Genomic DNA, 72,089 nt, shown 5'->3' on the forward strand with positions numbered 1-72,089 from the left:
AGAAACAACACATCTGTATTCTTAACGATGGGCTTACTTGAGATATTCTCTGCCACCACTCTTTCAAACTGGTTAGAAGTATAATTCAGAAAAAAGGTTTTGTCCTATTAGTGTTAGTAATATCCAATGTGTCTTCCTCCAGATAATGTTGCATATCTATGCTACTTTTCTTTCTTAAAACTATTTAAAAATCAAGGGAAATGGCTGTTTTAAACTTCTCCTTCTATTCATCAGCTGCTTTGTGGGTGAGAGATAAAGAATGTAGAGCATTCAACTATTTCACAATGTTTTTTGCTTCTAGTACCCTGTGTCGTCTTCAAGATGAATTTGCAGATTCCATGAAGTAATTGATAAGAGACTTTTTATTAAAAATCATTCATACAGTACATGTACAATACTGAACAACTGAAATTAACCATTTATAAATGAAAAGGCTGAGAGTTTTGCTATTAAGATTCCATTTGCTTTAAATATACAGTAATACATGACAGGGATGTATGGAGGGGTAGTAACTCTAGCGGGGAACAAGTCGTGCTCCTTCTGGGGTAGTTTGTCTACCACTGTCGCCCGCCCTGTGCTCAGTTCTCACCTGTGGCTCCTAGAAATTGTCAGCTTGCAACAGCAGCCACATTCCACAAAACAGATTCTACTGACTGCCTAAATCAGGTGAGGGCAGCCAATGGGCCTCAAATCCTCAGTGAGTTAGTGAATTTCACTGCATGCAAAGACAGGATATAGCAGATGAGAGCAAAAGTGGGCTCAGTGCTCAAAAAGGTGGCTACAGCAGGTGCTGAAGAGGAAAATGAGGGGCAGATGGGTCTCATAAACCTAGGAAGGCAGCCCACCTAGGAGAAAGCATTACTCATTTGTGAAAAAGGCTTTGGGAGTAGAACCTGAGGAAAAATCTGTACCCATTGACTTTGGGACATATTTGGCAGACAAAACAGTTAAGGAGCAAACTCTACAAAGATCCAGAGAAGGAACTCGGAAAGTGATACCAGCCAGCAAGTCCATGTATTCTCAGACTCAAAAGAACCACAAATTCCACTGTCATTTATACCTTTCTTTGTGTTATCTGCTCTTTGTTGTTCAGGTCAGGCCTCACCACAATAATGTAGCATTTAGGGGTGAAAATGCAAGCCAGTAACCCAGCACCAGAAGCAAAGATGGAGAAGATCTCCACAGCCACCATGTATTTTCCTCTGGTGCTCAGGTAGGTTGGAATGAAAGAGAGCCAAACACTGCAGAAGACCAGCATGCTGAAGGTGATGAACTTGGCTTCGTTGAAGCTGTCAGGCAACTTCCTGGCTAGGAAGGCCACCATGAAGCTGATAGTGGCCAGGAAGCCCATGTAGCCCAAAACACAATAGAACATGGAGACTGACCCTTCATTACAAAGAAATATGATTTCTTCCGTCATTGAGTGCATGTCCACATCTGGGAATGGGGGAGAGGTTGCCAGCCAGAGAACACAGATTCCTACTTGAACAATGGAGCAGGAAAAGACAATGGAATAAGCCAGTTCTTTGCCTACCCATTTCCTCATATTGGATCCTGGTCTGGTAGCCATGAATGCCAAAACCACCAGTATGGTTTTGGCTAAGATGCTGGAGAGGGCCACAGAGAAGACAATGCCAAAAGCAGTTTGTCGGAGAAGGCAAGTCACCATATTAGGTTTTCCAAGAAACAACAAGGAAGAGAGGAAACACAAGAGGAGGGAGATAAGGAGACCATAGGTGAGGCTTCGGTTGTTGGCTTTGACTATGGCTGTATCGCGATGCTTAATGAAGATGCAGAGCACTAGAATCGTAATCAGAGAGAATAGAAGCGCAGAGGAAGTTGAAACAATGGCCAAGGTTTCATCAAAGGCTAGGAAGTTTGGGATCTTAGGAATGCATAGATACTGGCCGCTGTTTGGATACTGATCTGCTGGGCAACTGACACATGTTTCCATGTCTGAAAATACACAAACAATGTGTGACAATTTGAAGTAATCAAAAGTATTCTTATAAATTTCCTCATCACTCATCCATTTAGCATAGTGTTATACGTCAGAATGTATAAGACCTTCAAGCTCAAATGCTTTTGTTAAACAACCTAATTCTTAGAGGAGAAAACGTCTAGTCCACCCAAATTTTCTAGAAGTTGGAGGTAAAATATATTAGTTTCTACGTAAAAAAGCAATCTTCAAAGTGTTTTAAATATTATAATATATTGATGTTATCTATAATCAATGAGAACAACACATCTGTTATTTTAAGCCTTCTCTCCTACAGCAGTTTATTGTCAACAAAATTGCCAAGATCCCAGATGTTCTGCATTATCTTAAGATTCCATCTCTCACCTTTCTCATTTGAAATCATTCCTTCTGGACATTGATCACAATCATAGCAGCAAAACTTCTTCCCCTCCTTCTTTTTCTTCCCGTAACCAGGATGGCAGTTGGCATTACATAGAGAAAGCGGTGGTACCTATCCAAAGAGATAGGAAAAGTTTAATATTAAGATATTGTTTTGGGGAATTTTTCAAATATCCAATTTCAGGTGATTAAACAGGAGTTCGCATGGTTTTCCTTTTGTGGTGGCTCAAGGAATTTAAGGTAACCCATTATAGTAGTTCTGCTCTCACCTGCAGGGTCACTACATGCAAATTATCCCATGACTTTTAGGTTGTGGTGTCCTGTTAGGCCCCATTCTGCCTCCTATGGTATTTATCATCTGTATGAAACTCTTAGGAATAATATGCTAAGATCTGGCACATGTCATCATCTGTATGCTGATGATATGCAGTTCTACCTTTCCATTTCATTAGAATGAAAGGAGGTGCTGAAATTGTTTGACAGGTTTCTGGAGTGAGTCATGGATGGGATGGGGGCTGAATCCTTAACACAGAGAAATGCTTTGGCTGGGTGGTTCCTACGCCTGCCTTGTTCTGTGAGGGGTTGCATTCCCTTTGAAGCAAGAGATCTGGGAGCACTCCCTGATTCTTACTCATCACTAGAGTCTGAAGTATTTTTGAGTGCTAGCTAGGAGTCCTCCCCCCACCTTAGACCTATTCACCAGCTACAACCACTCCTAGGTGTATATATCCTGAACTTGCTTCATACAAAATCAAGAAAATTATGATGTTCATTCTCAACCCAAATACTGATACAGCCAGCTTAGTATTTAATCTAATTCCACTAACTAGAGAACTGCTTCATGGATTTCATAAACAAGAATGCTGGATGATGCTGGACTCCCTGATAGCTATTGCTCCTTTTTAGTGAGAGATGTCTTCTGCACATGTTGCTCATTTTGATATTGTGGCTCATTTGTTTTTGTACTGATAGACCTTACAGTGTTTATTATTTTCTCCTGGATGGCTTATTGACATGCAATAAACAAAAAGGGATTGTCAGTATCACATGTAATGTAATACTATGTACAAAGTGCCAATAGCAAAATTGCAATATGCACAGCCTCAGAGGCTGAAGGTGCAAACATACAGGAAAAGTCACTCTTTCAAAAAGAGAATCTCTCCATTAAAGCACTATCCATCTAGATATGAAAATTATATATGAAAAATAAGCTATATTAAATAATAAATTTCAAAATTATTAATGCATGAAATGCTTTTGTTACTTCCCATTCTGTGGAAAACCAGGGACTGTGCCATTTTTTTTCATACCTGAGTGAAGGCTTTGTGCCATTTGATTTGGTCCTCATTAATGGTGAGCTCTTTGCCAGGAGGGGCCTGAGGATCCAGCCTTCCCACTTTGACTCTGATGTATGATCTATTTGGGAAAGTGACCAAGTTTGTAATATCAAGGCCAGCTGCTAACTCTCCATATTCATTTAATGTAATTTCATCCCCAGCACTGTTGTTGAATGAGATTCTCTGCAGGAATGAGTGGAGCTAAGAGGAAGAGCATAAAAAGGTCTATAAAACATTCGAATAGTCTGATTAAGATTGTTGAATAGCTTTCCTAGACGGAATGAATTCCTTTTCCTCTAGAAGTTGAACACTTCAATCCACAATGGAGAGGAGGAGGGAGAAAAGCAGGGTCTAGAGACAGTGATCACACAGTTGCTAGCCTCTTCTGGGGACCTACCAGTGAGTATAGGTTTGGCTTCAGGGTGCCAGAAACCCCTGGCAGTGGGTAGACAGGGAAAGATGGGGTCTTCCAAAACATACCCAAGCAGTGGCAGCCCCCCAAATGAGGATCCAGTGCCTGGTGTGGGGGAAGCCAGTACCTGGTGTGGGGGTTCTGTTTGTGCTCCCTCAGAATTATGTAAATTGGCCACAGGCCCCTGGCCTCCATCCTTAAACCACTGGGTAACTGGACAGGTAAGAGAGACAGAGAGAATTGCGGAGGGATGTGGTTGGCACAGCTTCAGTTACATGTAGTTTTTGGAAGTCTGTTGCTTGTGAAAGCCTGTGTCATCTAAAGGCTGTGCAGTATCATTATAGGAAATACTCTAATTCCCATCTTTCATATAGTAAATTTAATTAAGGTTTATTTTTAATTTTTTAAGTTTTATTCGTTTATTTCTTTACTGATGATTAAATACCTACTCAAAAAATGTACCAGTGCAGTGAATGCTTTTTAAAAGGGAACAATACCTGCCAAGGATCTGCATACAGAGGAGAGAGTTTTCCCTTAGCATCTCTCCTGTTGCGGATGGCTCCAGCCAAGTGCATGCTATTTAAGGCATGTGCCAAAGCATAGACAGCATTATAGACACTGTAGCTGTGGCCAGTCATGCTCATTTCAAAAAATGGTGCAGGGAGGCTCTCCAGCATTTCCTGTCCAGTACACACAGTTTTTGAGAGAGTGGAATTCGAAAGTGAACAACTGAATGCATCTTCCCAGAAATCTTGAATAAAACCATCTGTCTCTGTCCAATGAGGATATACACTCTGAAGAAAGTCTTTAAAGTGGTGAATCTCCTTGGAGTGAATTGCAAAGGATATTGCACCATGGAGCATTCGTATATTAACATTAAATTTTTTTTGCAGGCTATATAATATGAAATCAATTTGGGTAGTTGTGATCCATACTTTTCCTTCACGTGACTTCTTTTGGGGAAATAGTAGCTGAGATACCTCCATTGTGAATAAAGCAACTGATAACCATATACTAAATCTACTTTCTCCATATACAAGAACTGCATTGGCTCTGCTGGTTGGGAAAGTTGGTAACCAAATCTTTATGTCCACCATTTCTTGTAAGTTAGTATTATCACGTATATTGTGTTTAAATCTTTCTGTGAATGCTGAACAGATTCCATTCTTGAAAAGCATTGGCTCAATGTTCTGCAGGAAACGTTCTCCAACTTCATTAGCTGGAGTCATGACCCCAACCCATTTCCATCTGAAATGCAGAAGTAACTGGATAATTCCCTGATACTGAAGGTCTTCATTGGGGACCATGCGGTAAAAGGAAGGGAACTTGGTTCCATAATTTATGGCTGGTTCAAATGAACCGTATGAAATCTGGAAAAAGCAAAAGCCAAATGTTTCCAAGTGGAAACAAGAAATCATGATATCCCCAAAACATTTGTATATAAACACGTGCACTCACACACACTAAAATATTGAATATATATTGAATCTATATCCCAAGTTTACCAAGTTTAGGGAGAGCACCAACCCCAGCTTATATAGGAAAACACAGATAACCTGGCTCAATGTTATCTGTTGATATTTATTATTATTATGGCATCATTACAGCTTTATTCTTGTATATATTGATTGTATCCAAGAATAGGGGAGCATTTCGGTGAAGAGCTTCCAGTGAGCTGCGATGGAGGATTGCTGAATTCCATCACCGCTGTACGTTCTGGAATCAGAGGCTGAGATGGGAGTAATCAGCCTCCCTACACTCCTCAGGCTGGGGAGTGGCAGCTCATCCACAGATCTCCCAACACCTGGTCCCAAATTCAGAAGGAAGAGGGGAGGCTGGGGGATGCTTGATGGAAAGCCTGGAACGTTCCTTGGCAACTCTCCAAAGTCGCCTCCATTTAGCAGCAAGCTTCCAGTTCTTAAGATGAAAAATTGGATTTAAGTTTTGAACATGATCTGAGCGAAGGGGGAGAAACTACTCTGCTAATTAATTCAGCCACTGAGGTGCTAAAAAGGATTTGAACGGAAAAAGGATAAACATCTATGTAGACTTGGTATGTTGGAACTGAAAGAAGTTCACCCTTCTTTATTATTATATTTCATTTTGCTTTCTTATATGGCAAAATCCTACTCTGAAAGAACCAACTCCCTGATTATTTATAGCAAACGAGACTGGAGAGGTGGTGTATTTGGTGATATAATATGATTCTAATAGTCATTAACTGAGGCGAGAAGCTTTTTGGACTGGCTTGGCGGAAACATCATTTTGTGAAGAGACACCGTGAACATACAGAGGGAACTCGGGATGTAAATAACACACAGAATATATTGTTTTGTTTTATATTGCTTGTTCAGAGGCTGTGAAATGTAATGAATATTAAGCTTGGAATGATTTATGGGAACTATCATGAAAATTATGAAAGCAGCAGAAGTATGAGATGATCAGAACCACCCCCGACCTCAGAACATGGGAAGATATCTTCAATTTTTTTTATAATTTGGCATAATATTTGGAATAATATGTATAATATTTGAATAATATGTAAAATTTGGAATATTTAATATGATTTGATTGGATTGTTAAAGTGGAAAATTTAATAAATGGTTTTTTTTTTAAAAAAAAAGAAGAAATGGGGACCATTTATCATGGCTCATGTTAATATACTAAGTGGATGATTAAGCAAAACTCCAAGGTGTAAGTGGAGTGATAGAAATCGTTGATCATGTACTTTTGATCTGTAACCTTTGTAATGATTGTAGGGAGCGGTTGATTCTCTATCTACTAAGAACTCTCTCAGGAAGATTTCCTGGGAAATCCTGAAGATCTCCATTAGATTGTGTATACTATTTATCTCTGAGCACAAAACCAAATCATATAAAATATCAATAAAATACTGTACCAGCACTATTTAAAACAACTAAAGTGAAATACAACAATGTAGCAGAATAGCACAATGCTGACACCACTATATAACACTCTGAAGTGACTGATGACAAATGCCAGAACAAAGCAAGAAAACACTTTTTCAATTAGCCTCTGAAAGTGAACAATGTTGATTAAAATCATACTTTGGGAAAGGACTATCTTGATTTTTAAGGGGAGGAAATTTTTTCGTTAATATGTTCTCAGTTATTTTTGCCTATGAAGCCAATGTCAATGTCATATATTCAGTAGCTCACAGGAAGCCAGTGCAGTGCTTTCAGGATTGATGAATATGAACCAGTCTAGGTGCCTGCTTTACATAAAAGGTAAATGAATCCCTGACCATCAGGTCCAGTCTTGACTGACTCTGGGGTTGCGGTGCTCATCTCGCTTTATTGGCCAAGGGAGCCGACGTACAGTTTCCGGGTCATGTGGCCGGCATGACTAAGCTTCTTCTGGCGAACCAGAGCAGCGAACTGAAACGCCGTTTACCTTCCTGTTGGAGCGGTTCCTATTTATCTACTTGCACTTTGACAACCTTTCAAACTGCTAGGTTGGCAGGAGCAGGGACCGAGCAACGGGACTTACCCCGTCACGGGGATTCAAACCGCCGACCTTCTGATCGGCAAGTCCTAGGCTATGTGGTTTAACCCACAGCACCACCCCGCGCCCCATGCCTCCTTTACATACCTGGCAGCTTTACAGCAATATTCTATTACATCTATTAAACAAAATGGTCCATGTTACACACATTGTTGGATATGCATATTATACCCCTTTTACTTTGTTCATTCTCCCACTCCATATTTATGAATCAGTAGATTCCTAATGCAAGGACAGCATGAAATCTCTGTTTTTCAAAATCCATATTCTACCTGTGGAATCTTGAAAAGACCTAAGACGTTTGCCATGCACCAGGAGGTGTCAGAGCTGAGTCCCCCAATGACTCCTATGACATTTTTTTGGATGCCACACCTGTAGTTGGGAACAAAGTGACGTGATTTAAAGATCAGGTCGAGAGTGTTTCGGTAGGTCATCTTTGAATCATAATAGCTATCATAGATGTGGAAGCCCAGAGAGACATTGGGCAACACCCTGGGATTCTCGTTGATCTCATCAACAGCAAACACCAAGGCCAGGATTTGCTGGTAGAACTTTGTCAGCACCCTGCAGATGAAATAAGAGTGGGGAAATTAATCATAATCTAGGTATGAGAGACTCACCTGCTTGCCTATCGAAAGAAAGGACAAAGCCCGCAAAGTTTATTTACTTAATAGGCAGTCTCATAATACTGTGTCATTAAAAAAGCCGTTGCACATTTCTTCGATATCTTCAGCAACCTGTGTTTGTTTTCACCAGCTTGAAAGTTTGGGTATCATCAACAAAGTTGAGTACAACACTTTTGGCTATATGTTTCTCCTAGGTTTTCATTCCTTTTCTCTTTCTCCTACTCTCTTTTCTGTCTGTCAACACCCTGCAAATGAAGTGAGATTTTGTTTGATGGGGAAATTAAACAGTGCTCAGAATCTAGTTAGGAGAGATTTACCTGCCTGCCTATAAAGAGAGGATGAAGCCAGCAAAGTTTATTTACTTATTTGGGCAATCTAAGAATACTGTGTTTGTTTTCACTACCTTGAAAATTTGGGTATCATCAAAAAAATTCAGTACCGTTCCTTTTTTTTTATTCCATCTCTTTTCTCCTTCTCCTACTCTCTTTTCTATCTCTCTTAGAATCAAAAAAGCTTATAGTTCATTGAGAGTATGAACACAGCCTATATGCACAGAGATTTCTAATAAAATCTCTCCATACATTTAAAAAATAAAGTTCTAAAGCTATCCCCCCCAATCAATCATATCAGGAATAATTAAAATAATATTAATTAACGGTTACTTACAGTGGGGCATCAATGAAGTCCTGGGAAGGGTGTTTCTTGAAGGATAATTTGGGGACTATGTAATAAATATGAGATGCCATTGCACCAATGACCAGGTCACCTGGCTCATACCACTCGTGTGGAACATGAACAGGATTATTTGTTGTGCATTTAGCACTTTGTCCTTGGGACACTATATTGGGGAGCAGCAGAAGCAGCAGGAGCAACATCCTGATGGCAAATTCCCTTGTGTGCATGGACTCCCCTGCTTCTCTCGACAGGATTATTCCTCTCCTCCACCTGATCTGAACAAGACAAATTGGGTGGCAGCTGACTCTGTCAATTTGATACTTTAAGGGACATGTATCCACCTTATTGTTAGCTTGAACATTGTCACAACAGAATTCCTTAGATATCAAATAAGATGTAGTGGTTTGATATGAAAGAGGAAAACTGATAACCGATAAGTATCAGAGCCCTGCCTAGTTGTCTATGGAGCACAGAGGAGCTTATAATCATTTCAGGCTTGCTTGTTGATTCTTTTTTTCCACTGTGACAACTGAAGGTTCAGTCAGGTGGATTGATTATTGTAATTTTTAGTAATGATAGGGGAGAGAATCACTTGTGCAGTGTTTTTGGATTCTATGGCGCATCAGCAGTAGGGGAACTGCCAACATATTACTATTATTATTTTTTAAATATATATTTTTATTGATTTACCAATATTGTTCCAAAAGCGACCTCATTATAACAATACCAATTTTATCTAAGTAATGCAATTATGAATGCCAATTATTCAAATGTCAATTATATGATTTAATTAAATGTTTCCCCTTGCATGCTAAAATTGATGGCTTCATTCTTCTTCATTATTTCTGTGTTCCACTATGTTAATAATTTCCATTGCATTCCAAGCACATATAATAATCTCTTATATAACGGCTACAGTCTTGTGATTTCTATTTGTATTAGGTAATTTATAAACTTTCAAGTGAGGAACTTTAAGTGTAGTCCTTATTCTTTCCTGCGTGTGACAATTTCCCCTCATGATGTTTTCCTGTCCATATATGATGCTGTATCCTTCATTCCTGCAATTGTTGATGGTTCCCATCATGCCCTGGGAGAAGGGTTATCCCACATTTTCCAAAAGTCACTGCATCGCTTTGTCCTGTGATACGGCTTCCAGTAAAAAAGCTGTGTTCACCATTTCCCCCAGCCTAGGAGGAACGGTCTGAATCCTGACTGCATTTAGTGAATCCAAAAGCATCTATTACTGCAGCTGGTGGACAGGAAGCCAGATCTGCCAATGTATTTATATTTGTAACATCACAAAATCATAGGCAAGGAATGAACCTACAAGGTCAGCAGGATTGAGTTGAAATGGCCCCATCCTTTCCCACTTCATAATTTCAATCAATCAATCAATTTCTTTATTCGACCGATAGTCAGAAATAAAACATTACACAATAATTATAGTCTATAACATCATAGGGGTACATAAATAAGGTAGGGCCACAGTACTAGACCTCTCACAGATAACCCACATCAAGGCATTCAATTATACGCTTCCAACACTTGAGTGCCAGGAAAAGGAATGTAGCCACTGAAAAGGAATTTAGCCACTGACATTTAGCCACTGACAAAGTTGTTAGTACTGGGGCATCCTTCACTATCCCACCTATGCAGCACTGATCAGACATGGTTTGCCATCACATTAACTGAATGGTGGCAGCAATTCTGGATAGCATCCTTGCCTTTTCAAGAAGTGGGGGCACTGGATTATAGCATCAATGGGATATCAGACGCACACAAGGCATGATGGAGAACAGCAAGAACTTGGAAAGATGGATGCACAACTGTGAATACTATTTGGACAGAACTGTGAATATTAAAGCAGCAGCAATAGAGATGTTTGGATCCCTTTCTTGGCTCTGTAATTTGGAATTAATGTGATTTGATTGGTTTGTTAATAAAAAATATATTAAAAAAAAGAAAAAGAAGTTGGAGTCTCGAGCAGGTGTTCTTTAAATAAACAATAAAGATTTATTTTTAGAACAAGGTAGTATAATACAAGTGGATAAACTTAGGTTACTTCAATAAGAATACACTAGTTCACTTCAATTCACTTTATAGTTTGTTTCCTTTCTAAGTTGGTACTTTCCTTCATTTACCCACCCCTTTAACAAATGCAGATCCTGAGGTACTTTCAGTAAAAGTCTTAAGGGCTCACCCCCCATCTGCCTTCACTGGGATTTGGGAATCTCTTCTTTCTTCAGAAGAGTCTCTCCCCTCCAGATTAGTTTGAGACCTAAGTAGACTCATCTCTTTCAGCTCCTCCTTCTCCTGCCTCACCCTCAGTCTCCCAGAAAGATTTGGTCCTTTTACTCCTGCAGGACAATACACTCAGTCCTTCACTGTACACTCAGAGTGGATGTTTTATTCCAGAACCAACTCTCCCTCCTCCACACTCCTATCCTATCTGCCTAACTCACAATCTCTCCAGCCTCCCTCCTCAACCACCTCAACTCAACCCCCCTCTTAACCACACTCTAACTCCATCTCCCTCGAAGTGTGTTCCTTTCAAACTCTCCCTCCTGGAACCACAGCCAATCAGAGGCTGCTGTTCTTTAAGCATTTGCTGGCAGGAGAAAAAAGTAAAAAGAAATACTTGTGGAACCAACTTTTCCGTCACAATAGGCACAACCTTTTACAAGGATTGGAAGAGACACCACGGACAGAATAACTGCCACACACTGGAAGAACAAGGATATAGTTTGAGTGCCTCATTTATAGTTCTATAAATCATTTAATGTGTCAACACAAATAGAAGTTATTAATATTGCAGTTGTCGTGCTCCTTCTGGGGTAGTTTGTCTGTGGCTCCTAGACGTTGTCAGCATGCAACAGAAGCCACATTCCACAAAACAGATTCAACTGACTGCCTAAATTAGGTAAGGGCAGCCAATGGGCCTCAATGGGGAATTTATCTGCATGCAAAGACAGGATATAGCAGATGAGAGCAAAAGTGGGCCCAATGCTTAAAAACGTGGCTACTGCAGGTGCTGTAGAGGGAAATGAGGGGCAGATGGGTCTCGTAAACCTAAGAAGGGAGCCCACCTAGCAGAAGAAAACTTTGAACCTAAACCTCCATTGCTTTACAGCATTACTCATTTGTGAAAAAGGCTTTGGGAGTAAAACCTGAGGAAAAATCTGTACCCATTGCCGTAGGAAAATCTTTGGCAGAGAAAAAAGTTAAGAAGCAAACTCTACACTTATCCAGAGCAGGGTCCCAGAAATGATTCCAGCCAGCAAGCCCATGTATTCTCAGACTGAACAGAACCACAAATTCCACTGTCATTTATACCTTTCTTTGTGTTAGCTGCTCTTTGTTGTTCAGGTCAGGCCTCACCACAATTATGTAGCATTTAGGGGTGAAAATGCAAACCAGTAACCCAGCACCGGAAGCAAAGATGGAGAAGATCTCCACAGCCACCATGTATTTTCCACTGGTGCTCAGGTAGGTTGGAATGAAGGAGAGCCAAACACTGCAGAAGACCAGCATGCTGAAGGTGATGAACTTGGCTTCATTGAAGCTGTCAGGCAACTTCCTGGCTAGGAAGGCCACTGTGAAGCTGAAAGTGGCCAGGAAGCCCATGTAGCCCAAAACACAATAGAACATGGAGACTGACCCTTCATTACAAAGAAATATCATTTCTTCAGGCATTGAGTGCATGTCCACATCTGGGAATGGGGGAGAGGTTGCCAGCCAGAGGACACAGATTACTACTTGGACAATGGAGCAGGAAAAGACAATGGAATAAGCCAGTTCTTTGCCTACCCATTTCCTCATATTGGATCCTGGTCTGGTAGCCATGAATGCCAAAACCACCAATATGGTTTTGGCTAAGATGCTGGAGAGGGCCACAGAGAAGACAATGCCAAAAGCAGTTTGTCGGAGAAAGCAAGTCATCTTATTAGGTTTTCCGAGAAACAACAAAGAAGAGAGGAAACACAAGAGGAGGGAGATAAGGAGACCATAGGTGAGGCTTCTGTTGTTGGCTTTGACTATGGCTGTATCGCGATGCTTAATGAAGATGCCAAGCACCAGAATTGTGATGAGAGAGAATAAAAGTGCAAAAAAAGTTGAAACAATGGCCAAGTTTTCATCAAAGGCTAGGAAGTTTGGAATCTTAGGAATGCATAGATCCTGGCCGCTGTTTGGATATTGATCTGCTGGGCAACTGACACATGTTTCCATGTCTGAAAACAAACAGTGCATGACAATTTGAAGCAATCAAAACTATTCTTAAGAATTTCCTAAGCAGTAATCCATCTAGCATAGTGATTTCTACCTAAAAATGTTTAAGAACTTCAAACCCAATTTTTTTTAACCTAGTGGCATCAAAAGTAAACCTCATGAATCCAATCTGGAATTTTCTACGTGGAGGATATCTTCTCTTACAGACCCCCTCCTATGTCTTAGAACCACATAGACTGTACAGCAAATTAAGAAATTACAGCTGAAATCTTAGGAGCCTAGAAAGGCAAGTTTAATGAGACTTTCACCCTCTTGTCAAACAACCTAATTCTTAGAGGGGAAAACACCAATTGTATTCCACCCTAAGTTTGTAGAGGTTGGAGGTATAATATATAATAAAAAAAATATTCAAGATATTTTAAAGATAAAAATATATTGATGTTATCTATAAACTATTAGAACAGGACCTCCATTAATTTAAGCCTCCTATCCTCAACAAAATTGCCAAGAGCCCAGAGCTTTTGTAATATCTGAACACGTCATCTCCCACCTTTCTCATCTGAGATCATTCCGTCTGGACATGGATCACAATCATAGCAACAAAACTTCTTTCCCTCCTTCTTTTTCTTCCCATAACCAGGAAGACAGTGGGCATTACATATAGAGAGGGGTGGCACCTATCCAAAGAGACAGGAAGAGTTTAATATTATTTTGGGGAATTATCCAGTATCAGGTGCTTTAACAGTTGCTGTTCTAAGAATCATACAAACTTAAGAAGATTTCAGTATTCATACCTGGACCATCCAACCTTACAGCTGTGTTAAAATTTGGTGTGATTTCACCCTGGCTTTGCCTTTTGATGGAGTCACCACCTAACAGCATTTGCTTCAAGGAGTTCACATGGTGTTCTTTTGTGGTGGCTCAAGGAATTGAAGGTGGTTCTGCTCCTATCTGCAGGGTCACAACAAGAAACTAGCACTAGGAAATCATTGAATGACCTTTGGATTGTGGTGCCCTGTTAGACCCCATTCTGTCTCCTATAGTATTTATCATCTATAGGAAATCCTTTGGAATAACATCCTAGGATCTAGCACATGGTGTCATCTGTATGCTGATGATGTGAAGTTCTACCTTTCCATTCCATTTGAATGAGAGGAGGTGGTGAAGGTGCTGGTTTGGTGTCTGGAGGCAGTGATGGTAGGGATGGGGAGAGAGAAATGCTTTGGGTGGGTGGCACCTATGCCACACCTGTTCTGGGAGGGGTTGCATTCCCTTTCAAGCAAGAGGTCTGGGAGCACTCCCACCTTAGACCTACTCACCTGCTACAACTGGTCCTAGATGCATTCACTCTGAACTTAGCTTCATACAAACTAAAATTTCATGATGTTCATTCTCAACCCAAGCAGTGATACAGCTAGCGTAGTCTTCAATCTAGTGCCACTAACTGGAGAATAGCTTCATGGATTTCATAAACGAATGGTGGATGATGCTGGACTCTCTGATAGCCATTGTTCCTTCTTAGTGGGAGATGTCTTCTGCACAGGTTCCTCAATTTGGTATTGTGGCTCATTTGTTTATGTACTGATAGACCTTACAGCATTTCTTAAAGGACAATATTTCTCCTGGATGGCTTATTAGGTAAAGGTAAAGGGACCCCTGACCATTAGGTCCAGTCGTGGCCGACTCCGGGGTTGCGGCACTCATCTCACTTTATTGGCCGAGGGAGCCAGTGTACAGCTTCCAGGTCATGTGGCCAGCATGACTAAGCCACTTCTGGCGAACCAGAGCAGTGCACAGAAATGCTAATTACCTTCCCACTGGAGCGGTACCTATTTATCTACTTGCACTTTGACGTGCTTTCGAACTTCTAGGTTGGCAGGAGCTGGGACCTAGCAATGGGAGCTTACCCCGTTGCGGGGATTCGAACCGCCAACCTTCTGATCGGCAAGTCCTAGGCTCTATGATTTAACCCACAGTGCCACTCGCGTCCCTGGCTTATTAGCATGGAATAAATAAAAAGGGAATGTCAGTATCCCATGTAATGTAATATTATGTACAAATAAAAGTGCCATTAGCAAAACTGAAGGCCAACATGCATGGCTCAGAGGCTGAAGGTGGAAACATACAGAAAAGTCATTCTTTCAAATAGAGTATCTCTCAATTAAAGCACTATGAAGCACTTATTTTAAGCCATATTTAATAGTGAATTTCAAAATCAATAACGTATGAATTGCTTTTGTTACAATGCATTTTGTGGATAACCACAAATTTTGGCATTTCACAGATTGTGTCGTTATTCCCATACCTGAGTGAAGTCTCTGTGCCATTTCATTCTGTCCTCATTAATGGTGAGCTCTTTGCCCGGAGGGGCCTGAGGATCCAACCTTCCCACTTTGGCTCTGATGTATGATCTATTTGGGAAAGTGACCAAGTTGGTAATATCAAAGCCAGCCGCTAACTCTCCATATTCATTTAATGTGATTTCATCCCCAGCAGTGTTGTTGAATGAGATTCTCTGCAGGAATGAGTGGAGCTAAGAGGAAGAGATTTAAAAGGTCTATAAAGCATTCCAATAGTCTAATTAAGATTGTTTAATAGCTTTCCAAGATGGAATTAATTCCTTTTCCTCTAGGAGGTAAACACTTCAGTTCACAATGTAGAGCATCCATATTTCAGTTGCACATTCAGGAGGAGGTGGAAATCATGAATCTGTGTCAATTCAGCATTTGACAGACTTCCATAAAGATATTATGAAGGAGGGTTGAGCCCCTAGACCTGCTTGCTTGGGACCTGACTTTGTCATGGTCCGTGACAGAGACAGAATTTGAGAAGTCATGTAAGAGAAGCAATGGGAACTCATGTTCTCAAATATAGGAATGCAAGATGAGAACATCTGACTGAACCTTTCCTTACTTTATAGAGCAGAGCTGAGCATAGTGTCATGGGCTTGCTGGATGCAGAGGAGTGGCAGGAAGCAGCAGCTGGGGAACCCCCAAGGGACACCCCAAGGAAAGGAGGCTCAGAACCAGGGATTGATGGTGGGATGACAAGGAGTGGTCAGTGACAGAAGAGGGAGCAGACTGAGAGGAGGGGTTTTTGGAAACAGAAGAGAAAACAGGGTTATGTGAGCAGGAAGAGGTTGTGACAGACAGCAGTCCAGTCTCTGAGGCAGAAGAGGAGGCTGGAGAGAAGGGGGCAAAGGGGCAGAGAACAGATGGTTGCCAGGCCAGGCTCCAGGCCCCATAGAAAACTGGTGGCAGGCATGCATGCAAGGAAGGACTGGGTACTTGGGGAGGAGGACTTTCAGGATGTCCCTGGGTGGTGACCTCTCCCAATGGGCTGCTCTTCTGCCCTCCTCCCCCATTCTACACCACTGGGTAATTGGACAAGGTCATAGAGACAGAGAGATTTGCGGAGGGATTTGGAGAGGTAACAGAGATTTTCAGAGTGTGGAGGAAGAGGTGGTTGGCAGAGCCTCAGACTGCAGAATAGCTCCGAAACACAAGGCATTATCATTGCCATCATGAGCTGCTGAGAAACCAAAAAGTGTAAGGCAGTTTCCACACTGGAAAAGAAGTTGGAGGTGCTGGACTTCTTGAAGGATAGGACGTCTGTGAGTGCTGAGGCATGCAAATTTGGCCGCAACGAATCCAGTATCCAAGTCATCAATGTTCATGAGAGGGAGAAACATGGGACTGTGGCAGCACTGACTGCAAATTTGACCAGCCAGGCGGACAAGGCTTTGGTGAAGCAGAGACGGCACTGATCTTATGGGTGGAAGACATGAACTGGACATTGGTTTCTGTGGATAGCAGCATCGTAAACCAAAATACTCCGATCCTCTAAGACCACTCCCAATCATTCACAGATGAGGACCAGCTTGCCAATGGAATTTAAAGCCAGCCCAGCTTTGCTTAACAGCTTTAAGATTTGCTTAAACCTGAAGAATGTCTGAATGACAGGGGAGGCTGCATATGCAGAAAAAGAGGCTTCCAAAATGAACCCGGCACAACAAGCCAAACACAACATCTGACTGTCAGTCAGACCCTCTGGTGCTTTTATCATATGAAGAATCATTCAGTGAGGGAGAAGAAGAGGAAGAGGAGGAAGAGGAAGAGGAAGAGGAAAAGCCACATTTGTCCCTCACCTGTAAGTGAAGCAGTTTTTTAAAAATAGCTTTAAATTGGTTTTCTAGGAGTTATTCTGGCTTTACATGAGTCTGCTTATATGTGTGATGACCAGGAATGTGAGTTAACTGTCATAGTTGTTGCCTGGTTAGATATGAAAGCTTGAGTCATGTAAAGTCAGTTCAGTATCACTATGGGAAATATTCTAATTCCCATATTTGATACAATAAAATTACTTAAGGTTTATCTTTAATTTCTTAACTTCTATTCTTTTATTTCATTACTGATAATTAAATGCCAACTCACATAATGGATCAATGCAGCGAATACTTTGTAAGAGAGAACATTACCTGCCAAGGTTCTACATACTGAGGAGAGAGTTTCCCCTTAGCATCTCTCCTTTTGCGGATGGCTCCAGCCAAGTGCATTCTATTTAAGGCATGTGCCAAAGCATAAACAGCATTATAGATACTGTAGCTGTGGCCAGTCATGCTCATTTCAAAAAATGGTGCAGGGAGACTCTCCAGCATCTCCTCTCCAGTACACGTGGTTGTTGAGAGAGTGGAATTTGAAAGTGAACAACTGAATGCATCTTCCCAGAAATTTTGGATAAAACCATCTGCGTCTGTCCAATAAGGATGTACATTCTGAAGAAAGTCTTGAAATTTGTGAATCTCCTTGGAGTGAATCGCAAAGGAGATAGCACCATGGAACATTCGTATATTAATAGTAAATTTTTGAAGGCTGTATAATATGAAATCAAGTTGGGCTGTTGTAATCCATACTTTTCCTTCACGTGACTTCTTATAAGGCAGTAGTAACTGAGTTATCTCCATTGTCTTTATAGCACTTGCTAACCATATAATAAATCTACCTTCTCCATATACAAGAACTGCACTGGCTTTGCTGGTTGTGAAAGGTGTAAATGAAAACCATGCGTTCAGCGTTCCTACTATGTTACCGTTATAATGCACATTGGGTTTAACTTTTTCTGTGAATGCTGAACAGAGTCCATTATTGAACAGCATTGGTTCTATTTTCTGTAAGAAACGTTCTCCAGCTTCATTAGCTGGAGTGATCAGCCCGACCCATTTCCATCCAAAATGCAGAAGTAACTGGATTATTCCCTTGTACTGATGATTTTCATTGGGGACCATGCGGTAAAAGGAAGGGAACTTGGTACCATCATTTATGGCTGGTTCAAATGAACCAAATGAAATCTGGAAAAGGAAAAAGCCAAACATTTCCAAGTGTAATAAAAACCTAATGGTATTCCAACTACTATAAATATAAATCCTATATATCCCAAATATATGAAATTTAGGGACAGCACCAACCTCAATTTACAAAAAACAACAACACATAGACAATCTTGCTCTATGCTTCTGTGGATATTATGATTACTATTATTACTATTATTGTTATATCACAGTTTCATACTTGTGCACATTGATTCTTTTCAAGTAGAGGGAAGAAATTATCATTGCTTATTTTAATATATTAATAAAGGAATGATTGGGGTGGAGATAGATTAATAGAAACTGTTCCTTTGCTCTGTAACCTTTACAGTGGTTGCAGAGATTGGCTGATTCTCCATCTGCTAAGAACTCTCCTGGGAAGATCTCCATAAGATTATATATGCTATTATTCTCTGACCACAAGAAACCACATTATTTAAAATATCAGTAAAATACAGAATCACAGAATCATAGACTGGTTGCAAAGTTTGAAACAACTAAAATGAAAACTAACAGCAGAACAACATAATATTGCCACTACCATATAACTTTCCAGAATGTCAAATGTCTGAACAATAACAAGAAAACTGTGTTTTTAATTAACTTCTGAAAGTGAGCAATGCTAACTAAAACCATAATTTCCCAGGAAAGGAATTTCATAAGTTTGAAGGGAAGGAAAATTCTTAGTTACTGCATCCTGAGTTATTTATGCATTTGTAAGGTAGTGTCAACAGCATAAATTGATACGGATAGCTCAGAGACATGCAGTGGAGTCCTTTCTGGACTGATTCAATACGAACCATTGAGGTGCCTCATTTACGAACCTAGCACCTGACAGCAATCTTCTATTACATCTATTAGACACAAATTGCCCACATTGTTGGATATGCATATTAAGCCCCGACCCCAATTATATCCACATTTTGCAGTCCACTTTTACTATTTCCATTTTACCATATTTATGAATCAATAGGTTCCTGCTGCATGGAAACGAGAAGAGTGAATTATGGAACGAAATACCCATTTTTCAATACCCATATTCTACCTGTGGAATCTTGAAAAGACCTAAGACGTTTGCCATGCACCAGGAGGTATCAGAGTCAAGTCCCCCAATGGCTCCTATGACATTTTTCTGGATGCCACACCTGTAGTTGGGAACAAAGTGATTTGCATTAAAGATCAGGTCCAGAATTGTTCGGTAGGCCATCTTTGAATCATAATAGCTATCATAGATGTGGAATCCCAGAGAGACATTGGGCAAGATCCTGGGATTCTTATTGATCTCATCAACAGCAAAGACCAAAGCAAGGATGTGCTGGTAGAACTTTGTCATCACCCTGCAAATGAAATGAGTTAATGTTTAATGGGAAAATCAAACAGTGCATATTATCTAGATATAGGAGAGGTTCACCCACCTGCCTATTAAGGGCACAGCCAGCAAAAATTATTTATTTATTTAGACAACCTTTATATAATACTGTGTCAATAAAAATATATTAAAGTGTTTTCTACAGCTGCTGCAAACTCCATCGACGTCTTCATCAAACTATCTACTAGGGCCACAACATCTTATTGTTGATTTCTTACAACCAGTTGAGACCCCATGACCATAGAAGTGAAATTAATTTTTTTGCTCATCACTTTGCCCTTGCTTACAGTCAATTGCATTTCCCATTTTCCTGCCCATGCATTCAGTTTATCATTTTGTTGCTGTTTGCAACCCATGTTTGTTTTCTCCACCCTGGACATCTTGGTATCATCTCCCAAGTTAAGTACCCCACTGCTTGCCCATTTGTTCTTCATATGTTTTTATGCCGTCCCTTTTCTCTTGCTCTTAGTCTCTTTTCTCTCTGCCTTTATAGACTTAGATAAAAAAAGCTTAATGTTCATTGCCATTAAGCTTTTGTGCATAGCCTATGTGCATGGAGGTTTCTAATAAAAATGTGTGTGTGTGTAGAAAATCTTTCCATTCTTTTTCTTAAAAATATTCTAAAGCTTTTTTCTCCAAACCAATCAAAAGTTTTTTTCCAGTCAGCCATGACATATAAAGAATAAATAAAATAATATTAAGTACCACTTACTTACAGTGGGGTATTAATGAAGACCCGGGAAGGGTGTTCATTGAAAGAAACTCTGGGTAATATGTAATACATATAAGATACCGTTGCACCAATGACAAGGTCACCAGGTTCATACCACTCATTTGGAACATGAACAGGATGATTTGTGGTGCATTTGACACTTTGTACTTGGGGTCCCATGTTGGTGAGAAGCAGAAGTAGAAGCAACATCCTGATGACAAATGTCCTTCTCTGCATAGACACTCCTGTTTCTCTTTACAATATTATTGCTGTCCTCCACCTGATTTGAACAAGAGAGATTGGGTGGTCGGTGACTGTTAATTTGGTATTTTAAGGGACATGTATCCACCTATTGTTAAATTAAACACTGTCACAAACAGAATGCCTTGGATGCCAAATAAGATGCAGTAATTTGATATGAAAGAGGGAAACTGAAAACTGAGAGGTAACAAAGTCCAGCCTCTCTCTCCTCCTTTACCATGGTTGTCTATGAAAAACTGGGGAACTAATAATCATTTCAGACCTGCATGTTGCGTGTTTTCCACTCTGACATCTCGAGCTTCAGCTTGTGGAATTGATTATAGTAATTCTAATAATTACAGGGGAGAGAATCACTTTTGTAGTGCTTTTGGAGTCTATGGCGCATCAGCAGTAGGGGAACTGCCAAAGTAATTATATTTGTGATGTTGCAGAATAATAGGTTAGGATTGTACCTAGAAGGTCATCCAGTTCATACCCTGTCAATGCAGAATACCCACAAGTATTTGTTATTTTTTAAAATCCACTGATAAGCAGGAAACAACACTCTTCATAAAATTTCTCTATCAAGTATTTTTTAGAGTTTCTGAGTGTCAGAAGTACATTGAAGGAAACTAGAGAAGATACCATTAGCAGTTTGGGTGAAAAGCTGATAACCAACTACAGCGAGAAATAATCCTTGAGCGTATATGCCAACAATTTTGAATAATTGTAATACTTACAATTGGCAGATAGCGATGTGGAAGTACCTATTTGTTTTTACTTTCTTTGTTTTTCCTCCTTTTTATCTTTTTGCATTGTTTTCTTTGTTCTTACTGTTTCTTTCTTTCTCTCTCCTTGTTTTATTTTTGTATTGTTATCATTCAGATTTGGAAACATTTATAAGAAGCTTTGGAAGTAAGAAAACAACTCACTCTGAAACTTACTTACAGGTGGTACCTAACACCATGGAAACTACGCCCAGGAACCTCACCAAAATGCTGGAGAGGATGCACCTCCACAGGCACATACCTCCACATGCGATGGGAATGTCCTAAAATCCAACTCTTCTGGACATCGATCATACAAGAAATATGCAAAATAACTAAGCAATATTAGAAGTCACTCCAGAACTGGCCCTACTAAACATCTTCCAAGACAATAATGCCCACGCACAACACAAAGAGTTTATAACCCACCTACTCTCAGTAGCCAGAAGCATCATAGCCTGACACTGGAAAGACTTGTCAGGAGTAAGCGTAGATCAATGGTATCAAATAGTATGGGGAACAGCCTTATTAGAAAAACTAACCAATAAACTGAAACTGACACGGGGACAAACAGAAGAAGATGCCTTCACTCCCGTATGGTTAATCTAAATAGAGTTCTACTGTGCTTCTGATTGGCTAAGAAATTGAGAGAAACAATGTATGCAAGTAAAGCTGTCAGCCAGGGATTTTCAGAGAGTTTGTGTTTGTCTTGGGAAACTGATGAAGAACAAAATGAAATTAGAATAGGAGGCTCCAAGAACAGAAGAAGATGAAGTCTGTGAGAGCTGGAAGTTCTTGCTGACCTTGGTCTATTTGGATCAGCAATTCCTCCATTCTTAAGCATTGTCTTCAGTAGTGAACACTTCTAGATACTATTTAGCAGGAAGCATTCTGCTATTTTCATTCGGTTTTATGTTTACTTGTTCAAACTGTGGTTATTTACCATATGCTTTGGTGCGCTACCACCCAAAGAAGTGCATACACTGGAAGTGCATATATATATATAATTGTTTTATTGAAAAATTGCGATATAGAATATAATATGATTCAACCTAGTCTACAGAACAAGACTAATAAAAAGAAAAACCCCCAAAAATAAGGAAAAAAAGAGACAGAAGAGAGACCCTTTATCATATTTATATAATATAAATCCAGTAATTTAGTCACACAAAGAGAAGTAGACCCTACCATCTCCCACCTTTGACCCTACTTCCTATGCAGCTGCTAAAAAGAGTTTCAAGGGAAATATGGACATGAACCCAACAGCAAAATCAATGAGATAGGGTTCCATGCTATTGTATCCACATACGGGTAGAACAGATTTCCATGAGCAGATAAGGGAAGGAGCATAGCTTAGTAACATTTCTTTTTATTGAACTGAGCCCAGTTCATACCATTGGCAGCCACTTGCTAGACGGCTTTTCTTTGTCAGTCTTTGGAGTCTTTTGTCCTCTGTTACATGCAAAACCATGTATCCATACTGGTAACTAGTGTTCCAGAGATTGTTCACAAAAGGTTCTTGAGGTGGCATGGACATGGAGTGAAGGTGGAAACAGGGGTGAAAAGCAATCCAGTCCAGGCCCTACTTGATGAAGACCTCTGGCATGATCTTGGATCCATCCTGAAGCAGATCAAGAACTGGCCTAATGTCTAATACAGTGGTACCTCGGGTTAAGTACTTAATTTGTTCCGGAGGTCTGTTCTTAACCTGAAACTGTTCTTAACCTGAAGCACCACTTTAGCTAATGGGGCCTCCTGCTGCTGCTGCACCGCCGGAGCACGATTTCTGTTCTCATCCTGAAGCAAAGTTCTTAACCTGAAGCACTATTTCTGGGTTAGCAGAGTCTGTAACCTGAAGCATATGTAACCTGAAGCATATGTAACCTGAGGTACCACTGTAATGTCAAAAGCTCCAATTAAACATATGTCTGGGAGCAGAGTGGGAGGATATGAAGTTGCAACTTCTCCAAACTCAGGATTGGGTGGGGGCGGCGGCGGGGGGGGGGGTATAATTCCAAAACTTTCTCTTTGCAAACAATTTTTTTGTGGGGAAGCTGCTTATGTTTGAGCATTATACAAGTTCTCTGTCCCCAAGCAACTATTTGGTGAAGGAAAGGATGCCGTTGGGTGGGACATATCAGGTAGGAAGGAGAATCAGTCAGTGAATCTCCTACATTATCCCGGGAAGACACACCGAGAACACAGTTGGGTCTAGATTATTTCACAGGTAACCCAGCCTAATATCTGAGTTTAGTTCCTTCCTGATGCACCACTGCCGGACAACCCCAGAAAATTTTGAGGCAGCCACAGTCCCATTAGATAGACAAAAGGTCTGACTCAGAATTAGGCAGTTTCCAGTATTCCTGTGGGTTTCTTCCTCTCTTCTCTTGGCAGCTTCCTATGGTTTCCCCAAATTTGTTCAGGAAAGGCACAGACACTCTTGAGCAGAAATGTGGGGCACCCACATGAATGCAGGAGAAGAGTAGGAAGACAAAGTAAATATTCTGGTAAGGTCTTGGTGGGGAAACGACAGGGGAAAGTGATACCTGCCAGCCAGTCCAGGTAACCTAAGAACCAACAGAGCTACAAATTCCTCTGTCATTTAAACCTTCCTTTGTGTTAGCTGCTCTCTGTTGTTCAGGTCAGGCCACACCACAATAATGTAGCATTTAGGGGCAAAAATACAAGCCAGTAACCCAGCACCAGAAGCAAAGATGGAGAAGATCTCCACAGCCACCATGTATTTTCCTCTGGTGCTCAGGTAGGTTGGAATGAAGGAGAGCCAAACACTGCAGAAGACCAGCATGCTGAAGGTGATGAACTTGGCTTCGTTGAAAGCGTCGGGCAACTTCCTGGCTAGGAAGGCCACCGTGAAGCTGATAGTGGCCAGGAAGCCCATGTAGCCCAAAACGCAATAGAACATGGAGACTGACCCTTCATTACATAGAAATATGATTTCTCCCGTCATTGAGTGCATGTCCACATCTGGGAATGGGGGAGAGGTTGCCAGCCAGAGGACACAGATTCCTACTTGAACAATGGAGCAGGAAAAGACAATGGAATAAGCCAGTTCTTTGCCTACCCATTTCCTCATATTGGATCCTGGTTTGGTAGCCATGAATGCCAAAACCACCAGTATGGTTTTGGCTAAGATGCTGGAGAGGGCCACAGAGAAGACAATGCCAAAAGCAGTTTGTCGGAGAAGGCAAGTCACCATATTAGGTTTTCCAATAAACAACAAAGAAGAGAGGAAACACAAGAGGAGGGAGATAAGGAGACCATAGGTGAGGCTTCTGTTATTGGCTTTGACTATGGCTGTATTGCGATGCTTAATGAAGATGCCAAGCACCAGAATTGTGATCAGAGAGAATAAAAGTGCAGAGGATGTTGAAACAATGGCCAAGGTTTCATCAAAGGCTAGGAAGTTTGGAATCTTAGGAATGCATAGATCCTGGCTGCTCTTTGGAAATTGATCTGCTGGGCAACTGACACATGTTTCCATGTCTGAAAACAAACAAAGAATGCATGACAATTTTAAGCATCCTATACTATTCTTAAGGATTTCCTCATTGAAATTTTAGGATAGTGTTTTCTATCTCAAAATGGTTAAGAACTTCTGTATGAAATCTGGAACTTTCTACATGGGTGACAATTTTTTTACTGGTTCCCTTCTCTTTTTGTTGTAACGACTTGTAGTGCATAGCAAAATTAAAAATACATTACTGCAGAAATCTTTGGAGCCCAGAAAGGCAAGATTAATGGGACTTTCAACCTTTTGTCAAACAACCTAAGTCTTTCAGGAGAGACCACCACTTCTATTCCACCCTAACTTTGTAGAAGTTGGAGGTAAAATAGATGACCTTCCATTTTAAAATATTTTTAATATGTTTTAAGGATGGAATTAAATTGATACTAACTATAAACAATGAGAACAACACATCTATTTAAGTTAAGCCTTCCCTCCTCCATCAGTTTAATGACAACAAGTTTGCCAAAGAGTTCAGAGCTTATTAAAATAAATTGGTATATCCTAAGATGACATCTCCCACCTTTCTCATTTGAGATCATTCCTTCTGGACATGGATCACAATCATAACAGCAAAACTTCCTTCCTTCCTTCTTTTTCTTCCCGTATCCAGGATGGCAGTTGTCATTACATATAGAAAGAGGTGGCACCTATTCAAAGATATAGGCAGAGTTTAATATGAAGACAAGGTTTGGGTGAATTATTTCTGTTACTTCTTGTAGGGTCATTTGAGAAACTAGTACTAGGAAACCACCCCATGGCTTTGGGGTTGTAGTGTCCCAATATGGCCTATTCTGTTTCCTGTGCTATTTATTATATCAGTGAAACTGTTAGGAATAATATCCTAGAATCTGGCTCATGGTATCATCTGGATGCTGATGATGTGAAGTTCTACCTTTCCATTCCATTGGAACAAGAGGAGGTGGTGAAGGTGCTGGACAAGTGTCTGAAGACAGTGATGGATGGGATGGGGGCTGAATCCCTATAGAAGAGAAATGCTTTGGATGGGTGGTTCCTACATTTGACCTCTGCAGCAAGAGCTTCTTAAGTCTGGGATACTCCTTGATTCTATCTCATCACTGGAGTCTTAATTATGGAATTTCATGGCCTGTGCAGTTATTTCTGTACCTCAGTGAAGTCTCTGTGCCATTTAATTCTGTTCTCATTAATGGTGAACTCTTTGCCAGAAGGGGCCTGAGGGTCCCACCTTCCCACTTTGACTCTGATGTAAGATCTATTTGGGAATGTGACCAAGTTTGTAATATCCAAGCCAGCTGCCAACTCTCCATATTCATTGAATTTAATTTCATCTCCAGCACTGTTGTTGAATGAGATTCTCTGCAGGAATGAGTGTAGCTAGGTGGAAAGAGAATCAAAAGGTCAATACAGCATTCTAATAGTCTGATTATGATTGTTGAAGAGCTTTCCTAGATGGTATTAAATCCCTTTCCTCTAAGAGTTAAACACTTCAGATTACAATGGAGAGCACCCTTGTTTCAATTCCCCATATGGGAAGACTAGGAAAACATGAATCATTGTAAATTCAACAGTTGATAGAATTCTATAAATAAATGTGAAAGAGTTAAGTATATAGACCTGCTTGCTTGGGACCTGCCATTGTCAAGATCCAAGAAAGGGAAGGAATTTGAGAAGTCAAGTAAGAGCTCATGCTCTCATGTTCATGTTCTCAAACATCATGTTCCCTGAGCGTAGGAATGGAATATGAGAACATCTGACTGGACCTTTCATTAGTTTCTGCTGTCAAGATGTACGAGAAGGAGAAGGGTGGGACTGTGGTCTCACTGAATGCAAAGCTCCACAATTGTGCCCTGTGCAACAGGCGAAGCATTCTTCTGGCTATCTCTCAAACTCTTTGGTCCTTGTAGCATCTGAAGCATCATTCAGTGAGGGAGAGGAGGGGGAGAAAGAAGATGAAGAGCCACATTTGTCCCTCGCCAGTAAGTACAGCAATTCTTAAGATTTATTTTTTTAAAAAAAGAAATGGTTTTCTAGAGGTTATTCTGGCTTTAAATGATTTTGCTTGTATGTGCAACTTCCCCCTGTAAAATGTGAGCTATCTGTAAGTTTGTTGCTTATGAAAGTCTGTGCCATCTAAAATCTGTTTACTATCATTATAGGAAATATTCTAATTCTCTTTCTAATTTCTCAAGTCCTTCTCTGTTATTTCTTTACTGATAATTGAATGCTTACTCACATAATGGATCAATGAAGTGAATGCTTTGTAAGAGAGAATGTTACCTGCCAAGGTTCTACATATTGAGGAGAGAGTTTCCCCTTAGCATCTCTACACTTGTGGATCGCTCCAGCCAATTGCTTGCTATTTAAGGCATGTGCCAAAGCATAGACAGCGTTATAGATACTGTAGCTTTGCCCGGTCATGCTCATTTCAAAATATGGTGCAGGGAGGCTCTCCAGCATTTCTTCTCCAGTACACATGTGATTGTTGAATGTTGAGAGAGTGGAATTTGGAAGTGAACAACTGAATGCATCTTCCCAGAAATCTTGGATAAAACCATCTTTCTCTGTCCAATGAGGATATACACTCCGAAGAAAGTCTTTAAAGTTGTGAATTTCCTTGGAGTGAATTGCAAAGGATATAGCACCATGGAGCACTTGTATGTTAACATTTAATTTTTTTTGAAGGCTATATAATATGAAATCAAGTTGGGCTGTTGTAATCCATACTTTTCCTTCACGTGACTTCTTTTGAGGAAATAGTAGCGGAGTGAACTCCATTACGTTTAAAGCACTTGACAACCATATATTAAATCTACTTTCTCCATATACAAGAACTGCACTGGCTTTGCTGGTTTTGAAAGTTGGTAACAAAATCCTTGAGTCAAAAAGCATTTTTAGTAAGTTACCATTATAATGCAGATTGAGTTCAACTCTTTCCGTGAATGCTGAACAGATTCCATTCTTGAAAAACATGGGTTCAATTCTCTGTAAGAAATGTTCACCAGCTTCATCAGCTGTAGTCATGAGCCCAACCCATTTCCATCCAAAATGCAGAAGTAACTGGATTATTCCCTGATATTGAAGGTCTTCATTGGGGACCATGCGGTAGAAAGAAGGGATCTTGGTTCGATCATTTATGCCTTGTTCAAATGAACCATATGAAATCTAGAGAAGGGAAAAGGCAACCATATCCAAGTGCAAAAAAATACTCATGTTTATCAAATTTCTTTGAATATCAATAGAAAACCTCTGAATCCCTACTGTAAAAAGTTTGGGGACAGCACCAACCTCAATTTGCATAGATAACAAAGACAATCTTGCTCAATGTTTTCTGCATATATTATTATTATTATTATTATTATTATTATTATTATTATTATTATTATGGCATCATCAGATCTTCATACTTGTACACATTGATAGTCTCCATTTATCATGGCTCATGGTAATATACTGCTAGGTGGATGAATCAACAAAACTCCAAGGTGGAGGTGGAGCAATAGAAATTGTTGATCATGCTCTTTTGCTCTCTAACCTTTATAGCAATTGTAGAGAGAGGTTGATTCTCTATCTACTTATAACTCTCTTGGGAAGATATCTTGGGGAATCCTGAAGATCTCCATTTGATTGTATATGTTATTCTTCTCTGAGCACAAACAACCACATCATATAAAATATCAGTAAAATGCAGAAATACCATACCAAACACTTTCAGCCAAGGTTAAAACAACCAAGGATGAAATCCAACAATGCAGGAGAACAGCCCAAAACTGACACCACTATATAACTCTGCAGAAGGCCAAATGCTGGAACAATAACAATAATTAGCTTTCAATTAGCTTCTGAAAATTAATAATGCTGAATAACATCCTAGTTCCCTAGGAATGGAGGAATTTTATTAGTTAACGTCTTGTGAATTATTTATGCATTTGTCTTTTTAAAAATATTTTTTTTATTAAAGATTTTCCTCATTTACAAAAGCACATGCATTGTCTTTTTTCATGTTGTGTTTTATATAGATTAGTTACATTTGTTTTATATGCAGTATAGGACTGGGAAGAAAATAGGCAGGGAGAGGAGTGTGGGTTTGGGGTGGTCAACCTTATGTTCTTTTACTTAGTGTATGCGTGGGGTTTTTATTTCAGTGAATATGGCATGAATAGTTTTTTCTTTTCTGTTCAAAACCCATATTCTACCTGTGGAATCTTGAAAAGACCTAAGACGTTTGCCATGCACCAGGAGGTATCAGAACTAAGTCCCCCAATGACTCCTATGACATTTTTCTGGACGCCACACCTGTAGTTGGGAATAAAGTGACGTGATTTAAAGATCAGGTCCAGGGTGGTTCGGTAGCTCATCTTTGAATCATAATAAATATCATAGATGTGGAATCCCAGAGAGACATTGGGCAACATCCTGGGATTCTCGTTGATCTCATCAACAGCAAACACCAAAGCAAGGATGCGCTGGTAAAACTTTGTCATCACTCTGCAAATGAATTGAGTTACTGTTTAGTGGGAAAATTACAGAGTGCGCATAATCTAGATATGAGATTATCTACTTGCCTTTCTGTAAAGAGAGGACACAGCCAGAAATGTTTATATATATTTTTAGACAATACAGTCATACCTCATGTTACGTTTGCTTCATGATGTGTTTTTTCAGGTTGTGTCCTGCGGCAACCTGGAAGTACCGGAAAGGGTTACTTCCGGGTTTCACCGCTTGCACATGTGCACAAGCGCCAAATCACACTGTGCACAGGTTGCAGGCTTTTCATGTTGCAAACGGGCCTCCAGAACAGATCCCGTTCGCAACCAGAGGTACCACTGTAGTATTAGACTGCTGTGTCAGAAGAATATACTAAAGTGCCTGTGTGTCTGGAGATTTCTAAAAACAAAGTTCTAAAGCTTTCGTTCCAAATCAATCCAAGTTATTTTAAGTCAGATACAACATTTAAGGAATAAAAAAAAATACTGGTTACTTACATTGGCTTATAAATGAAGGCTTGGGAAGGGTGTATATTGAAGGATAAATTGGGGACGATATAACAGATATGAGATGCCATTGCACCAATGACCAGGTCACCTGGCTCATACCACTCGTGAGGAACATGAACAGGATGATTTGTTGCGCATTTAGCACTTTGTACTTGGGACACTATATTAGGGAGCAGCAGAAGCAGCATTAGCAACATCCTGATGGCAAATACACTTGTGTGCATGGACTCCCCTGCTTCTCTCGACAGTATTATTCCTCTCCTCCACCTGATCTGAACAAGACAAATTGGGTAGCAGCTGACTCAATTTGGCACTGTAAGGGGCACGTATTCACCTTATTGTCAACTTAAAGACTGTCACAACAGAATCTTCGGATGCCAAACAAGATACAGTGATTTGATATGAAAGGGGGAAACTGATAACTGATAGGTAAGAAAGCCCAGCCTCTCTCTCCTCCCTTACCATAGCTGCCTATGAAGCAATGGGGAGCTTATAATCATTTCAGACTTGCCTGTTGATCCTTTTTCCACTCTGACTTCTGGAGCCTTGGCCAGGTGAATTGATTATTGTAATTTTAATAATTACAGGGGAGAATATCAGTTGTGCAAAGCTTTTGGAGTCTATGGAGTATAAGCAGTAGGCAGTGTTTTTTTCTGATGGTACTCAAGGTTATGTAGTACCGGCACCTGTTTTCCCTGGTGAAAAGCACTGGTTAAAAATGTGGCACTTAGTGTAACAACTTCATGGTGAGTGCTGCCACTGTTTTCCTAGAACAAAAGCACTGGCAGAAGGGGAACTGCCAATGTAAACATATTTGTCTCACTACAGAATCTTAGATAATGAATGAACCTACAGTCCACTCCCTATGAACCCCCTCTTATTGCAACATTAATCCTGTCCCTTGCTTAGGAAATAGCAAGGGAAATAAATCAATATATTTTATGAACACATGTTTTCCTGCGTCTCAGCACCTGCACTCTTAGGGGAATTATTTGGTTGTCTCCCTGGGGTTACAGAATGTTTATAAAATGTTTTCTCTTTCTATCCTGCCCATGTTCAAGATGCACAACAGGAGTCTCCATAAATTCCTTCATGACGATAAAGCAATCAGCTGCAATGGATTAAAATGTAGAAGGGATCTTCAAAGGCCTTGATATCAGATGTACCCATGGTTGAATTTCTGTAGCCCTTTGGAGGAAAGGTAGCTTGGATGACTCTTCAACATATTTGTTTTGTTTTGTTTTGTTTTACTCTGACAAACCGAGTATCGTAAAGCAGATTCAAGTTTGTTTTTATATTAACATAGGGGTGCAAAACTAATGTTTGTTCATCAAGTGCAGTTCAGAGATAGTTTGAAAGGGGTTTTAAGCATAAGGTAAAGGTAAAGGGACCCCTGACCATTAGGTCCAGTCGTGGCCGACTCTGGGGTTGTGGCGCTCATCTCGTTTTATTGGCCGAGGGAGCCAGGTCATGTGGCCAGCATGACCAAGCCGCTTCTGGCGAACCAGAGCAGTGCACGGAAACGCCATTTACCTTCCTGCTGGAGTTGTACCCATGTACCTATTGCTTCTGTGACAATGCTGGGGAATTCTATTGCCGGACAGAGCCTTCACTCAAATCTGGATTTACTTGCAAAAAAATGGCTTGGACTCATGTGAACACATGATGCTGCCTTCTACTGAGTCAGAAGCACATTGCTCCATCTAGCCCAGAATGATCTACTCTGAGGCCCCATATGCACAGAGGGGTTTAACACTCAATCCCAGGGAACTCTGGGAATTGTAGCTCTGTGAGGGGAACAAGGGTCTCCTAACAACTCTCAGCACCTTTAGCAAAAACCCATAGCAGTTTCCCTGAGTATAAACATATCTGCAAACCATTTCCCCTAATATAATGCATTTTTGTAGGTTATTTTCACTAATATATATATATTAATGCACATGTTAACCTAGCATGTGCATTGTTGTACACATTACGTGGCAGTATTTAGGGTTGCCATATTTCAAAAAAGTAAAATTCCTGAGTTTTTTTGAGTTTTTTGGGGGAACAAACCAAAATTGCTGGGGAGCCCCCCCCCCCAATAGTGATTTTTAGCTTTTGGAGCTGTTTCCACTGCTTTTTCCATAACACTTTCCCAGACATTTCCCGAGTTCTGCAAAAATCCCCCCTGACACCATTTTTACACCTGAAAACTAGGACATGTCTCGAAATTTCTGATGTATGACGAATCTAACTGCATTGTAAAATTCAGAGAAGTGAGAATTTTGAATGAATGGCTGCATTTTGGTTTGTGAGTTTCTCCTCCATTTCACCTCCATTTCTAGGTTTCTCCTCCATTTCTAGAAGTAGCCTATCCTCAATTTGCCAGCACTTCTACTATCACCGAACACCCAATCCACTTCCATCCTCGTGCTTGCCTCCACCCCATCTCATCCATCAAATGTACATCCAATATTTCTGCTTATTAAATCCTGCTCATTGTGTTCTGTCCAGTGCTCATTAAAGGGATTGCATAGTGATGTGTATTTAACATTTCTTTCTCCGTTTTTTCTAATGGCAGCTGTGGGGGAAGAGAAGAATTTCTGCTTTTGTTTGATCTTCTTGCTTAGGTGCTATACCTTCTTACTTAGGCTCCCATGATCTGGAACACAACCACTATTAGATGAAGAAACCCAACCTGACTGTGGGGATTCAGTTCACTCTCTCTGGGTTTTCTGATGTTCTGGAGCTCCAGCTCCTCTTTTTCCTGCTCTTTCTTTTCATCTACATGTTGACTCTTCTCGGAAACATCCTCATATTCCTCACCATCTGGTTCAGCCCTGTGCTCCATTCCCCCATGTACTATTTTCTTGGCGAGCTTTCCATCCTGGATGTGCTTTATTCCAGCACCACTGTGCCTAAGATGCTGACCAGCTTCCTGACTGGTTCCCAAGCCATTTCCTTTGAGGGCTGTGTGGCTCAGCTCTATGCCTTCCACTTCTTTGGAGGCACCGAGTGTTTCCTGCTCACTGTCATGGCATATGACCGCTATGTGGCCATCTGTGACCCTCTCCGCTACTCTGGGATCATGAGCAACGTGTCTTGCATCAGACTGGTGACTGCAACCTGCCTGGTGGGGGCACTTCATTCGACTCTTCAGACTGTGCTCACGTTTCGCCTCCCTTACTGTGGGCCTTACAAACTTGACCACTATTTCTGTGATGTCCCGCCCTTACTGAAGGTAGCCTGTGCAGAAACCTCTCTGAATGAGACCGTGGTCACAGTGAACATTGGTGTTGTGGCACTGAGCAGCTTTGCTTTGATCCTTGGTTCTTATATCCGCATTGCCACCACAATTCTCAAGATGCGCTCCGAGGAAGGGAAGAGGAAAGCCTTCTCCACCTGTGCGTCTCACCTCACTGTAGTCCTCCTCCTTTATGGCCCTTGCATATTCATTTACATGCAGCCATCCACCAACCACTCTGCCCTGAACATTGTGGCCCTCTTTTACACATCTGTGACACCTGCCCTGAACCCCATCATCTACACCTTGAGAAATGAAGAAATCAAGAAGATGGTGAAGAAACTGGCATTCAAGAAGGTGTTTTCTTGAAGGACAGCAATGCAGCTTCTGTAGACAGAAGCACCATGAGTTGGGATGAATTGTGCCTCTATGAGTTGTAGCCCCTGCTAATCTTGCTCAGAGTAGAACCTCTGAATGCCAGTTGCTGGGAATCACAAGTGGGAAGAGTTGCTGTGGCACATAGATCTTCCTGTGGGTTATTGGTTTGCCATTGTGAGAACAGGATGTTGGGCTAGCTGGGCCTTGGGCGTGATCCAGTAGTGGTCTTCTTAATGGACATGACTATATTTGCTCCAATATTTTCAATGGGTCTATTCTGAGCATAACTTTGTTAGATACAATCCTATGTCTATTTGTGGGGGATAGACGTGCCATGAATACTACTCATATTGATCCAGAGGAGAACTCCAACGTATAGTTAGCAGAGTAAAAACTTAGCTGCAGGATTCCCCAAAAATAGACCAGAGGCAATTAATATTTCATTCAGCAGAGCTATATGGCTACTGAAGGCAAATGGTCACAAATCCAATACAGTGGTACCTCGGGTTACATACGTTTCAGGTTACATACGCTTCAGGTTACAGACTCCACTAACCTAGAAATAGTTAAGAACTTTGCTTCGGGATGAGAACAGAAATCGTACAGCAGTGGCACAGTGGCAGCAGGAGACCCCATTAGCTAAAGTGGTGCTTCAGGTTAAGAACAGTTTCAGGTTAAGAACAGACCTCCAGAACGAATTAAGTTCTTAACCCGAGGTACCACTGTACATTCAGGATTGGCACTGTCCGTAAGAAATCCAGTTGCAGCAGACTTAACTTAAACTTACAGTAACTTATAATAAGACTGAAACCTTAACACTAAGTAAGCATACTATATACAGAACACCATACCAGAAGGAAAGAGAGATAGAAAGGTGAAACCCAGGCTCCTTCTGGCCTTATTATTATAGTCAGCATGACCTTGACAGAAAGAAATAACAGAACCATTTTAAGCCAGCCGTACTCAGCTTCTCAGAAGGAATAACCCAAACACCAGGAACCAACATTTCTTCTTCTCCCCCCCCCTTTATTTTTTCTTCTTTTTTCTTTTCTTCGTTTCTTCTCTTTTGTTCCTTTTTTCATATATATGTGCTTATTTGAAATATATATGTCTGTATGTATTTGTAACATTTTGCTTATATTTTGTAACAATTGTTAAATAAACAATAAAATTATCCAAAAAATAGAAAATGAAAAAAACCACTTTATTTTTCTGTTATTAAACCTCATCTCATTCTAAAATGTTATTTTATGACCGAATGTAGTAAGACCAGGTGTCTGATGAAATTAGAAGTCCTTTGGAGAGATAAAATACTGCACGGAAACAAATACAACATTCCTTACATTGAAAACTCTCATTTCTCACCGGTAGTTATTATTCTGCACGAATGATGCAAACACCAGTAATTGCTCATTAAACTTGGTGTGCAGATCCTTTAAGGTACTTTTCCTTGGAGTCACCAAACTGATGTCAAAATATGCTTGGGGAGAATTCTCGTCTCCCATGATGAATAAAAACCAGAGATATGGTGAGAAGAGGGTTCATAACTCCCCCAGCTGGTGTACTCAAACCGACCTTGAAATGTGGCTGAGGAAGACATTTGTTTTGTCCTTGTACATTCTAGAGCTTCTCGTTCAAGTGTCTTGCAACTTCTGAAGAAGATGCAAACACTGGCTCCTTTTCAAGGCAGCTAAGGAAGCTGCATGGGTCATTGACTTGGATCACCCCTCTCTAAAAATACAGGGAGATCTATTTGTCAGAGTATTTGCAAGTTGCAAGAATATTGTGCACGTGAATACAACTAATCTGACATTCAGTTTTACCAGCAGTTCAAATCCTTCCAACTGGAAATTTCCATAGTTGAGGGACTCATGTTCTTGTGGATCACGTATTGACTTTGATGCAAGAGTCATTGTCTGGAGACATCCTAGAGCTCTTATAAAGACAGGGAGATCTTCTGCCAGAGAGATACAGCTATGTTCTGCATTTGAAGGCCAATGCAACTGATTTTTGCCGGCTTATTTGTGGTTCAGGTAAGTTCAAATACTGCCGACTGAAAAGGTCCATAGTTAAGAATCAATGTTCTCATAGCTCAGTATGTCTTCAAGAGGGCTATCTCCTCAACCCAGATATTTCAGGGTGAGAACACACCTGATCTGCATATTGCTCCTAATTTGATTAGGGAGACTATGCTGTGGGAAGTGGCTGTGGGAAGTGGCTGTGGGAAGAAAAGAGAAGCAAACCTGCCTAGTTTCAACTTCCTGAAATAAAAAGTGAAGGAAAAGACAGCTACCCATCAAAATTGGCTATTCTCTGTATTTCACAATGCTGCTCTCTAACCAAATGCTGTGTACAAAAATGCACATATTAGGGGGAAGAGTGCGTAGAAATGCATATATTAGTGAAATCAATATACAGAATGCATTATGTTGGGCAAAATTATTTGCGTGTCAAGGTCCCCAATACACCCCAAAGGAAAACACAATCGACACTTAATTTTTGTTTAATTTTTTTGGCATAATTTTGGCCACAACTTTATTCAAATACAGCAATGTGAGTGGTTGCTTAGGCATTGGTAGCACTAACTGCCCCCGCACGGGGACAGCTCTGACATTCGCACCCCCCGCGAAGTCAGGAAGGGTAAGTCACCTGGGGAGAGAGACGGGACTGGGAACCATGCCTCACCTCTCCCCAGCATGCTCCCAGGGGCTTGCGTGGCCCTAGCCCCTTGCCAGGGGGTTTCGGACAAAAGCATGGGGGAGCCCCTGGGTTCCTTTAATGGTAAAACCCTTCAGCAGCAGCAGCAGCAGCATTTTGAAGGGGCAGGCACAGCCTAATTCATTCCCCTCCACCAGCAGCAGCATTTTGGGGGGCAGGCACAGCCGAATCCATACCCCCCCCCCCAGCAACCAATTCCAGACCAATGCCTAACCGCAAACCTTACAAGTTGTGACGATTTGCTACGCGGTAGGCGAAAACCAAGTGGCACACACTAATCAGCCAAATGGCAAAATTCCTACTGGGCCCCTGCCCCAAAGCAGACGACCCCATGACAGGCAATAGCAAGGTCAAGCAAACAGCCTAACATTAGGGAAGGGAGGGCGGGTGATCCGAAGCACGCAGCGAAAGAGGACGTCTGTTGCTACGTGCCTTGTATTTAACAAATAGGGCTATCAATCACTAAATGGCAACATGTAATTTCCCCAAGTAACAGCCCGCCCCTGCTTACGAGTTGGCCAAACCATCTGCCCAGAAACAGCAAGGTGTCTTGGAATCCCTAACCGCAACACATGCTCTCCGTGATGGAGAACACGCTTTGCCAAAATGTGTCTATTAGCCAAAATTGCATGCAGAATTCTGACTATATTTGGAGAAATGCTGGTGAATGAGGATTTTTTAAAAATGTAAATTGATGTGGAAATGTGGCAAACTGATTGGAAAAAAATGAAATGTAGATAAATCAAAATGGACTGATTAGTTTCCCCTCCTCCTCCTCCACTTCCCCTCCTCAAAATTCTCATTTTCTTCCCACGTTCAGGTGTGTGCCATTAACAACTACAACAATCAATTGAAGGTAGATGGAGAAAGACAACTTCACTCTTGTGATTAAATTCACCCTCCTGGGTTTCTCTGAAGTCCAGGGTCTTCAGATCTTTTTCACTCTCTTTCTTGCCATTTACCTCTTGACGTTGCTCGGGAATGCCGTCATACTCTTCACAATCCGCCTCAGTCCTCAGCTCCACTCCCCTATGTACTACTTCCTCTCTGAACTGTCCCTCCTAGATGTGTGTTACTCCACTACCACCGTTCCGAAGATGATGGCTGGCTTCATCAATGGCTCTCAAAGCATCTCTTACCAGAGCTGTGTGGCTCAGCTTTACTTCTTCCACTTCTGTGGGGGCACAGAGGGCTTTCTCCTCACTGTCATGGCCTTTGATCGTTATGTGGCCATATGCAACCCCCTTCGCTACTCTTCCATTATGAGCAAGATGGTTTGTGCCCAGTTCATAGCTGGAACGTGCCTTGTCGGGACCATCCATTCTACTATTCAGACCATCCTCACTTTCCGTCTCCCTTACTGTGGCCCTTATGAGCTTGAGCACTACTTCTGTGATGTCCCACCTTTGCTCAAAGTGGCCTGTGCTGACACATCGATAAACAAAGTTGTCATCATGATCAATGTTGGCGTGGTTGCCCTCTGTTGCTTCATCTTGATCGCGGGCTCCTATGCACATATTGTTGCCACCGTACTGAAGATGCGCTCGGAGGAAGGAAAGAGAAAAGCTTTCTCCACCTGCACAGCCCACCTCATCGTGGTCTTGACTCTCTATGTCCCTTGTGTCCTCATATACTTGCAGCCAGCCACAACCAACTCGGTTCAGAAGGTGATGTCCATTTTCTACACAGCTATCACCCCTGCACTAAACCCCATCATCTATTCCTTGAGAAGTGAAGAAATCAAAAGGGCAATGAAGAAACTTGTATTTAGGAAGGTATCTTCCTAAATGAAAGGGAAGGAATGAAGCAGAAAGAGAGCTTGGCAAGTGGTGAGTTCAAGTAAACTGGTCACTATGTAGCCCTCATTACCAGTAGCCACCAATTGCTGTATCCCCCATCAACTTCTCCAATCCTATTCTAAAACCATCTTTGTTGGTGGCTCCGACCATGTCCTGTGGTAGCAAATTTCGCAGTCTAATGGAGTGTATGGGATGATGAACACCCTTCTTCCATCTTGAATCTCTTTGCTTTCAGCTTTGTTCCATGGCCCTGGATCTAGTACTATGAAAGGGGGAGCAAACTGTTTCTGTCTGGTTCAGTCATAATCTCTTGACCTGACCTACTTCATGGGTTGCTGTGAGAATAACGGTGGTGGGATGTTTCATCCTCTCCACCCACCCATCCACTGTTTTTTTGTTTTTTTTGAAACTGAATCTTCCACCTGCCTCTTTCTACACATCATCCCTGCTTGAACACTGAGGACTTCAGGGGAGTTACAGTCATTTGTCTCCCATAATTTGGTGGCACAGCTCATATTCATGAAGCATCATGCATTCAATATGGTGGGTTCAATTTTGTGGAACTGAGATGAGACAGGGCCACTCCCTGATGGAACATCTGGAGACTAGGCGGTAACTTTTTATTTCAGTAAGAATTTAAGGTCATTTGTGATTTTATAGCTGGCTTGTAATGGAGTTTGTCTCTGTTGTATTTGTTCGGCTTATTGTACACTGCTTAGAGACAATTGCAGTTAAGTGGTATAAATAATAAATAAATAACCCGATTAATCCAATTCTGCATTAAGACATCTACTTGTATCTTGGCTGGCCCTGGCACAGTATCATATGTGCTAAAAACCCAGCTCTGCTCTGCTCACCACCTATCATCTTGCTGAAAGTTTTGCTGCTGTTTATGGGTCTGTTTATGGATTATTGTATGACTTTTATTGTAATGTACCATTCTTTTTTTATTTTGTTTCATGCTTTATGCTCTCGAATTCTGCAAGTTGCTTGGAGCCGCCTTATGTGGGTAGCAACTAATAAACAGAAATAATAATAACAATGGTAATGTTGTAAACCACTGTCATATATATTTTTATACAGATAGATGATAGATAGATAGATAGATAGATAGATAGATAGATAAATAGATAGATAGATGATAGATAGATAGATAGATTGTGGTTCGAGGACCTGATCCCCACTTTGTGTAATGAAGACACACAGACACAGTGTATAAGGTTAATGGGCAAGAAAAGGCCACAACTTTATTGATTACAGCAAGTGAGAAGGTATTGGCTTAGGCATTAGACCATGACAGATTGACTCCACCCACTTGGAGAGGGGTGAGCCTGAAGGGGGTTTATTCACCAGAAGGTGGAGCCTGTTGATGCCAATACAACTATAAGCTCTCCCCTGATGTCACTGAGGGTCGTGCCATGGCCCCCTGCCATACAGCCATCAGACAGGATCCACGTCTGCCGGATTCCTTTAACAGAATACCCAAATTTGAAGGGGCCACACCTTCCACACACCAACAACACATTCCAATGCCTAACCACCAAATACCAAGAAAGTTGTGACGATTGCTACAAGGCAGGCGAAAAAACCAAAAGGCCTAATGCCAGTTGGAAAAATTCCTACCAGGCCCCCTGGGCAACCTGGGTGACCAACCAAAGGTCCATAGCAAGGTCAAGCGAAAAGCTAAGCCCTAAGCCCTAAGGGAGTGGTGGGTGGGTGAATCGCGACGGGAAGGCGAAAAGTGAGGCAGATAGGTTGGCATTGCGGTGTCTTAAACCGCACTCCACTCCCCCTCCAAGCCGTCCAGTTGGGCACTTACCTGTGGGCGTGGTGCGCCAGCCAGGCTAGTGGGGCAGGGGGCATAATGCCCCTTGCGTGACGCAGAAATCGCGTCCCGCCCACAACACCTCTCCTCCTTGAGGAGGAGAGGCCTAACAACATGGGACTATCAAGAGTCTCCTCCAGAACCATAATTCAAAAGCATCAATTCTTTGGCGATCAGCCTTCTTTATGGTCCAGCTCTCACTTCCATACATCACTACTGGGAAAACCATAGATTTTACTAAACGGACCTTTGTTGGCAACGTGATGTCTCTACTTTTTAAGATTTATATACAGCAGAGTAAAGCACAGCTTTGTACAAGTTGCTTTATGTACAGACTATTCAACTATTCAGACCATACACAGAAGATTCAAACTTCTTTCCAAACTTCAACACTCCAATACTCCAATAAGAAAACTGCTTTGTCATTTTCCTTATAAGGAAGAACTCAGCCAATCACCACCTGTTGCTAGGCTTCCTTAACTCCAAGCAGTCTTTCTCACATACTCTGTTTAACTTGGCTTGTTGCCAACCCACTAACTGTTCACTCCAAAAGCTGCTAGAAAACCAAAATCTCAACAATGACTGTACAGTGGTGCCTCACAAGACGAAATTAATCAGTTCCGCGAGTCTCTTCGTCTTGCGGTTTTTTCGTCTTGCGAAGCACGGCTATTAGCGGCTTAGCGGCTATTAGCGGCTTAGCGGCTTTAAGAAAAAGGAAACAAACTCGCAAGAACTCGCAAGATGTTTCGTCTTGTGAAGCAAGCCCATAGGGAAATTCATCTTGAGGAATGACTCAAAAAACGGAAAACTCTTTCGTCTAGCGAGTTTTTCATCTTGTGAGGCATTCGTCTTGCGGGGCACCACTGTATTTTCTTTGTCCTTTGTCTAGTTTCATTAGATGCCCATGAGTTCTAGTGTTATGACAGAGGGAGAAAAACCATCTGTGTAGGCGAGACATGTCTAGTCATGGAGAAAACCTTTTTTGCCCTGGGGGCCTCTTGCGCCAACGCAGGAGGATTCTGTTGAATTGGACTTCATCTCATATGCTGGTGGGAATGTAAAACTGATAGCTATTTGAGGATTTCCCTAATTCAAATCCATTACATCATTAGTTTGTGGAGTGAATGCTGCCAGTTATCTACTGTCAGGGCTTGGGAAGTCTATTCCCCCTTGTGACAGCAAGAGGTAGAGATAACAAGGTAGAGTCCACTAATCCAGAATGCGGCAGCTAGACTGGTGATTGGGAGCGGCCACCGAGACCATATAACACCGGTCCTGAAAGACCTACATTGAATTGTGCTCAGAAACGTACCAAGAGCCAATGTAGGTCTTTCAGGACCGGTGTTATATGTTGGTGTTGACCTTTAAAGCCCTAAACGGCCTCAGCCCTTTATACCTGAAGGAGTGTCTCCACCCCCATCATTCTGCCCGGACACTGAGGTCCAGCGCCAAGGGCCTTCTGGTAGTTTCCTCACTGTGAGAAGCAAAGCTACAAGGAACCAGGCAGAGGGCCTTCTCGGTACTGCTACCCGCCCTGTAGAATGCCCTCCCATCATATGTCAAAGAGTTAAACAACTATCTGACATTTAGAAGACATCTGAAGGCAGCCCTGTTTAGGAAAGTTTTTTAATGTGTGACATTTTAATGTCTTTTTAATCTTTGTTGGAAGCCACCCAAAGTGGCTGGGGAAACCCAGCAAGGCAGGCGGGGTACTATTTATTTATTTATTTATTTATTTATTTATTTATTTATTATTTCATTCATAATAGCGAGAGACAAAAGAGTGCAGCAAGCCCTAACAATGGTGTCGCTCCAGCTCATCCCTCCCTCCCTCCTTCCTAGCAACAGCATTTCCCTTTATGGTGGCTTATCCTAACACTTCCCAACTCATCATTCTTATCATCCTCATCCTTATCCTCATCATCACTTTTAATTTGTATACCGCCTTTCTATCTTGCAGTACTCAAGGCGGTTTACAAGCTGAAGAAACAAAGAATGTACACCTTATAACAATCTAATGCAATACAAAAACATAGCTTTAAAATAAGCAATCTACATCAAATAAAGTAACATTCAACAATAATTAGAATAGTACAGAATAATAATATCAGCATATAAAAATTAAACAGAAACCCACTCTTAACAATTACAATAAATAATTTCAAAACTGCAACCAATAAAACAACGGCAAGCCACGGTACATAAAATAATACAATACAAATTCAGAAACAGAGACTGGAGGGTGGGGCAAGGCAGGCGGAAGAAGGCCTTGCCTGATGGAGTCTCTCCCCTCTTCTGTTCGTCTGTCTCTGAGCTGTGACCTTCCTCAAACCCCTGCTGTAAATCAAGACTACATTCCTCTTCTCCTGCAGCTTCAGGAGAATGTGTGTGTGTGTGTGTGTGTGTGTGTGTGTGTGTGATCTCCACCATTCCTCCTCCATCTCGTCCTCTTGAGTCCAATCCCTGACATCTACCAAATGATGCAACTGACCGTGTGTTTTAAATAAGTCTTATGTTATTTATGAACCTCATTTTTTGTATTTGTTTTAATCATTGATGCAATCCCTGGATTCGGTTGGAGAAAAGGTGATTCATAAATGCAATATATAATGTAACAGTAATAATATACCACCACCTTCTCCTTTTCAATACCTCTCATTATAGTTTGCCAACATGAGATATCATTATAGATTTACAGTGGTACCTCGGGTCAGTGGCGTAGCATGGGTTGTCAGCACCCGGGGCAAGGCAAGTAATTTGTGCCCCCTAACCCGTGGATTTGCGCCCCCTAACCCTAACCCCCAGATGTTGCGCCCGGTGTGGCCGGCCCCCCTGCACCCCCCACGCTATGCCACTGCCTCGGGTTACATACGCTTCAGGTTACAGACGCTTTGGGTTACAGACTCCGCTAACCCAGAAATAATACCTAGGGTTAAGAACTTTGCTTCAGGATGGGAACGGAAATTGCGCGGTGGCGGTAGCGGGAGGCCCCATTAGCTAAAGTGGTACCTCAGGTTAAGAACAGTTTCAGGTTAAGGACAGACCTCCGGAACGAATTAAGTTCTTAACCAGAGGTACCACTGTATTTTGAAAACAAACGAAATCCCCACCCACTAGTTGGCTTTGGGTGATCCTGAGGGAAATAGATTGATGTTATGGGAACTGGTGGTGATGAAGCCTGATGACATAAATTGCCATGATGCTACCATCTAGGACTAGGTGAATCCCAGAACTATTGGTGAAATACCCAAGACAAAGGGAGGGTTATTGTTATGCTCACAGCATGCATTCTGGAGTGACTTTGGATTAGAGATTATTTTACTGTAACAGGAGAATATTTTTGTCTTCTATGGTTTCAGGTTAAAGAGATACACAGGTTGCTCATATGGCGCAGTCAAAAAGAGTACAATCTGTGTACCTGCATACCCAAATAGTTGAGCTATACACTCATACAGCTATTCACATATAATGTTCAATGAGTGTACAGTGTGTACATGTGTACACAACAGCAGAATTGTACAGATCAACAAGTGTAGACTCTTTCACATAGAAACTTGTACATGTCTACCTCTGTTCAGTGTAACATGTGAACAAGCCTAAGTTGAGAAAGGATTGGAGTTCTTTTCTCACCTTGGCATTGACTTTATGTTTAAGAATGGTGACTGTCTTGAAATGCAGAGAAAGAAGACTAAGGAAACACTGAAAAGGACTTCAGTGAGAGCTTCAATTTCTGCAGGCTACAGAACATCTGACATTACATCAAGCAGAAAGGTAAGATTTCGTGATGGGATGAGTTTAACATAGTTAAGCATTATGAGACATAATCTAGCACCAGGACCAGCCCTGCTATCAGGTGGAGTGGACAGTCATCTCAAGCAGCTGCTTAAGGTGCCATTTGCTGTTTATCCTGAATGTCTTTGGCCAGTCCTGCTAGTTTTCTCCAGTTCTGCATGCTCTTCTCTCCTTTGCCACTGTGAGAAGTTTTGATTAACCGCAGTTTGCTGTGCCATTAAAACCTGGACAGACTGTAGTTACTCTTATCTATCAATAGAAACAAGCCAATGACAAACCACGGTTGATACAAATTTAATAAATAATAATTTAGTAATTAAATTTACATAACAACAACAATTAATAACCAACTAGGTTTTTGCTAACCATCATTAACCACAGTTAAGGAGTTTGGATGGCACAGGAACGTAAGGCACACTAAACATTGTTGTTGTTTAGTCGTTCAGTCGTGTCCGACTCTTCGTGACCCCATGGACCAGAGCACGACAGGCACTCCTGTCTTCCACTGCCACCCGCAGTTTGGTCAGGTTCATGTTTGTAGCTTCGAGAACACTGTCTAACCATCTCATCCTCTGTCGTCCCCTTCTCCTTGTGCCCTCCATCTTTCCCAACATCAGGGTCTTTTCCAGGGAGTCTTCTCTTCTCATGAGGTGGCCAAAGTATTGGAGCCTCAGCTTCACGATCTGTCCTTCCAGTGAGCACTCAGGGCTGATTTCCTTAAGAATGGATGCATTTGATCTTCTTGCAGTCCATGGGACTCTCAAGAGTTTCCTCCAGCACCATAATTCAAAAGCGTCAATTCTTCGGCGATCAGCCTTCTTTATGGTCCAGCTCTCACTTCCATACACTAAACATTGGTTACTCTAAATCAGAACCTGAAAGAACCTGAAGCATCTTATCTCCTCCTTATGCCCATACCAGAGGAGAGAAAATGAAGATGTGTGTACATTCTGGGAACACCATACAACAATTTGGTGTTGTCTCTGAACACAGTCAATATCTAGAACTACTGAGCTTCAGAACCTAGGGAAAGTCATTCTGCTGAGATAGCCTATCATCCTTTCCTGCATCAGCACCCCAGAGTCTCAGGCCAGTATTGATTTCCCCCATTGATTTCCTGAGATTATTTCTGCAGGTGAAGATTTCAGGGTCTGAACCAAGGGATATATTCTGTTTCTGAGTGAATATTAATTCACCTTTCATCTTCAAGAAAGAAATGGAACCAAAATGGACACATTCCAAATTCAAATTGTTTTGCAAATTCTGGATCTGAGAACACTTGTTTGAGAATTGCCTCCCGGACTGAAGATTGCTTGTAAGATTGGTGTGCCAAGCCAATTTGTATGGCAAGCCAGTGCCATTTTTGTTTCTTAGGATCATACAGAGCTGTTATATTCTGTGTCAGACCTGGGTGGCTCTCCAGGGTTTTAGGCAGGAGGTCTCTCCCAGACCTACCCAGAGATGCCTGGGATTGAAAATGAGACCTGTTTTATGTAATTCCTGGAGAATAGCTGGAGTGAGTAAACAGAGATGATACAGTGGTACCTCGGGTTACATACGCTTCAGGTTACAGACTCCGCTAACCCAGAAATAGTACCTTGGGTTAAGAACTTTGCTTCAGGATGAGAACAGAAATCGTGCTACGGCGGCAGCAGGAGGCTCCATTAGTTAAAGTGGTGCTTCAGGTTAAGAACAGTTTCAGGTTAAGAACGGACCTCCGGAACGAATTAAGTACTTAACCAGAGGTACCACTGTAGTAAGTTTCAGAGACAACTTCTGCTTTCAGTTGTAGCCAAGGTCTTCTGAAATCGGAGTTACAAAAAATTAACTTGTGTTTTGGCTGCTGTACAAAGCTGTAATACAAAAACCTGCTAGTGAAAAATGAAATCCTTACAAAAAACAAAGCAAAACAACCTACTCTTACAGCTCAAAGAACTTTATTTGGCGATCAGTACTATGATCTATTTGGTGATCAGTACTATGAATGCAGGTGGCACTGTGGGGGATGCGGGTGGTGCTGTGGTCTAAACCACAGAGCCTAGGGCTTGCCGATCGGGAGGTAAGCAGTTCAAATCCCTGCAATGAGGGGTGAGCTCCCGTTGCTCGGTCCCAGCTCCTGCCAACCTAGCAGTTTGAAAGCATGTCAAAGTGCAAGTAGATAAATAGAAACTGCTCCGGTGGGAAGGTAAACAGCATTTCCGTGTGCTGCTCTGGTTCGCCGGAAGCGGCTTAGTCATGCTGGCCACATGACCTGGAAGCTGTATGCTGGCTCCCTCGGCCAGTAAAGCGAGATGAGCGCCGTAACCCCAGAGTCGTCCGTGACTGGACCTACTGGTCAGAGGTCCCTTTACCTTTACTATGCTTTTCAGCAAAATTAATCTCTGAGCATAGCAGTCCAACTAAAAACTTGAACACCTAGTATGAAATTCATATAACTAATGGTCTAGATGTTTGATATTCCATGTGAAAATTGAGGGTACGGTTTGGAATCTGCCACCCACCCGCAATGTTAATTTTATCTGTACTTTCATTTTATCTCCTAGAAATAACCTAAGTGGTTGCAAGTAATTTTATCCAGAATTGAGCAGTTGATGTGGCATGCCAACCCCTTCTCTCCCTTGTTTGGATCTTGCAGTCTAATCATTAACAACGCTAAGGTGAACATTAAGTTACATGGAGTGTGAAAACCAAACGGGACAGTACCATTTCATCATTGTCGGGTTTCCTTATCCCCGTGCATTACGAGTCCCATTGTTCCTCTTCTTCTTGCTCATCTACCTGCTCACCTTCATAGGAAACCTCATGATCCTCTTGGCAGTGGCATTTGAGCCCCGGCTGCACAAACCTATGTATTGGTTCCTTTGCCACTTGTCCTTCTTGGATATGACTGTCTCCTCAGTGGTGGTACCCAAGGTGGTCGCTGGGTTTCTTGAAGGTGGTGGGGTCATCTCCTTTGGTGGTTGCGTGACCCAACTCTTCTTCTTCCACTTCCTGGGCTGCACTGAATGTTTCCTTTATACCGTCATGGCCTATGACCGCTTCCTGGCCATCTGCAAGCCGCTCCGTTATGGCACTATTATGAACCATAAAGCTTGCCTCTGCCTCTCCTTTGGGACCTGGTTTGGGGGCTCCTTGCACTCTATGATACAGACCACTCTCACCTTCCACTTGCCCTATGGCCACGGGGACCAAGTGGGCTATATCTTCTGTGACATCCCAGCTGTGCTTAAGCTGGCCTGTGCTGACACGGCACTCAACGAGATGGTGACCTTTGTAGACATTGGCTTCTTGGCCATGACCTGCTTCTTCCTCATCCTCACATCCTACGTGTACATCATCTCTGCAATCCTGAGGATCCGTAGTGCTGAGGGACGCCGCCGAGCATTCTCCACTTGCGCTGCTCACATCACAGTTGTCATAACTTACTATGTTCCCCTAGTGTTCATCTATCTGAGACCAGGGTCTGAAGACCCACTGGACGGAGTGGTGGCTGTGTTCTACACCACTGTAACCCCCCTCCTGAATCCTGTCATTTATACATTGAGGAACAAGGAGATGAAGTGTGCATTAAGAAAGCTGTGGAGCAGGAAGATGTCCTCACCAATTGAATGATTACCTGGGCAGCTAATAGGATTTCATTGGCCATTAGCTGTGTTCACTCAGACAGTATGGGGAATGCTATCTTATACTATGTTGGCGCATAATAGAAATGTGTTCATTTTCCAATGGTGTCTGTGGTGAACAAGAATCTTGGGTGATCTAAAGAATGTTTCTAGCTAATCAGTTTTCTTAAAGGTGGGCATTGAAGAAAGGGAATGTGAGATGAATCAACTTCCCCATACCTATGGGGCTGGGGTTTGTTGTGAGGGTGATGTTGGTTTTTCTGTACCTTTATTCTAGATCTTGTTGTGATTTATATGCAAATTGTTCTATTTGGTTGGGTATTTTTAAAATGTTTATGAATACTTTTGTTATGTTGTAGTTATGCATTTTTTAAAAAAATTGTAAGTTGCCTTGGGCATGGTTTTAACTGGACAAAGGTGGCATACATATAAAGTCATGTATGTATATATGTAATTTTCTTTGTACGCCACCTTTCCATAGTTGAAACCATGCTCAAGGCAGCTTACAACTAGGAAAAACCCCACACAGTTCTGACATAACAAAACTAGTCCCAAAATACACAACCAAATTAAACAATTTCCACATAATGAGATCTAAAGTAAAGATTTTTGGGGGTATAACGATAACAGCAACAACCTCCCCAACAAAACCCATAAACAATACCCCAGCCCAAGAGTCCATCTAGCAGCCTCAGGTTCTGTAGCTGAAGTCAGTCAGGGTGCTGTGCTCCCAGGCCAAGTGGAAAGGGGCTGCATGGCAGGGGGACGGCCTTCCAAGATTCACGCTTCTGATGGGAATAAGCACCTCCTATGGCAGAACTCAACAAAATTTTCTCACCAAGTTCTCACCTGCTCAAGCAGTACAGCTGCAACAACACAAAGGCTATCCATGCTCTTAACTTGGGGTGGGAGGAAGATATAAAATCCTCAAGCAGGCTGAACCAATTTGCTTTGGCTTCTTCATCACCCCTTCCCCCAACCTGGCTGCAACTCCTTTGGGCGACTGGCCAGTGTCAGCGGAGCAACGTACGTAAATTTTAGTCTTATACAGTAAGCTTGTAGGGACGCGGGTGGCACTGTGGGTAAAAGCCTCAGCGCCTAGGACTTGCCGATCGAAAGGTCGGCGGTTTGAATCCCCACGGCAGGGTGCGCTCCCGTCGTTCGGTCCCAGCGCCTGCCAACCTAGCAGTTCGAAAGCATCCCCGGTGCAAGTAGATAAATAGGGACCGCTTACTAGCGGGAAGGTAAACGGTGTTTCCGTGTGCTGCACTGGCTCGCCAGATGCAGCTTGTCACGCTGGCCACGTGACCCGGAAGTGTCTGCGGACAGCACTGGCTCCCGGCCTATAGAGTGAGATGAGCGCTCAACCCTAGAGTCTGTCAAGACTGGCCCATACGGGCAGGGGTACCTTTACCTTTACCTTACAGTAAGCTTTGTGTACACACACACGCTTCTTTATCCGTCCAGAGAAGCAAGATGGCACTATAAGAGTCTGATGACACATTCCCGCTAGGCAAAAAACTCAATGTGCAAAGCAGGACAAATGAAGGGGTGTGTGGAGGTGGTGGTAGAGGAGTACAGGACTTACCCCCTGGTAAATGTTATAGTAGGGGTGGGAACCTCAGGACCCAGGACCAAATGCAATCCTCTGTCCCCTTAAATCAAGTAAATAAAATTAAATTTCAAGTAAATAAAATTTCTACTAAAAGTAGAAATAATCAGAATATTTGAAACTGAGATGCTCACTGGGGTCACTTGGGTGATGTAATAGCGCATTCTAGCAGTGCAACTGGCAACCTGACTGAGTGATAGGTGCGGCTTCCATGAACTGACCAATCGTGTTGCAGTTAATTCAGTTCTGGAACAGGACAGGTGGGTGTCCTCTCTCCCTCCTCTGCCCATGTGTCTAGGCCACACACCCTTTCCCAAGCCACACCCCTGATCAGCCCTACTTCATACTCTTGCCTGGCTGGAATGTGACAGGGAGCTCTGATAATGCTCCTTGCTTGCCTGAATGGAGAATACAATGAGAGCCCTGCTGGTTCAGGCAGAGTTTCATCTAGCCCAGCATACTGATCTCACAGTGGCCACCCAGATGCCCATGGGAAGTTTTCAAGGAGGGACTGAGTGAAACAGCAATTTCCCCTCCTGTACTTTCCAGCAGCTGGAATTAAGGCTCATACAGTGGAGATAAAACATAGCCATCAGGGTTTGTGACCACTGATAACCTTATCCTCCATGGATTTCTCTAATCTAAAGTCACCAAAGTTGGAGTCTATCGTTGTGTCTTCATGGCTTAAGCATGATGATGATGATGATGATGCTTACAATTTATATTTCAGCCTTTATCAGAAGATCCCAGGGCAGTGTACCACATTAAAAACACATTAAAAGGTAAAGGCAAAGGGACCCCTGATCATTAGGTCCAGTCGTGACCAACTCCGGGGTTGTGTCGTTCATCTTGCTTTATTGGCTGGGGCAGCCGGTGTACAGCTTCCGGGTCATGTGGCCAGCATGACTAAGCCACTTCTGGCAAACCAGAGCAGCGCACGGAAACGCCATTTACCTTCCCGCTGGAGCGGTACCTATTTATCTACTTGCACTTTGACGTGCTTTCGAACTGCTAGGTTGGCAGCAGCAGGGACCGAGCAACGGGAGCTCACCCTGTCGCTGGGATTCAAACCGCCGACCTTCTGATCGGCAAGTCCTAGGCTCTGTGGTTTAGACCACAGTGCCACCTGCGTCCCAAAAACACATCACAGAGCATCAATGATTAAAACATAATAAAAAATCATAACGTCAGACAGCCTAATAGGTTGTGGTTCGAGGGCCCGACCCCCGCGAAATGGGAATGAATACACAATGACACATGATATAAGGTTTATGGGCAAGAAAAGGCCACAACTTTATTGGTTACAGCAGTGAAAAGGTATTGGCTTAGGCATTGGATGTCCACAACAGAGGGGGTTGAATCACCAGTAGGTGGAGCCTGTTGATGCTAATCCAACTATAGGCTCCCCCCTGATGTCACCGAGGGTCGTGCCATGGCCTCCCGCCAAGCAGGCATCGAACAGAATACACGACCGCCAGATTCCTTTAACGGAATACCCAAAATTGAAGGCATAGGCGATTGCCACACCTAGCCCTTCAACACACCACAGCACATTAATCCAATGCCTAACCTACCCACCAATACCACAAAAGTTGTGACGGTTGCTACGAGGTAGACGAAAAAATGAAATGGCCTAATGCCAAGTGGAAAAATTCCTACCAGGCCCCCCGACCAACCAGGGCGACCAACCTAAGTTCCATAGCAAGGCCAAAAGAAAAATTGAAACCCTGAGCTCTGAGGGAGTGGAGGGTGGGTGACTCTTGACGGAATGAGGAAGAATGAGGCCGAAGGGAGGGCTGGCGCTGCAGGATATAGTCTGCAGAACACGCCCCCTCAGCGGCACCTGGTTGGGTGCCCGCCGGTGGGTGTGGCGCCAGCCAGGTGAATGAGGGGAGGCAATGGGCGGACACCCCCTGCTAGGGGCGGTGCTCGGGCTCCCGCCCACAACCACTCCCCTCTCTTCCAGGGAGGAGAGTCTATATAGAGAGGCATACAAGCATGTGTAGAAATTAACTTATTGTACAAAGGTAAAACTCACATCCATGGCTGTGTCTACTTTTGCCTCTGGCCCCACCCACAACTGGAGTATGGCCCCTGTAAACCTAGAGGGAATGTAGCTTTTGCTATGTAAAAGTTCTCCCTCCCCCTGTGTTTGCTAGGAAAAGGAAGCTTCTGTCTCTCAACGGGGGGAATTAATGAAGTGATCCTGCTAGAATACCCAGAGGAAACTGTTATATTTGTCCTAGCTGGTTATGCCCTTGCCGATATCAGCGGCACAATGTCGCATTGGGCTAAAGGAAGAGAGCGACGAGATTGCCCCCGTAATGGTGGGACCATCCCTGATACTCCCTGGGCATCACCCAAGGCCCTCTCAGGTCCCCATGGAGTGTATCCTTCCCCTAGAAGGCTGTGGTTTGGACTGTGCAAGTATATAGACTGGTGGACACTCAAGAACTGTGCCACACTGAAAACAATGTCTATATTCATCATCACACTGCAGGTTTACAGGAGGTGAGAATAACTGAATGCAGAAGTTATGCTTCTATTAAGATATGCACATATCCTTCTGGGTGGTTCATTCCTTAAACAGCATTGGGGAGCAGGTTTTGCTAGAACATCTCTTTCTGAATTTCAGTCGCTGGAAGCTACAGGAGAGAAGAGTGCTGCTGCACTCAGGTCTCATAGGCCTCCAGTTGACTGTAAGAACAGAATGCTGGACCAGATAGGCCTTTGGATGTTCTTATGTTTTAAAATGATTTTCAAAAATGAAACAAATCCAGACTAGCAGCAAGCTAGATCAGTAGAAAGCAATGCTTGTTCCCATTGTATGCTTGTCCGGAAAATATGCTGGAAGCTTGCAGACAGAGATCTGTAAAAAGCAGCTGTGACAAAGGGAAGAAAGTGTCCCCCTCCAAAACTTCAGAGAATTTAATTCTTCTAAAATTGACTTTTATTTTTACAACATTATAAACACTGATGAAATCTAGGGAAATTCCTGGAAATTCAGGAAGTTCACTTTTAAACCTCAACACTTTAATATCCATCAAGAAAATGTGACATCTTATTTTAATTTTTGAGTTTGAGGATTCGTTGTTTTTGTAAAAACAGCCAAATGCCAAATTCCAGTCCTGCATCCTGATATGATGGTGGCCAAGTTATTAGATGCCTAGAAGAAGTTGTAAACAAGGACCTCCATGCAGCAGCACTTGTGTTTCCAAGCAAGTGGAATTCAGAAGCATCCTTCCTCCAACACTGAAGGTGGAACCTAGTCATCAGGGTAAGCAATAAATACCCATGGCAGTTAAAAGAGAAAAAGGAGGGAGAGGGAGAGGGAGAAGGAATGGATAAAGAAACAGAGACAGAGACAGAGAAAATGAAACGAGCCTGACAATTAATATTTTCTATCATCATTTGAAAGCTTAAATTACTTTTCTTCCTGTTAGGAGCTGCGGGGCTCATACTGCCAACCTTTGTGTATACAGTGGTACCTCGGGTTACATACGCTTCAGGTTACATACGCTTCAGGTTACACACTCCACTAAGCCAGAAATAGTGCTTCAGGTTTAGAACTTTGCTTCAGGATAAGAACAGAAATCGGGTTCCAGCGGCGCAGCAGCAGCGGGAGGCCCCATTACCTAAAGTGGTGCTTCAGGTTAAGAATGGTTTCAGGTTAAGTACGGACCTCCGGAACGAATTAAGTACTTAACCAGAGGTACCACTGTAGTAAGTTTCAGAGACTTACCGAGGTACCACTGTATATGTAACTTCCCCTTGTGGTGAGCCACTGAACTGCATGTTGCAACATGCATGTTCGCACATCCTTTGGTTATCCTTTGATCTTGTCTTGCCCTTCGGTTCAGATTATTCACTTTGTTCCTTGCCTCCTGTACTTTCAGATGGACACTGCCAACCAAACTGTGACGGTCTTTGTCCTGGGGGTGCTGCCAAACACAGCCGAACTCCCCCTTCTCTTCTTCTTCATCTTCTTGGTCATCTACATGCTGACTGTGATGGGGAACCTCCTCATCCTGATCACCATCTTGCTCGAACCCCAGCTCCACAGTCTCCCCATGTACTTCTTCCTCTGCCACCTCTCATTCCTAGACACCTGTCTCTCCTCTGTCACAGTGCCCAAAGTCTTGATGGGCTTCCTAAGGTCCAGCTACAGAACCATTTCCTTTGGAGGCTGCATTGTCCAGCTCTATACCTTCCACTTCTTGGCAAGCACCGAGTGCTTCCTTTACACTGTCATGGCTTATGACCGCTACCTTGCCATCTGCCGCCCGCTGAACTACAGTACACTCATGAACAGGAGGGTCTGCTCTGGTCTCACAGCTGGGACCTGGCTCACTGGTTCCTTTCACGCTGCTATCCATACCAGCCTGACATTCCGTCTGCCCTACTGTGGTCCCAACCAAGTGGACTACTTCTTTTGTGACATACCACCAGTGCTCAAGCTAGCCTGTGCCGACACAGCTGTGAACCATGCCGTCATACTGGCCAACATTGGTGCTGTGGCTGCCGGCTGCTTTGTGCTCATATGTATCTCCTATGCCTACATCACATCTGCCATTTTGAAAATCCAAACAATGGAAGGAAGGTGCCGGGCCTTCTCCACTTGCAGTGCTCACCTTACAGTGGTGCTGCTCTACTATGGACCTCCAGTCTTTATATACTTGCGTCCATCTTCAAGTGCCTCCACCTATGGGACTCTGGCTGTTTTCTACACCATCATCACTCCTATGCTGAACCCGTTCATATACACATTGCGGAACAAGGAAGTGAAAAGGGCATTGAGGAAATCATTCAAGAGACATATCGCTTCTCAGGAACGATAGTTTGGGCAGTCAGATTCCACAGGGTGGATAAACTCTGCACAAATTTAGGAGCAGATTTATTGGACTGGGATAGAAGAGGGGTTGGGGAACCATTTTCAACATGAGGGCCACAATCCCATCTGTGAAAACCTCTTAGGGACACATACCAGTGGTGGCATGACCAGAAGCAAAAACACGTAGAGCAACAGAACCCGAGCGGTCCAACTTTCATACAATATAGTAGTGAGTGATTTGAATGTTCTTACTCTTACTCTTAGCTGTGGTATGCCTTCTCTTTATAGGTGTTGCTAGGATCTGAAGCAAAAGCCAAATCTGAAACATCACAGTGAGATTCCTGAGATGTGTGTGTCCACAATTGCCTAATTTGAAGTCAGTTAAGTGCTCAAGGTTAAGGCTGCAATCACACAGCAGTTTATTCCTATTCCCCTCACCAAACTACAGTTGTTGCAATAGTTTTTACAACACCCTGTCTTCCTAGGGAATCCTGGGAACTGTAGCTTTTGTGAGAGGAACAGGGGTTAGCACCCTTAACAAACTACAGCTCCCAGAATTTTTTGGGGGAAGGCATGACTGGTGTAAGTGGTATCATGGTGCTTTAAATGCATGGTGTGAATGTGTCAGGGACTGGGCAGAGGGGGAATGGCAGAGACCACCTCCTCAGCCTGACCCTTCCAGGAAGGTGGAAGAGGAAGACAGTTTAGATTTGCAACCCGGAGGTCACAGCTCAGAGGCAGATGAGGGAAAAAGTTGGGAGATAATGGGAGAGGAGGAGGAGGATGCGAGGCAACAGCTGACGGGCACGGTGTCATTGGAAAGCCTTCCTACCCCCCTCTCCCAGAACCCGGTGAGCCTTAAAAGTAGGAGAGCAAAGAGCTCAAAGACAGAGGGCACGTATTAACCATCACAAAAGAATGGCCAGACTGCCCAGGTAATTAAATCAGTGACCATTATCAGGTATCCTGGCAGGCAGGATTTCTGCTGTAGACTACCTCATTCTGTGATGTATGTATGATGTTTTTGGGGGATGGTGGTTTTGGGCTATAGGGTGAGCAATTTCAAAAGTCTATATAAGGGCTTGCGCACCATTGTTCAGGGTTCTCTTCCCTCCTGCGTGGGGTGAGTGGGGACCCTGTTGCAAGAGTTCTTCGAATAAAGATCAGGGTTACTAGCCACCTTGCTTCTCAATATACTCTGGTTGGCCTCTGCTATTTTCTCCTACCAACAGGGAACACATGATGCTGCCGTACACTGAGTCAGACCACTGATTCACCTCGCTCAGTATCTTCTCTGGCAGAGACTTTCCAGAGTTTCAGGGGGGGACCTCTCCCAGCCCTTCCCACAGGGGATCGAACCTGTGATCTCCTGCATACAAGGCAGAGGCCCTACCACTGAGCTACTGAGCCAACAGCACTTCCAAGAGAAGCAAAGGCATTTGTTTTTCATTCCCCAGCATGCCTCACTGGTCCATTTGCTTCGGAAATGTTACACGATACCCTTTCCCCTGTCCTCAGCATCTGCTTAGCATTTGCTCATTTCATTGGAGAGCAAAACCCACAGGGGGAAGGAATTCCGTGCGGTTGCCTTGCTAATGAAGTCAATCGTGTGACCTCCCCGATTGGTGTAATTGGAACATTAAACCCACTGCTTGCTTGCAAAGAGTGCGCGAAGCACAGGAACCACACAGCTGCCGCTCGAATATACCTATTGTTACCTGTTAACACTGTAATTGGCCTGGAGGGAACGGCAGGAGTTCAAACTGTTTGATTTGAATTTGGCTCGCCTCCATTTCGGCTGTGCCATAAATTGCACGGGGCATTGAATTCTCTCCTTAAGCTTTCAAACACTGGTGCCGCTCCCAAGGCCTTGCCTAACTAGACACCGGGGAGGGCTCTAATTACAGGCGCTGTTTAATTAGACAGGGGGGATTGCATGACCCAAAAGCCATTAGCACCAAATGAGACAATTAAGGATTCAGCAAAGTTCAGAGCTGGGAAATCCCTGTGGATGCCTCTAATGAGCTCCGTGGAGGATCAGAAGTTAACATGGAAACACTTTCCCTTAGCAACTGCAGACATACAAGTTGAAATTGGATGGTTGTCAAATAAATCTTCTTTATCAATGTTCCTAATGTCAGGCACTTGAATACTTAGTAAACATTAGCTTTGAGCCATAACTGGATCACAGAAAATAAATATTGTAGTCTCTCTCTCTCTCTGAGTTGCTCCAATACAAATGATGCTGTTTCCAAAATACTATGCACGGAACGGAAAGCTCAGAAGTCCTTCAATCCACTGAGCTGAAGAAATGCTGATACTATCCTCCAGGTTGAAGCCCTGTAGTGTTAATATGTCTAGCATGTTAATCCAGATGTTCTCCCTCTTTGTTGGCATCTCTATAGCAATTATTGATAAGTCCGACAGGCTACAGTTCTCAGAATTAAAGTGTTTAGCAACAAGTTGCTCCATTATTATTATTTTGGTCACAATTGCTGATCTGCTGTTTCTAAAACTTGTGTGTAGGTCGATTGCAGTTTTGCTTACATGCTGTATATGTCGTTTTTGTGCCAGGGTTGTGCACGAACATCTGACGTTGACCTGCCCGCTGGTGTGCATGCCTGATTTCAGCGGGTGCGCTGATGTCATGTGCATGCACTGGCAGGCATGCTGATGTTGGATCTGCATGCCCCCATGCAGCCCTGGCACAAAAAATTGTGGGTGCCCGGCCCCTTCATGGCAAATGTTGTGGAGGCTGGAGCCGTGAGAGCTCCAGGCACCCTACACCTATGCTCACCCATTTTCTGTCAGGCAGAGCCACTCCTTTTTTTTTTATCTTGGTGACCCATAAAGGTAAAGGTAAAGGGACCCCTGACCATTAGGTCCAGTCGTGGCAGACTCTGGGGTTGCATTGCTCATCTCGCTATTGGCCAAGGGAGCCGGCGTACAGCTTCCAGGTCATGTGGCCAGCATGACTAAGCCGCTTCTGGCGAACCAGATCAGCGCACGGAAACGCCGTTTACCTTCCCACTGGAGCGGTACCTATTTATCTACTTGCACTTTGAACTGCTAGGTTGGCAGGAGCAGGGACCGTGCAACAGGAGCTCACCCCATCGTGGGGATTCGAACCACTGACCTTCTGATCAGCAAGTCCTAGGCTCAGTGGTTTAACCCACAGCGCCACCCGCGTCCCTTGGTGACCCGTACTTGGGGGCTATTACTTCACCAGGAAGCTAGCCTGGCTATTCCAGGAATTGTCTCCATGCTGGATCCAGGAATAAAAAGGGGGCTCAGGCATGCAGCCTACCACCCCCAGACCTCATAATGATATAAATTATATTGCAGGACTTGCAGGCAATGTCCTGTTTTACGTAATACAGTCATACCTCGTGTTGCATCTGTTTCATGTTGCATCTTTTCGCGTTACGTCCCGTGGCAACTCAGAAATACCGGAACGGGTTACTTCTGGGTTTCGCTGCTCACACATGCTCAGAAGCGCCAAATTGCACTTTGCGCCTGCACAGACACTGCACTTTGAGTTGCGGGAATTTCACATTACAGACGGGCCTCTAGAACGGATCCCATCTGTAATGGTACCAACATTTCTGCAATGTAAAATTTATGTAATAAATTATCATAACCTCCAACATTTCTCCAATGGAAATAGGGACATCCTATTCCATACCCTGGTACCACTCCGGCAGGAAGGTAAACGGCGTTTCCGTGCGCTGCTCTGGTTCGCCAGAAGCGGCTTAGTTATGCTGGCCACATGACCCAGAAACTGTACGCTGGCTCCCTCGGCCAATAAAACGAGATGAGCGCCACAACCCCAGAGTCATCTGCAACTGGACCTAATGGTCAGGGGTCCCTTTACCTTTACCTATTCCATACCCTACAACATTTATCTGAAGAAAATAGGGACATCCTGTTGGGATACTGCCAGGGAGACAAAGTCCATCATGACTCCACATCGTCTCCGGACGTCCATCGATCTCCCGCAGACACGCAGTATCAGCAATTAGCGACATGAGCTCCAGAAATAGCTTGCCACATTCCAGAACTGATGCACGCTCTATCAGCAGATAATGCACAGTGAAAGATGCACTCAGGAGAGCATTATTTACAAGTTTATTTCTGCGTTGATCAGAACAAAGAAAAACATGACTGCCTGCTTCAGTGTTCCGGCACCAAGAGAGCGAAAGCAAAGACACAACAGAAACATCCTGTGAAACAGGAAATACGCAGGCTGTGACACAAACATCCTGCTCCCTTTTAAGGTGGAATGGAAATATCCTAACACATCCTACCATACCCTCCAACATTTCTTCCTATGTACACACACACACACACAGCTTAAATGGAGGGGAAATAAAAGAATAAATTTGCATTCATTTTGTATTTAAGAAGTTTTAGATGATTTCCCAATTTTCATTGAGTAGCTAGTAAAGTAGTTTTTGTGTTACTTCTTCGTGTTCCTTTTATTGTAAGGCACCTTAGAAAGTTCTATCAACCTGAAACGCTGCATGGAAGACTTTTTAATAAATAAACCAGGAAAGTAAATAAGCAAATAAATAAATAAATAAATAAATAAATAAATAAATAAAATAAATAAAAATGTAGTCCTATACATAACTACTCAGACGTAAAGCTTATTGAACCCAATAAGCTTTACGTCTGAGTAGTTATGTATAGGGCTGCATTGTTATTTATTCCCAGTGAGTAGGGACTTATTCCCAGCGAGTAGAGGATTGCAGCCTCAGTCCTTGACATCAAATAAGCAGCACACCAAATCTACTACAAAGAAGGTAAAATCTGTTATATAACTATGTTAATAATAGTGAAAGCACACATTTGGGGAACGTGTGCATACAATACATTTAACGTATGTATAATTATGTTAGAAGAAACAGCTTGCAAAAATGTGTATCTTGGGCAAAATCGCACACAGAAATGCACTAAAATGCTGACAAGTTTTTCATGAAGACTTTAAAAAATGAAAAGAAATCGGAATAATTCACACAGGCAAATGTGGAAAGACTGGAAAAATGAGAAACGGAGAGAAAGTGAAGCTCATAGATTCTTCCAATCTCTGGTCTGAGATCAAATGCTATAGCAGCTTTTCGCTGGTTTTTATTTTGGTTCTCTGCTGCGACCTACTGGTCTCATTGACTTCTAGCGCTGCAGATTGCATTGATTCCAACTGTAGAGAAGTCAAGAGTTCCCCAACCCACAAGCAGCGGGGTCAGTGGGTGGCCACTGGCAGAGGGATGCGGGGGGAGGACAGGCACCCACAGGATAAAAATTATGGATGCCTGGGCCCCTGAGGACCCCTGGAGTTGATGCTCCTGCCCACAAGGGACATTAGCATTTTCTTCTAGAAAAAAAGATGCTGTTACTCACTATGAAGTTGTTATATTAAGTGCCACACTTCCAACCAGTGCTTTTCATCTAGAAAAAAGGGAGACGGTACTGCAGACCCTTGAGTAACGGTAAAGGACCCCTGGACGGTTAAGTCCAGTCCAAGGCGACTATGGGGTTGCAGTGTTCATCTTTCTTTCAGGCTGAGGTAGCCGGCGTTTGTCCACAGACAGCTTTCCCGGTCATGTGGCCAGCAGGACTAAGACGCTTCTGGCACAATGGGACACCGTGACAGAAGCCAGAGTGCACGGAAACGCCGTTTACCTTCCTGCAGCAGTGGTACCTATTTATCTACTTGCACCGGCATGCTTTTGAACTGCAAGGTTGGCAGGAGCTGGGACAGAGCAATGGGAGCTCACCCCTCGTTGCGGGGATTCGAACCGCTGACCTTCTGACTGGCAAGCCAAGAAAAACAGACTTTGCTCTGCACATTTGGTGGAAGAGTAACAGAGTGTGCTATTTTCCATTTAATTAATTAATTAATAAATACATATTACATGTTAGTTCCCGTACAATTTCAGCACTATGCATACCATATATTATATTATATATACAGTGGTACCTCTGGTTAAGAACTTAATTCGTTCTGGAGGTCCATTCTTAACCTGAAACTGTTCTTAACCTGAAGCACCACTTTAGCCAATGGGGCCTCCCATTGCCACCGCGCCGCTGGAGCACGATTTCTGTTCTCATCCTGAAGCGAAGTTCTTAACCCGAGGTACTATTTCTGGGTTAGCAGCATCTGTAACCTGAAGCATCTGTAACCCAAGATACCACTGTATGGATTTCCCATATCTAACCCTATACTAACCCTATATCTAACCCTTCACTTTTTGTATAAGAACTAGTATGAAAGTGGCATCCCAGCATTCTCACAGGCCCATATAAGAACAGTGTAAACATTTGGGCCTGATGAACATTTACTGTTCCCAACCCTAACCCTGTGGAAAGCCATCTAATTAGATTTTATTTTGATCCTGACTTGTTTTTAGGAGGTAATTTAATTATTGTTTTATTTTATACCAATGTTATATATTTGATGTTAGCCGCCCTGAGCCCAGTCTCGGCCTGGGATATAAATAAATGTTGTTGTATTATTATTATTATTATTATTATTATTATTATTATTATTATTCCCAACACCATTTACCCAAATATCCATGTGACTTCCTTCACCCTCATGCATGATAATCTTCTTGCTACTTTAAACTCTAACATTGTGTTCATAATTGTTCATCACATTGATCAGTCCACTATTTTAAAATCATTGCATCTTAGCTTAATGAACTCAATCAGTACTCATCCAGAGATTTCTATTGAAGTAATTTTATACAATATATTCTTCAACACACTTCCATTCCTTTCTTCATTTTTTGTTTTGATTGCATTCTAATTGATGCTGTCATCTTGGCTAGTTCAATATATTCCCAAAATTTAATTTGCCACTGACATTGAAGGAGTCTCCTCACTCTTCCAGTTTTTGGCCACCAGTACTCTAGCTGCCGCTGTTGTGTATAAAAAGTGTGCTATTTTCTTGGGTCCCATGAGACAGGAACATGAAACCACCCACAGGTTTGTGGTCTGTGCCACAGCCCTTGCTGCAGATAAAACTCGCTGAGGCACATTCATCACATCTGTCACCCAAAAGAAAATGGAGACCCTGGTGAGACGCATCATTCCTGTGCTCCTGGCTTTCTCCACAGGTATTTTCTCTCTAGTAAAGGGTTAACACAGCTGGATCCCAGCTCATTCATGATTCAGGGCTCTAGGCATGACCCAATCTTACCCACATTTACTCAGATTCTTCAATGGATGTAACAGAAAGAAAGATGAAAGTAAGAAAGAAATTGAGTAAAACTGAGAATTCACTGGCACTTTGCTGGAACACTCATTTTCTTCTGCTAAATGTGGAATGCTGAATTTAAGATTGGGAAAATGAGAAACAGAGAGAGTTCCCACCAAACAGAGGGGAAATCCCACTGAGTTAAAATCCTTCCTTTTAGGAAGGTAACAGATGCAGTCTGATGAAAACGTAACATAGGTTTAGCTGCTGCAATTTTCTCATACCCCGTTTACTTCGGTACGTAGTCCCATTGGGCACAGTGAGACTTACTTTTGAGTAATTGTTGATTTGATTGGGCTACTTTTCCCAGTAAAGGAAGTGTAGGGGACCTTTGGCCCTCCAGGTGCTTCTGCTTCAATTCCCAGCTGCCAGCATGGCGTGATCAGAGATGATGGTAGTTTTGGCCCAGCTGAACATCTGGAAGGCCAGAGGTTTTCCAGCCCTGCATTAAAGCTAAAGAAAACTGAGCCCTTTCCTCCTTCCCTCCTCCTCCTCCTCCTCCTCCTCCTTCTTCTTCTTCCTCTTCTTCATAAATAATTATTTCTCTGATATTCATAATATTTATATTGTTGTTGGATAAGCGCTGGTAGTTTTTTTGTATTTTGAATTTTCACGCTGTTTGTGTTTTTATGTATTTGTAAGGTTTTCTTTCTGGAAGCAATGAATAAATGCAATTTATTTATTTATTATTATTAATAATTATTCTTAATTAATTAATTAATTAATAACAGTTTTTTAAAAATAAGTATTAGCATTCATTAATGCTAATACTTATTTGCTTTAAACTGTTATTAATATTGGGTTTTAATTGTTTTAACCCATCCTGAGAACTTAGGGTGAATGATAATGATAGATGGGCCACTGATCTTATCCAGCAGGCTCTTCTTATGTTCTCAATCATAATTCCTGTTCCAGGCACTTCAGGCCAGTCTTCTGTGACCCAGAAGGACCACTTTGCTTCTGTCAAGGAGGGAGAACCTGCCCAGCTCAACTGCTCTTACGAAGGAACTGAATATAGCTTGCAGTGGTACAAGCAGCAGTTGGGCAGGCGGCTCCAGTTTATACACTTGATGGTTCAGACTGGAACTGAGTTTCATGAGCACTTCACGATCAGCCTGGACAAAAAGATGAAAACCACCTCTTTGTACCTGATGAACACCAGGCTGAATGATTCTGCCGTCTATTTCTGTGCTCTGGAGCCACAGTGCCACAAAGACACACCTGGCCTGACACAAAACCTGGAGAGGCCTTTCATGAGGGCTTTGTGGAGCAGAGGTTTTCTCAGCTGAGTTTCATGAGCACTTCACGATCAGCCTGGACAAAAAGAAGAAGCCTTCTGGATTTCAAGTAGTCCAGCTTCAGCCTTCTGGATTTCAAGTAGTCCAATCACTGGAAACTTCAAGGATGAATTCAGCTTCAAGATCATCCATCAGGGCAGACATATCCTGCCCCACCAGCCTTGGTTTGCTGTCAGCTAGAGAAGGCACTTATTGATCCAAGAAGGCAGATCAGAACTAAATGGATGCAATAAATGTCACATTTATTTATAAGAGCACAGTGGTACCTCGGGTTACATACGCTTCAGGTTACATACGCTTCAGGTTACAGACTCCGCTAACCCAGAAATAGTACCTCGGGTTAAGAACTTTGCTTCAAGATGAGAACAGAAATCGTGCTCTGGCGGCGTGGTGGCAGCAGGAAGCCCCATTAGCTAAAGTGGTACTTCAGGTTAAGAACAGTTTCAGGTTAAGAACAGATCTCCAGAGTGAATTAAGTTCTTAACCTGAGGTACCACTGTATTTAGAAACCACCAACTCATCAGAAAGATAGTTTGGTGGCATACAATAAACCCATTAAGGCACCATAGGCTTATAATATAAGGAATAAGCAAGCAACTCTGAACCAAATTCATTCTCTAAAAATGCTTGGGGAAACAAAATCATTCTCTGCAGCCAAAGAACTATCAGAATTGTAGCTGCCTGTCTGATTTCAATAGCAATTGCAGAGTGCTGGTGCCCCATGCTAAAAGCCTTAGTTTGCATAGAGAACAAACCAACATGAATATTGCTTAGTTGGTAGAGCATGAGACTCTTAATCCCAAGGTCATGGGTTCGAGCCCCACGTTGGGCAAAAGATTCTTGCATTGCAGGGGGTTGGACTAGATGACCCTCGTGGTGCTTTCCTGCTCGGCAATGCTATGAGTATCTATGAGATACATGTAGGACAGACAGAAGGGCCTCTCAATGTTGTCTCTTGCTGGAATCTGCAGCTGTATTTCCCATCCCTACAGTCCTCTTGTGTTCAGTTGTAGGAAGAAGGCTTGCTTCTGATTGTCTGAGAACAATAGCAGGAGAAGAAGGCAAATGGTGACTCCATCTCATTTTAAAAATTAGCTGCACACAGGGCTTGGCCGTTAGTTGCAGCACGTGGCTTCTGCAGAGCTAAACCAAGGGCAACGATGGAGATATCATCATGGACCTTGAGGCTGTTGTCAATAGCTTTTTTGGGGTAGAAGCTGAATCTTTTCTCACTGCTTCCCGTTTTATAGGACGGATGGAGAAACTGTAACCATCTCAATGTTACTGGACCACAACCCCCGTAAATGTGGAATTTATTATGTTTTTATCATTGAGGTCCAGCGCCGAGGGCCTTCTGGCAGTTCCCTCACTGCGAGAAGTGAGGTTACGGGGAACCAGGCAGAGGGCCTTCTCGGTAGTGGCGCCTGCCCTGTGGAATGCCCTCCCATCAAATGTCAAGGAAATAAACAACTATCTGACTTTTAGAAGACACCTGAAGGCAGCCCTGTTTAGAAAAGTTTGATGTTTTATTGTGTTTTTAATATTCTGTTGGGAACTACCCAGCCAGATGGGTAGCGTATAAATAAAAAGTTGTTGTTGTTAATGTTCTAGAATGTGTTTTTAATATTGTACACTGCCCTCGGATCTTCTGATAAAGGGGGTACATAAATTGAAACAACAACAACACTTGAGCATAAGATACATAGAAAACTGCCTTATACCAACCATGAACATTGGTCTATCTAACCATTGGGCATGGTTGGCCAACAGGTGCGAAAGAAGGACAGAACCTTTTTTATGTACGCCACAACAGCAGCAAGAGTACTCATTGCACAGCATTGGAAGACACAAGAGTTACCCACTCTGGAAGAATGGCAGATGAAAGTGATGGACTATATGGAATTGGCTGAAATGACCGGCAGAATCAGAGATCAGGAAGAAGAAACGGTAGAAGAAGACTGGAAGAAATTTAAAGACTATCTGCAGAAATACTACAAGATTAATGAATGTTAGAATGACATCAGATTGCATGTAAAAGGTTATTAGTAAAAAGTTGTAAATCGAAAAGACTTAATATTCTAAGATATCAAGGAGATTAAGTTACATTAAGATACCAAAATTAAGAGAAGGATTAATGAAGGCAGAGGGAAGGGATTTGCTGATTAAATTTAAGATTTGGAATACAGGGAAGGGAGGTGTGGGGAAGTCGGTGAAATAAGTGAATGCAAGAAATATTATGAAAATGGAATTGTTTTTATTGCTGTTTTATTGTTTTTTCTTTGATGTTTTGTGTTTTTGTAATTTTGTGTTTTTCTGTTTTTCTTGTTGTTTCTTTTTTGTTTAACCTTTTGTGCAAAACTTAATAAAATATTATATATATATATATATAAAGAACATTGGTCTATCTAGCTCTGTAATGTCTATATAGGTTGGCGGCAGTTCTCCATGGGGTCAGGCAAAGGTCTCTCCTAAACCTACCTGTAGATGATAGGTATTGGACCTGGGGCAAACTGATAGTCTACCTCTGAGCTATGGTCTTTCCCCAAGGGCCATGCTGGATGAGGGTTGAGTCCAAAAACATCTGGAGGGCCATTGCTGACACAGGCCTGCCAAGTTCTGTGAGATGTGAGTGGCATCACCAAAACGTTCATGGCAAGGAAGCCCCCATTGATTTTAAAGTCTTTTGAACCTGACCCAAGAGGAGTTCGAAAAGTTATTTGTTGTAGAGAAAAAATACACATTTCTTTCCTCCTACACAGGGATCAGATGCCAGGAAAAGGGGCACCAGAAAGACTTGGAGGTCAGGAAAGAAGGAGAAAACTCCACCATCACCTGCCAGTCCGAAATTAGCAATTTCTTCAGCTTGCAGTGGTATAGGCAATACCCAGGAGAAGGACCTACTTTTCTGCTCCGGTTACTGACAACTAAAGAAAGCAAAGAGCCCAACTTCAGTGCTGAACTGAGTAAACAGGACAAGTCGAGTTGGTATAAGGCAGGATAGGCACATGGGAAGCTTCCTTATCCCACTGGTGTCACAGCCATTGATTCATCTAGCCCAATATTGTCTACACTGACTGGCAGCAGCCATCCAAGATCTCTCCCGGTCTGACCTGTAGGGAAGCTTTCAAAAAACTTTGGTGCAGATTGATCATTTATTAATAAATAAATACAGTGGTACCTTGGGTTACATACGCTTCAGGTTACATACGCTTCAGGTTACATACGCTTCAGGTTACAGACTCCGCTAACCCAGAAATAGTGCTTCAGCTTAAGAACTTTGCTTCAGGATGAGAACAGAAATTGTGCTCCGGCAGTGCGGCAGCAGAAGGAGGCCCCATTAGCTAAAGTGGTGCTTCAGATTAAGAACAGTTTCAGGTTAACTATGGACCTCCAAAACGAATTAAGTACTTAACCCGAGGTACCACTGTACATAAAAATACATAAGTATGAAACATATCAATTTTAGAGAAAAGAACCATTTTCTCTAAACCTGTGAAATGCCCTCCCATTAAATTTTAAGAAGATAAAGAACTACACAATTTTTAGAAGACATCTGAAGGCAGTCCTGTATTGGGATGTTTTTAATGTTTGACGTTTTATTATGTTTTTATATGTGCCAGATGGTCAGGGAATAATAATAATAATAATAATAATAATAATAATAATAATAATAGGAAATAGGATTTGGAATTTCCTTAGGTTTCTGGGCAAGATGATGGCTCTTCTTTAGGGACCCACTTTCTGGTTGGGGTTTGCTCACTATTGGGACTCTGGAATCCAATTCCCATGTCACATTCTAGGATCTAGGGCAGGGGAAACAGTTTCAATATCTTTCTGACCAAAAGTGGTACTCTGAGTCCAAAATCAAAGGAATTAATTATCTCCTCCTGCAATTAGCCAGATCACAGTAATCTGTTCAGCTGGGCAAAACTCAACAATTTTCTGAAGAGGTTAGAAAACTGTCAACAAGCCAGCCTAGAAATAAACAGGCTCCTCCACCGCTGAGATTTAGGGCATGAAGAGAGCAATAGGTCTCTGGTTGTTTCATTACTGCCAACACCTCTTTCTGCAGATCAGTTATATCTGACGTGAGACTTTGATGTATACAGTCTAAGGTTGGGGGAGAAGAGAGTTGGGGAGAAACAGTGAGGCAGGGAGAGAATGAGGGTAGCAAACTTTCATTCTTTTACATGGTATATGTGAGAGGTTTTTGTGTCAGCATCACGTGGGTAGGTTCTCGTTCTATTCAGTTTTCTGTATCAGTTCTCATTGGCATTGAGAGAGGGCATTGTTGATTGCCTGTAGTTGACTGAAGTGGGTTTCGTTTGCTTGTTGGGTCAAGTCAGCTGTATTGATTCATATGCTGTCTGTGGGTTCTTGTTGTTGTCTTGTTGGGCTGTCTTGATCTCCTTCCACAGGGCCTGTAAGACAGAGCTACTCCGCCTGCCCTTCAATTTGAGTTAGCCTGATCCTCTATTCCCTTTTCCCTTTCCACTTCTATGAAGAAACCCTTTCTGGGACCCCACATTTAAATTCTTCCCTGGTCTCCTTGCTGGCCCTAGTATGACCAACTTGGCCAGTTAGCCCTGGTGATCATTTGATGTCTACTGACTTGGGTTTTTGTTTGTTTGTTTGTTTTCCCCAAAATGACCCCTAAATATTTGAATTTTATTGATGCTGCATTTTATGCTGTTTTTAAGTCGCATTTTAATCAATGTTTTATATTTGCTGTTAGCCACCCTGAGCCTCGTTTTTAAACCAGGAAGGGTGGGGTATAAATAAAAAAATATTATTATTTATTATATAATAAAGGGGAGGCACATTGGAGTGAAGGTGTCCTCTTATATTTGTCCCTGTGTTAGTTTCAGTCTGTTGGTTAGCTTTTCTAAGAAGGCTGTTTCTGTGGTCCAAGTTCACCCCTGAGATGTCTCTCCAATGCCCAGTATCTAAGTTCACATTTAAAGCATTTGTAAGCCTGCTGATGCTAAAAGTCAGACAGGGGATGTATTTGGACACAGAGGTACCTGTATCTTCAGGTAGAGGGTCTGCGGCCTCAATGGTGAGGCTCTTGCTGCTGCTGCCCCACATGGTGTGCAAGATTGGCGCAATGAAGTGCCCTACAGGTGATCCAATCCATGTTCCCCATGAATGGTACCAAGCAGGTGACCTTCTCATTGGTGCAATAGTTTCTCAGGTCACTTACTCTTTCGATGAAGTTTACTTTGAAGAGCAGCCATCTCAAAAGCTGTTTGGCCTTCCAGTGTAAGCATTCTATTCTCTTCTCACCCCTGTTTTTTTTCCCCCGTTCAGCTCCACCAAATCACAAAACAATTTCTAAAAAAGCAATCTTTGCATGAGTGATTGTATGTTCAAAGAAATTATATTTAGAATCTAGGGTCAGTCCTCGTTCAGTGTTTCTAAATCTCGGGTCCCCAGATGTTGTTGGACTACAACTCCCATCATCCCTGAGCTCTGGCCTTGCTAGCTAGAGATGATGGAAGTTGTACTTCAGCAACATCTGGGGACCCAAGGTTGAGAAAGGCTGAATAACTGAACTGCTTTCTGAATATTCTGCATTTTACTGAGATTATAGGAAATATTAAATTTTGTGAATGAGAGCTATCAATGAGAGGCACTTCTGTCTTCCACTGCCTCCCGCAGTTTGGTCAAACTCATGCTGGTAGCTTCAAGAACACTATCCAACCATCTCATCCTCTATCATCCCCCTCTCCTTGTGCCCTCCATCTTTCCCAACATCAGGGTCTTTTCCAGGGAGTCTTCTCTTCTCATGAGGTGGCCAAAGTATTGGAGCCTCAGCTTCACAATCTGTCCTAGTGAGCACTCAGGGCTGATTTCCTTAAGAATGGATAGGTTTGATCTTCTTGCAGTCCATGGGACTCTCAAGAGTCTCCTCCAGCACCATAATTCAAAAGCATCAATTCTTTGGCAATCAGCCTTCTTTATGGTCCAGCTTTCACTTCCATACATCACTACTGGGAAAACCATAGCTTTTACTATACGGAACTTTGTTGGCAAGGTGATGTCTCTACTTTTTAAGATGCTGTCTAGGTTTGTCATTGCTTTTCTCCCAAGAAACAGGGGTCTTTTAATTTCGTGGCTGCTGTCACCATCTGCAGTGATCATGGAGCCCAAGAAAGTAAAATCTCTCACTGCCTCCATTTCTTCCCCTTCTATTTGCCAGGAGGTGATGGGACCAGTGGCCATGATCTTCGTTTTTTTGATGTTGAGCTTCAGACCATATTTTGCACTCTCCTCTTTCACCCTCAATAAAAGGTTCTTTAATTCCTCCTCACTTTCTGCCGTCAAGGTTGTGTCATCTGCATATCTGAGGTTGTTGATATTTTCTTCGGCGATCTTAATTCCGGCTAGGGATTCATCCAGTCCAGCCTTTTGCATGATGAATTCTGCATATAAGTTAAATAAGCAGGGAGACAATATACAGCCTTGTCATACTCCTTTCCCAATTTTGAACCAATCAGTTGTTCCATATCCAGTTCTAACTGTAGCTTCTTGTCCCACATAGAGATTTCTCAGGAGACAGATGAGGTGATCAGGCACTCCCATTTCTTTAAGAACTTGCCATAGTTTGCTGTGGTCGACACAGTCAAAGGCTTTTACATAGTCAATGGAGCAGAAGTAGAAGTCTTTCTGGAACTCTCTAGCTTTCTCCATAATCCAGCACATGTTTGCAGTTTGGTCTCTGGTTCCTCTGCCTCTTCTAAATCCAGCTTGCACTTCTGAGAGTTCTCGGTCCACATACTGCTTGAGCCTTCCTTGTAGAATTTTAAGCATAACCTTGCTAGCGTGTGAAATGAGTGCAATTGTGAGGTAGTTGGAGCATTCTTTGGCACTGCCCTTCTTTGGGATTGGGATATAGATTATAGGAGATTATAGGAAATATTAAATTAAATATTAAATTTTGCCAATGAGAGCTATTTTCTTTTGTAAGGCGGGAGCAGATTTCTTGGTCACAAAAATAGTCTCCTGGCAGTAGGGTTTGTTTTTTGTTTTATGCTGCTGATTACAGGGATGGAGAGCAATAAGGTGCTGGAGAGGCTGGACTTTGTAGGAGGACAGGCATGACTGCAAGATTGGCACCTTGCTAAGTAGCAGTGACACTATTGATAGAAGGATAGAATTGTAGAGTTGGAATGCAGGATTTCAGTTTTTTTCTAATTATGTGATTTGTAAAAGTTTTATATATTTTTGCTTCTCCATAGGTAGGTATGCCACCCAAGCTGTATATCATATCGTTCTAAATTTAACAATTTAAATTTAAAATTTTCAACAAAATTCAATCTTTTATCCAACATAACCATGATATAGTAAAGTTGAAGGTCTGGCAGGGTGAAGCCTCCATTTTTTATTTTTTATTTTGCAAGAATCTTAATTTTATATTTTGCTCTGGGCTTCTTTCCCTGCCATATGATCCTTAATAAATTTTTCTGCCACTCTTTGAAGCATAGAATATTATTTATGAATGGGACATTTTGAAATAGAAACAGCATTTTTGGAAGGACATTCATTTTGATGGCAGAAACTCTGCCTAGCAGCGATAGCTTCATTCTCTCCCATATTTCCAAATTTTTCTCTATTTATTTCCAAGCTTTTACATAGTTGTATTGATAGATATTATAGTTAGTTATTGTTCACGAAATCCCCAGATTTTTTTTCTCTATTTCCCACCCTCATTCTGATTCAATTTCGTTTTTGTTTGACTATCCACATTTTTTACCAGCATCTTGGTTTTCCCTTTATTTAATTTGAAGCCAGCCAATTTTCCAAATCTATTTATCTCATCTGTCATCTCTGGTATGCTCACTCTTGATTGTTCTAAGCTTAATACAATGTCATCTGCAAATGCCTTTAATTTGTAATTTTGCTGGCCAACTGTTACTCCTTGAATTTTTTTATTCATCCTTATATTTTGAGTCACTACTTCTAATATTTTTTATAAATAACAGCGGGGACATTGGGCAACCTTGCCTTGTCCCTTTATATATCATACATTTTTTATCATACATTTTTCTGATATGTTGTTGTTTTCAATTATATTGGCCATTTGCTCATCATAGATTGATTTTATACCTTTTATAAAGGTCTCGCCAAACCCCATCCCTTCTAACAGTTTTATCACAAACAGCCAGGAGACGTTATCAAAAGCCTTCTCGGCATTCACAAATATTATCGGCGCCCTTTTCTCATTACGTACTTCTAGGTGCTCCTACACATTTATGACATTCCTGACATTTTGTTTCATATGTTTGCCAGGGAGGAATCCTACGTAAAGCGTTTATAATTATTTAATTATGATATCAGCTTATAATCCTTTGTCTCAAGTGGGTCCTTATCCGGTTTTGGTATGAATGTAATATATGCTTGTTTCCAGAATTCTGGAATTTCCCCTGTATTTAAAACCTTGTTCATAATATCTTTTAATGGGGTTGTTAATTCATCTTGGAATTTTTTATAATATCCTATCGAAAGGCCGTCTGGTCCTGGTGCCTCCTGTTTTTGCCTAGTTTAGTGCCATTTGCAACGCCATCATTGTTATTGGCGCATTCAATATTTTTACATTTGCAGGGTGTGGGAGTGCCAACAGAGGGAAATGAAATACAGAAAATTGTGGACAGTGAGGATGACATAATTAATGTAATTATACAGAATTGGTAATAATACTGTATAAGTTTTTTCTCTAAGAATGCTTAAAACTGAAAGCTGAGCCAAGAATAAGCACAGATCAAAGTAAGAGAAGCTATATCAAAGATATGATGCAAATTGCAGGTGCCAGTACAAATATATATCATAAATGATATTACGGCTGAAGGTGTCAAATTCATGGGAGTGTGGCATAATGGTGTCATGTACAAAACTATTCTTTTCCCCATATTTTTTAAAAATATGTCTGCAGTATTCACAGTGTAGCAACAAAGTTCTATCAGAACATCCTGGCCTTGGTTTTTGCCATAAAGGAGATCAATGACAATCGGAAGATCTTGCCCAATGTCACCCTTGGTTTCCACATCTATGACAGCTATTCTGATGGGAGAATGACCTATCGAGCCACATTGGACCTTCTCTTCAAATGGCAAAGATTTGTCCCCAACTACAAATGTGACACTCAGAAAAACCTCATGGCTGTGATTGGGGGACTTACTTCTGACACTTCTATCCACATGGCAGATATCTTAAGTCTCTACAGGATTCCACAGGTAGAATCAGTGCATAGGGCAATGTGGAGAAGTTTGTTTTGCAATACTTTTATTCAGAAGGAAAAGAGAAATATTAGTGTGAGATAGAAATAACCTGGAAATTTCATTATTTTCCCATAATGAGAAATTCACCCAGTTTCTTCTTTCTTTCTTTCTTTCTTTCTTTCTTTCTTTCTTTCTTTCTTTCTTTCTTTCTTTCGAATTGTATCTACAAATTTCTGAAGGGAATGCTCTGCTAAATTATCATTTTCTTTTAGCTCACCTATGGCTCATTTGCTTCAGAGGAGAGTCAATCAATGCAGAAGTCTTTTTATACGATGGTCCCAAAGGAAGACCTTCAATATGCAGGGATTATCCAGTTACTTCAGTATTTCAGATGG

At 42.2% G+C, this 72,089-nt stretch overlaps 7 protein-coding genes across 7 annotated transcripts; 4 read left to right on the forward strand and 3 right to left on the reverse strand.

Moving 5' to 3' along the window:
* Positions 1-882: 882 nt before the first annotated feature.
* LOC310662625 (vomeronasal type-2 receptor 26-like) lies at positions 883-1,954 on the reverse strand (the record flags this gene model as incomplete). Its single annotated transcript, XM_083409570.1, has 1 exon — positions 883-1,954. One exon carries the CDS (start codon positions 1,952-1,954, stop codon positions 1,055-1,057), a length of 900 nt encoding a protein of 299 aa, XP_083265696.1. The 3' UTR covers positions 883-1,054.
* Positions 1,955-7,887: 5,933 nt separating this feature from the next.
* Positions 7,888-23,151, reverse strand: LOC310662268 (vomeronasal type-2 receptor 26-like; the record flags this gene model as incomplete). Its single annotated transcript, XM_083409047.1, has 8 exons — positions 7,888-8,197; positions 8,577-8,584; positions 12,268-13,163; positions 13,956-14,046; positions 15,467-15,694; positions 18,074-18,508; positions 19,572-19,863; positions 23,009-23,151. The coding sequence occupies 8 exons, from the start codon at positions 23,149-23,151 to the stop codon at positions 7,888-7,890; spliced, it is 2,403 nt and encodes an 800-aa protein (XP_083265173.1).
* Positions 23,152-24,216: 1,065 nt separating this feature from the next.
* Positions 24,217-31,672, reverse strand: LOC310662269 (vomeronasal type-2 receptor 26-like; the record flags this gene model as incomplete). The annotated part of the gene is made up of 6 exons (XM_083409048.1): positions 24,217-25,118; positions 25,664-25,790; positions 26,269-26,496; positions 27,400-28,284; positions 29,316-29,607; positions 31,650-31,672. The coding sequence occupies 6 exons, from the start codon at positions 31,670-31,672 to the stop codon at positions 24,217-24,219; spliced, it is 2,457 nt and encodes an 818-aa protein (XP_083265174.1).
* Positions 27,025-38,222, forward strand: LOC310663103 (olfactory receptor 10G4-like; the record flags this gene model as incomplete). Its single annotated transcript, XM_083410731.1, has 2 exons — positions 27,025-27,098; positions 37,256-38,222. The coding sequence occupies exon 2, from the start codon at positions 37,296-37,298 to the stop codon at positions 38,220-38,222; it is 927 nt and encodes a 308-aa protein (XP_083266857.1). The 5' UTR covers positions 27,025-27,098; positions 37,256-37,295.
* Positions 32,779-33,708, forward strand: LOC310663101 (olfactory receptor 10G7-like; the record flags this gene model as incomplete). Its single annotated transcript, XM_083410729.1, has 1 exon — positions 32,779-33,708. One exon carries the CDS (start codon positions 32,779-32,781, stop codon positions 33,706-33,708), a length of 930 nt encoding a protein of 309 aa, XP_083266855.1.
* An 8,302-nt stretch (positions 38,223-46,524) lies between the features above and the next one.
* On the forward strand, positions 46,525-47,463 carry LOC310662626 (olfactory receptor 10G6-like; the record flags this gene model as incomplete). Its single annotated transcript, XM_083409571.1, has 1 exon — positions 46,525-47,463. The coding sequence occupies one exon, from the start codon at positions 46,525-46,527 to the stop codon at positions 47,461-47,463; it is 939 nt and encodes a 312-aa protein (XP_083265697.1).
* A 5,519-nt stretch (positions 47,464-52,982) lies between these two features.
* Positions 52,983-53,924, forward strand: LOC310663094 (olfactory receptor 10S1-like; the record flags this gene model as incomplete). Its single annotated transcript, XM_083410722.1, has 1 exon — positions 52,983-53,924. One exon carries the CDS (start codon positions 52,983-52,985, stop codon positions 53,922-53,924), a length of 942 nt encoding a protein of 313 aa, XP_083266848.1.
* Between the last annotated feature and the right edge of the window lie 18,165 nt (positions 53,925-72,089).

The sequence above is a fragment of the Podarcis tiliguerta genome, assembly GCF_965153285.1.
Source record: "Podarcis tiliguerta genome assembly, chromosome: 13".
Lineage (NCBI taxonomy): Eukaryota > Metazoa > Chordata > Lepidosauria > Squamata > Lacertidae > Podarcis > Podarcis tiliguerta.